Source organism: Labrus bergylta, chromosome 11, assembly GCF_963930695.1.
Source record: "Labrus bergylta chromosome 11, fLabBer1.1, whole genome shotgun sequence".
Lineage (NCBI taxonomy): Eukaryota > Metazoa > Chordata > Actinopteri > Labriformes > Labridae > Labrus > Labrus bergylta.
In genome coordinates this window covers 26,324,276-26,396,364 of record NC_089205.1, presented here as the reverse complement: position 1 = coordinate 26,396,364, position 72,089 = coordinate 26,324,276, and the positions used below count along the sequence as shown (strand labels likewise).

The 72,089-nt window shown below is 41.4% G+C and overlaps 2 protein-coding genes across 4 annotated transcripts in view; both read right to left on the bottom strand.

The window, feature by feature from the left end:
* Positions 1 to 13,003: 13,003 nt before the first annotated feature.
* gpr4 (G protein-coupled receptor 4) lies at positions 13,004 to 51,490 on the bottom strand. The gene is made up of 4 exons (XM_065960599.1): positions 51,277 to 51,490; positions 18,828 to 19,611; positions 16,927 to 17,191; positions 13,004 to 16,213 (listed from the first exon to the last, which is right to left on the bottom strand). Exons 2-4 carry the CDS (start codon positions 18,954 to 18,956, stop codon positions 15,492 to 15,494), a joined length of 1,116 nt encoding a protein of 371 aa, XP_065816671.1. The 5' UTR covers positions 18,957 to 19,611; positions 51,277 to 51,490; the 3' UTR covers positions 13,004 to 15,491.
* A 12,893-nt stretch (positions 51,491 to 64,383) lies between these two features.
* Positions 64,384 to 72,089, bottom strand: part of eml2 (EMAP like 2) — a 34,349-nt gene continuing 26,643 nt past the window's right edge. For all 3 annotated transcript variants that reach the window (XM_020653492.3, XM_020653493.3, XM_020653494.3), the window contains 14 exons: positions 71,945 to 72,055; positions 71,731 to 71,826; positions 71,505 to 71,639; positions 71,235 to 71,334; positions 70,975 to 71,129; positions 69,800 to 69,925; positions 69,564 to 69,695; positions 69,360 to 69,427; positions 68,288 to 68,376; positions 68,092 to 68,189; positions 67,699 to 67,786; positions 67,481 to 67,576; positions 66,960 to 67,090; positions 64,384 to 66,131 (listed from right to left, as the gene is read on the bottom strand). In XM_020653492.3, the coding sequence (XP_020509148.2) occupies positions 66,006 to 66,131; positions 66,960 to 67,090; positions 67,481 to 67,576; positions 67,699 to 67,786; positions 68,092 to 68,189; positions 68,288 to 68,376; positions 69,360 to 69,427; positions 69,564 to 69,695; positions 69,800 to 69,925; positions 70,975 to 71,129; positions 71,235 to 71,334; positions 71,505 to 71,639; positions 71,731 to 71,826; positions 71,945 to 72,055 (1,551 nt within the window). In that variant the 3' untranslated portion in view covers positions 64,384 to 66,005. The remainder of the gene's footprint in view (positions 66,132 to 66,959; positions 67,091 to 67,480; positions 67,577 to 67,698; positions 67,787 to 68,091; positions 68,190 to 68,287; positions 68,377 to 69,359; positions 69,428 to 69,563; positions 69,696 to 69,799; positions 69,926 to 70,974; positions 71,130 to 71,234; positions 71,335 to 71,504; positions 71,640 to 71,730; positions 71,827 to 71,944; positions 72,056 to 72,089) is intronic.

Here is a 72,089-nt window from a genome sequence, read left to right as displayed (position 1 = left end):
AGGACTTCTTCAGATCTCTACGTTTTTATATTTTATTCACTAATTTCACTGTTTTCTTTATTTACATCCAAACTTCTCATGAAGACTTTTCTGAACTGTTTACTAAGTGAGAAAAGACATCAAATCTTCTATTTGAATATCACACTTAAGACTGCAAAACAATGATTGTGTAATCTGTATCTGTACCCCAGCAGAATGTGAATGAATGTGAAAGTGTGATGTGTTTTAAGAATCTCATGTTTTTATATTATCTATGAAGGTTTCTTTGCACTGACCAAATTTCATTGCAAATGTCCAATGACCAATAAAGATATTCTATTAATCTGATAACTGGCTGAGTAATGTGCTGCCTTGATGGAGGCAATAACACATTCTTGACCTCTGCATCATCAGAGCAGACTCAGCCTGGACGAATGAGAACCATGAAACAGTATGACAACGTGATGTGAGGATGTGTGAGTGTAGAGAAAAGACGCAGACTGAAGATTTCAATAACTCATACTTAGATGATGAAATCCATCACTTCACTTTTAATGATTGATGCATCATCCTGTCAGAAACTGATTGTCTTTAAAAGACTCTAAAGATCTCACTTACATGTTTTTTTGTTGTTTTTCATTCTCTCTGGATTTCCTTCTGTACGCTCTGCTGCAATGTTGTTGTGTATGTGGGGAATGGTTTAGTTTCCATCATAGGTTACTCAGTGTTTCAAGTGTTCATCATATTCTTGTTTTTGTTATTATCTTGTTTTTACTGACACCGTGTGGTTTGAAATGAATGTTTTATTATTGTGTTTGTACGGACGCCAGCAGGACCACAAAGTGAGAGCTAATGGGTGATTAAAGAAAAAAATAATCAAGTTATTGTTACAGGTACTTTGACTGGCCTTGTTGCTGAAATGTGCTTTATAAATAAACTTGCCTTATTGAGCAAAAAATGTTATAAGTGAAATGTTTCATGTTTGTGTTTTTAAATGTTTGTTTTGATGCTTTATTTAGAGATAGGACAGTAGATAGAGTCATAAACTGAGAAGAGAGAGAGAGAGGGGATAGAGAGAGAGAGAGAGAGAGAGTGGGGAATGACATGCAGGAAAAGGAGTCACAGGTCAGATTTGAACCCAGCCGTCCGCTTGGAGGACTACAGCCTCCCTATGGGGGGGGGGGGGTGTGCACAAACCATTAGTCTACCAGTGCCCGTCTCATGTTCTTTTAATGGTCATAATGGATCTGCTTTAACTTGTAGAACATCAGTAGATGTTTACAGACTGCAGCGCAGAGATCACCTTCTATGGTCTCTGTCATCCAAACTTCTGAAAACACCACCAGAGCTGAATGACAAACGATTATTCACTAATGACATCATACAACTGTAATACATGTACTCATATTAATGCTAGAACCACCTCAAGTTCTTCTACTTTGACCGTCTCTCTCTCTCTCTCTCGGTGAATTCAAACAGACTGTTAAGTTGAGTTCAACCTGAAGTGGTCATAGCGGTCAGCAGACACTGGATGGTGCTATTGTCAAAGTTTCAAACTTCATGAATCCAAAGTGCACGACTTCAACTCATCACAACACCAGAGTTTTAAACTTCAATAAAAGTAAAAATCAAACATTTAAGGTATGAATTAAATCATTCATCCAGTGATATTTGCTCTGATACAGAACGTTTTACAGAAGGTGAGAGATAAATGAGCAGGAGGAAAGAGTGATTCTCTCTGTAAATCATCAGACACTCCTCCTCTCCTCACACAGTTGATAATATTCTTCCCTCCAACACATCCTCTGACAGAGTGATCAGAGTCATTAGACTCCTATAACGACCTTACATGAATGCTGCTCATGTAATAGTGACGTTAAACAGCAGCATGTCGGCCATCTTGTGCAGAGAATGTAAACATGACGGTCACGTACATGATATTCTTTTACTGCATCCGTTTGTTTGTTCAGCATCCGTTCAGTCTGCGTACCGTGAGAACATTCCCTCTTATTGGTTCTTCACAGAAGCAAATATAAAAAAAAATGAGCCGAGAGTCTTCGGCCTCAAAATAACCATTTTTTAAAAGTCATGATTTTTTTCATGGGATGCATGAGAAAGATGTTTCAAATGAATGATCAGCCGGTGGTCGACACGTCTGAAGATCAAGTATTTGAGGAGTGGAATGTGTTCATACGTTTCCTGTTTAACTCGTTTACAGGTTTATCAATTATTTAATCTTTGAATAAAGCCTCTTAGCTTCACATCTTTGTTTACATTCATTAATAACCTGTTAAGATCCCTTATTTTAAATCTTTAAGATTATAATCTTCAAGAGAAAATTATTATGAAAGGAAAAAAAAACATACAAATAAATGTGAGATTCTGATGCTGTCAAAAAACTTGGGATGCAGAGGAATGATTATCTTATGTTAACCATATAATAATATTCTATGATTTATTCTGTTGTTTTGATTTTGACCTGAAATGAAGTAGACATTTTCTTGACATTGTGTTAAATATTTTTTTCTTTCTCTTTTCTTTCTCCTTTTCGTCTTCTTCTCTTTCTTTTAATTTTCTTTTATTCTTCCATTTTATATAACTCATTTGTTTGTTTGCCCTAAGATGTTCAATATCGGAGAGAAAAGGACGAAAACCTTGATGGAGGGATAAATTTATGGATTTATGTAACACAGATCCAAACTACCTCAGTTTGATTTCAAGTTACTTTAGACAACTGTAATACAAGTTTCTGTTTTGTAAGTGTTATTTTTAGTATTTCCACATCACTGGGGGACACAACATTTTTGACACCACACCTCTTGTAAAAATGTAAAATATTGTCATCCTTATGTTGAATATAAAACATGTGTACTGTATGTTAAGACAGTAACACAAAATTAAACGTATGTATGTGTATGTGACTGTTTTAGTAATGTTTAAGTTCAATAAAATAAAATAAAAACTTTTATTTAACTTCCACAGAGGTCAAAGTTCATCAGCAGTACTATATGGGAAACAAAATGCCAGTTATTCACTACACCACCTCCTTTAAATTCTGAAGGTCAGAAATATAAAAACACTGACATGACGTGCCGGACTGAACTTCTCAGAATGAAAATAAGACCAAAACAAATGAACCGTGGTGGAGCTGAAGAGAAAATACTTCCATGTCTGTAAAAGAAACATGAGACTGTGAAGCATCGAGGGCTTAAAACAGATCATCATATCACTTGCTGAAAATAATCCTGGTTATTGGTTTAGGGATGAGATCATTCTGAAGAGAAAACAAACTGAAGCAGAAGCAGAGAGTCAGGGCGCTGGCCGAAGAGAAACAGGAACGGATTCCTTCTTGTTTGTAAACAGAAGGGGATGAGAGTTTTGCCCGTCTCGCTTGCAGATGACTCGAGTCTTGTTTGTTTTCAGAGTTGATGCTGTTGATTTTTCCCCTCTATGCCCTTCGGTTTACAGAGTCAGGGTCGGAGACATTCCTGCTCATCCCTCTGCTCGTAGACTAAAGTTGAAGCTCAGCAAACGTAAAGCATCCTGCAAGCTTTCCTCCTCTTAGGTCTGGATGTATTAAACGTTAAAAACGGTACAAAGAGCTGATTTTTTAAAGAAAATGATGCTACAGCTCAAGCAGGTTTTGAGGGAATCCCAACATAAAAGCTCATATCATATCACTGCTCCTTCTATTCTTACCATCACTCATGGGGGGAAAAATCAATAGAAACATTTATGGAAACCTGAGCACACTAAGACCAGCATCAGCCATCGATCCCCCACAGCCAGCAGCTAAATCTGGAACATCTCAGACAACATTATGCAGGCCTCTGGCGCTTCAGAAAGGGTATTAAATTGGGCTTTAAGGGCTAGTTAGCTTTAGCTTCAACTCTCTCGCAATGTCCATTAGCAAGATGTGGAACCTGAGCATCTCTTGGTTGTCATTTCATTAGACGGTTTATTAGAAGAGGAATGGAACCATCATCAATTTCAATCAAACTCCTGCAGACTGTCCAAATTACATCTGCAATGTTTGGATATGGAAACACTGCTAATGTTATTGTGCAATTTTTTTAATTGAAAACGAGAAAGTGTTTACTTTTGGATGCCTAGGACTTCTATTTTTTTGTTACAATGGTATCTAAATATGTATTGTAATAGTTCGATTTTTACTAGTAGACTAATATATGTTTACATTATTCTATATTTTGTATATTCAAATAAGTTTTATTTTACATTATATTCTATCTTACTGTATATATGTGCATTAGTCATTTGAGTGTTATTGCATGGTCTTGCGGAACAATCTTTACATTTCACTGCACATCTGTATGAGCATGTGACAAATAAAATCTTGAATCTTGAATATATGAAGGTTTAAAACTCTGGTATCATGACAACTCTTTGTTGCTCTGAGATGAAGACAATCTCAGAAACTGATATCACTAAACAAACAGTTTTTATTTGTCTAAATAAAATCAAGTCAAGATGAAACCTTGTTCCTCTCTCTGACCTGAAACCTGCTAAATTCTCAGTCAAATGTGTAACCCCGACCCTATCGGAGCCAGTCTCTCTAACAGGTTAAATCCAGTACTTTGTTCCCTGATCTAAATCCAAATATCATTTCAATCCCAGTTAGAAAACAATATCCCAGTTGTGATTCAATTCTGCAGGCTGAGCCCAAGTTATTCCCAAACTCTGGGTCCAATCACCAATCAAAAATCAAAGCTCATTCTTCAACCATATCATTCTCTAAACTCCTCTCTTGTTTCCTAGTTTCTTATTTTTGGCTTTTTTATCATTCTATGTCACAGTTCTAATTCTCCAATCCCATTTCCATTCTCAGTCCTTGAACCTCAGACGGGGTCCTCGGATCTTGTTCCCGTCCCAGCCTCGCCCCTTACAGAATTCACAGACTCTGCGCTGACACAGCTGGACTCTCCCTCCGTCGTCACCACCACAGGGACTATCTGTTAACAGGAAGTGGGCTGACTTTAGGCTTCAGAGCTTATTTTATTATTTCCTCTGCAGGGACCAACCAATCAGAACAGGAGACACACTCGGGAACGGACCACCAGCTCAGCGGACTGTCGGGAAACATCTGCTCGGGTTTAACGACGGTGTCGGACACTTTTTTAAGTAAATGCAAGATAAGTGGAGCTGCCGGGTAAAGACTGCTTATTGTCTGACCTGCTGACAGGGAGGGACTCTCATACAACACTTCAGACTAATCATAGGAGTCTTACACTCTCTGGAAAGTCTCTAAATTCTGATAGTTTACACAACACATCAACAAGACTAAGTGTGCTTTGGATTGCACTGACATTTGGCCAAGTTAATGGGTTCCCCCTGTGACAGATCACTGTGCTGAACAAACAAAAAGGATGATCTTTGTATACTAACTTAACAGAGTTTAAAGGCTTTATATGTGATTTTTTGATCCAGCAGATGTCGCCCTTGAGCACCAGCATGAAACCAAAACAACTCGCGCTGCATTGTTGTGTTAGCATGCTAATGCTAGCGATCTTTATTATGCTGGTATCTTCACACTGCATGTAAATTTACCTGAAATGAGCATGATCTAGAAACACAGTTAAGCAGTGAGTACAGTATGTTATTCTTCTTTTCTCTAGTCCCTCAATTAAACAACTTTTATACACGAGGGGAGGAGTCAGCCGGCCGTCCGGGCGATGTAAACAAAGTGAAGATAGGACTCTGAAAACTCTGAAAACATCACAGACAGTGGGACTCGGGTGTTACACCCATTGTAGACAGTCATGACTCACAGTTATTTTCAGAGGATATACTTGATTTCTATTATACTTAATTTACTTTATGAAAAAGTGTAAGCTGCCACCTGTTATTTAACTTCAAATATAAATGCTTATTCTGCTAAATAAAGTAAGAAATGACAAAGCAAACGGTGAAAAGAAAAACTAGCTTTCTGTCAGTCAGCGAGGGCTTCAGTGTCTGTTGGACTTCTTTAGCATGAGCTGTTTATCATTTCTGAGTAAAAGCAGGTTGATAACTCCCAAATATAAGTCTGACATGCAAACACATGGACTACAAAAGTCTTTAAATAAATCGCCTGGGCTACAAGTAGGCTGAGCCACAATTAACAATCAAATCAGCCCCACAATTAATTATTACATAAACAAGATCAATAACACCCTGTAATAAACATCAAAACCAGCAAAAAGCAACAACCTGACTGATGCCAGGAAACAGAAAAGACACAATTTGGTCCTTTGCACAGTTTCATAAACAACTGAACAAAGCTTTGCTTAAAGTTGGAAAATGTCATCTCAGTCTTTTACTTCTTAAAAGTTTCTGTCAGCACAAACTTCAAACAAGGAGCTCAACTCAGCATGAATGTACATTTCACACAAGATAACAGCAAACAAGCTCTCTTCTCAACAACAAACCAGCTTTGACTGACTCGCGCTGCAGCGGAAGTTACCTTTTTCACGTCCGTCGGAAGTTCTCAGGTGAGTTGAATTGTTTGCGGCTTCTTTGGGAAAAAAAAAAAAGTGTCCGGAAGTGAAATCCGCTCCAGGATTTGAAAAACAAGAATACGGCAACATACTTTCAAAAGGACAAGCGAGCAGGTTGGCAATTTGAATATTTAACGGTTAAGGTGATGTGAAGTGGGCGGAGCTTAACCGTGTAAAGTTGCGTGTGCTTAAAGTGGTAATTCATCTCAATTAATATCTATAGGTTACAGCTTCAGAGAAAAATGTAGGCTGCTATGAGGGATTCAGCAACATCGCAACAAACAAAAGGTCTGCCTACAATTTGTAGGATCAAGAATTTAAAAAATGAAGCCCTGTCTGCAACTTAAGTGATTTATGTTGGAGTTCAGCTTTTCAACATTTAATCCTCTTGGCTTAAGTTAAAACTGACCGCATTTTGTAATATAGCAATAAGTAAGGTCCTTTACCTGCTTTTTGTAAAGTGTCTCGAGATAACACTTGTTATGAGGTCATACAAATCAAAATTGATTGATTGATTTAATTTGGTTTAGTTGGATATTCGACAGACATTCAAGCTGGAGCCTGCGACAATTCGGTCTCTGAGAGATGGTTAGGCTCCATCCACTCCCATCAGTCGCCCTTAACCAACAAAGACTGACGCTGTGTGTGAGTGCATGTCTGACTGTGTGTGTATGTGGAGCGCCCGCTGTGCCGTGCTCTCTCATGTTTCCACACACTGGGACACCGAGGGGATGAATGTGTCCTGCGTGTTGTTGTCTGTTGAGGTGAGCTTCAGGTATAGCTCACTCAATGTTTTTTATGTGGCCTTGTGTAATTTGTAATTTGTGTTTATTGTATATTGTGTTACATGTTGTCTTGTTGTGTGCACGTTACAGTTACTTTAGTAGGTTATTGGATACGTGCTTTTACTAATACTTGTTTTTGTAGCTTTTAGCAATGTTTGAATTTGTTTTGTTTTTTTAGGGAGCCTTTTATAAAATCTGGCCAGGGACAACAGATTGGCTAACGCTGGCATATTTACAGAAATGTTTATTAATATGCAATGTCCCTGTAAAATAAAAACTAAATAAAATAAAATAAATAAATATTAGGCCATTACTGAATCAATATGAATGTCTTAAAGCATAATGGCGGTAGAGCATTAGAATAATGAAATCATTTTGAAATGCCTTTCATGTTTTGCAGCCTTTTGTCCTCAAATCAATCGTGAATATTAATACTCAGTCAAGAAATGAGACGCACTCTAAAATATGACACATTTTTGCGTTGTGCCTGAAAATAATTAGCTCTGTTGATGATAAGATTTATATAAACATTGGTTAAAGTAAAACAATTCTCTGACATAACCACAGAAAAGACTTGTAAATGTCCTGATCTGAACCTCTGCTGGTTATGTTTCTTGCCCTGTCCTAAAAGAAGAACTGTGGAGGCACAGTTCTTCTTTTACTCTTACTCTCACGTTGAACAGAAAGATAGTGGTGGCACACTGATAATCATGTGACGTTAAATATGTTTTCCAGGTCACACAGAGTTATGGGATAATGATATAACAATGTCACAAGAAACCCCATTCACAATGAATTCCTTCTCTTTCACATAAGGATATGTTTATTCGTTTTGTCGCCCTCTTCAGGAAATACCTGCAGACTAAACTTTAGTCCAAAGTGGTTCTGAACATGTTTGGCTGTTAAACTCGTTTTATCAGGTAACATTTTTAGTCAACAAGTTGATCTCCTTTATATAAAGAAGCACACAGTTTGACAACATAAAGTCAAACATAAAGTGAATGCAAGAGAAGGTAACAAGAAAACTCCAGTACAGAGAAGGATGGACTAATTCAACCTCAAGGTTATTGTGAAGTAGATCTTATAGAGAGACATAAACTCTGCTTCCCTTTGTGTTTTTCTTCCTCTTGTTTAACATTGTCATCATGATGTGTGTCGAGAACATTATTCCTGCAGACTGTTGTCTAATCAGTCAAACATTTCAAACAAAGTCCCCACTAACAGTGTTTTATCTCTAAGTCCTTTAACTGTAAATATGCAGAAAACATTTTGTTCTATATGTGTTTTTATTAAAGTTTATACTTAATTCTCCTAGACCAGACTGTACAGTTGTTCTTATCTGACTGTCTCTCTCTCTCTCTCTCTCTCTCTCTCTCTCTCTCTCTCGCGCTCTCTCTCTCTCTCTCTCTCTCTCTCTCTCTCTCTCTCTCTCTCTCTCTCTCTCTCTCTCTCTCTCTCTCATCTCAGGTTCATTGTGCGGAGGCGATGGAGACGTTGATGACTGAGGTTTCGACTCCAGACGTGAGTCAGACTTCAGAACATTATGACTTCATGAACCTAAAGCAGAAACAGCCATTGTTTCATTTCCCTTCACCTCTTATCGTATCAAATAACAACCTGTCACACACAATAACCTGCGCACACACTCGACCGCAAGCTGGGCTGCATGACGCTATATGTTCCTACATAAAGAAATACACATGATGTCACGTTGTGTATGCATAGTGTGTGAACTCACTCACACATGAAACACACATGGAGACATGATGTTCATTTTTTGCACATGTTTATCAGTTGGTTGTCTTAAAATAATTATTGCCACAAAGTCCTGCGTTGCATCAAACCACGGCCATCAACAATCATCGCCTTAACTGACCTTTACATAACATCAAACTTAAATCCTCACACCAAGATGTTCTCCTCAAAAACCTTTTAAAGAAATAAGTTCGTTCTCACTTGGTCCTCACAAAGATGGAACAAACACACTGACACACACACACTCTCAGGACATGTGGACATAACACCACCGCCTGTGAATCCTGAAGATTGCAGCTTCTCGGTGACTCGCCGCTCAATACTGTGAGAGAAAACTGTAATTCACTGAGGCAATTTCACCCCGACATGGACACGGGTCTGTTTATAGCTTTAATCAGCAGGAATACATAGAGGCCTTTTCTGTTGAAGCGTCCACTCTTTGAAGAGATCTCTGCCTCTTTTCTGCAGACACGGGACGATTGTTTCTTTTGTCTGAAGGAGTCAGCAGTACTCTTGATGATCGTCCTTTCTTGCTTTGAGAGATTTATTTTGCACTGCATCAAATAGAAAAATCGCATAAAATATCCTTTAAATCTCAAAATAACTGCTGCTAACCTGCTGGGCTACTGATCTCCAAATAAAAACATTACATTAATATATATTTTTTTCACAACACATGGAGATTATACTGTGGTTAATGTCTGACAACTGAACTGCTTCATCATATTGATGATCAAGGCAGCAAGCAGCTAGAAAAGCATCTTCTGGTGTTGTGTTAAAGGAGGTAGTTTTTTGTTTCTTGCTCTCTCTGTTTGATTCATAAAACAATTTGATAATTAATGAATAATTAATAATAATTAATTAATGAATGTTGAAAAATTACCTGTAAACTCCCCCCAAAAAATTGTGCAATTCAGCAAAGTTTCTAGAATGAAAAAAACAAACAAACAAGAACATGTTCAGGGCTGCCACTTAACATGATTGTGTTCATTGTAAGCGGAAACCTGCAGTGTTGAAAAATGAAGCGGATACAGATGGACTTTTAAAACACAATCCAATTCTCTCACTAAGTTAGTGCCTCATATTTATTTATATGTTAATGTCAGGTCCATGCACATTTGTTGTTGTTGTTTTTCTGAAAGCACATCTTTGCACATTATTTTGCACTTATCTGTTTTTTTCTGTATATTTTGTATTTTGCATATATTTTAAAAGCAGTTTTATACTTTATACTTTAGCTTGCACTGTGGTTTGGAGAGAAACATTTTTTTGCGATTTTTCTGAATGTGCAATATGGAAAAATTGACAACAAAAATGACTTTGACTTTGATACAGAGATGCAAAATACAGAGGTGCAGTTTGTCAAGTGTCCACATGAGGCTGGCTGCAGAAATGTCTGAAGTCACAGACACAGCCGGTCAGAAAAGCAGTTTTTACAGGAGGAATGAACATATTTGAACAAATTGCTCCCGCTGCTTCGGTGGTGGTGTATGAATGGGATTAGTTACTTCTGATGGATGATACTACATAGCGATCATCACTACCATCAGTGTGTGAAAGGGTGTGAATGGGTGAGTGTGACATGTGGTGGAAGACTAGAAAAGCGCTATATAAGCTCAAGTCCATTTACCATTTACCATTTACATCCTGGTTCAGAGAACCCAATAGGTCTGAGTAGCCCGTGTCTCCATCGCTACACACTGTTTTTTAAATAGGGTCTAATAACTGCTGGGTGACCGATGACCATGCATCACCACCATCAACTTTGAAAATCTCTAAAATAGTCAAATCATGTTGTTATAAGAAACACTATTAGAGTGACCGAAACTCTGTTGATGAAACTCTGTCCACTTACAGCGTTTAGAAATACAAGTATCTCCAATAATCTTAAATTAAAATGTTTAAATGTAATGAGCTGCCAGTAAAGATTTAGAGAGAAGTAGAGTAACTCTGTAACTCTTACTGTAGAGCTGGACTGAACGCTCCAGTTTGTCCTGTCTGCTGCTGAACTCCACTTGTGCTAGAAATAAATCTGAATCTGAATATCCCATGAAAGTAAAACTGCAGCCATCCTTTGTGTCCCCGAGGCCTTCCTGTAGCCGTACCTGATCATACATCACTGTAATAATCAGGTGAGCTGTTTGGTAATAGCAGCTATGTCCCCTGGTGAGCTGCTATATATAAACCTCAGAGGTGACCAGTCAAGCGTAGAGGGCGAGAGACAATGTTCCCTCAGAGAGAGAGAGAGAGAGAGAGTGAGTTATGTCCTTGCTCCTCTCAAGAACATAAAAGCATGTTGGATCCCCCTTTCTCACACACAAGCGGTGAAACAGTGTACCTTTACATGAGCTCCCCCCGCTTTGATATAAATAGATCTGATTTTGTTCTAGCCTTGCTCTTTATTCTTTTTCCATCACACACTGAACACACACACACACACACACACACACACACACACACACACACACACACACACACACACACACACACACACACACACACACACACACTGCTCTATCTTGTGTAGGAGGCCGTGAATATAAGGTTGCCTGTAATGCACAGTGTAACAATGGAGAGGATGCACACACATCGTCAGAGTTAAACACACACACACACACACACACACACACTGTACAATCATTAAATTACATGCGCACATCCTACATCATGTCCTTCATGTCACTCATTAGCTGTACAGCTCTGGGAGTGTAAAACAGGACAGAGTGAAGACGGTGACTTTGTGTTGTTCAGAGCGGCTCTCTCCTCAGGTCGGTTGTAAGAGAAGTCGATGAGCGATGCAGAGATACGCGCGGTTCATGGTCAAAGGCAGGCGGTTCTCTTCAGGAGTGGAAGAAAAAATAATTCAAAATCTTATATTTCTCTGTACACATTACCAACTGGAGGAAAGCCTGACCTATACTAAAAGATTACATGTTGAAAATGTGAGACCCCCCCTAATAATATAGATTTTTGCATCTATAGTATTTGGATAGAAAAGACATTGTTCACCAACAACCGCAGAGTCCACACTCTAAACGCTGGAAGTCTCATAAAATCTCTTGTGGTCAAATTCAACTTCAGAGTAAAAAAAACAAACTCTTCTCTGCTTCACTCAAACATACATGCAGAGTCTATCTTTGACAAAGCCTCTTTCTGCATGCGTTAAGCTGAACAGAGCATATACCTGGGCAGGAAGTCAGACACAAGGCGCACAAAGCAACCTGTCCATTTCAAAATGGAGAAATGATTGTATATCCCATCGGTTTATCAACATAACCTTCATCAACGTTGTGTTTTAGAGCAACTGTAATGAACAAATTTCCCTTTGAGACTAATAATTCTAACTAATTCTGATTCTGATAATGTCTTAAAATGTACATCTTATCCTACAGTAAGGTTAAGCTGACAAAGTAACCTGTTGTTTTTGTATGTAGTTCTCTTATTTCTGCATGACTTTGTAAATGTGCAAATCCAGTTTCTTTGACATGCGCCGTGCTCCGCCTCAGAAACAGATCCAGTCTGGTAGGATGCGCGCTGTCGGACAGAGCAAAACCAAGGTGCAGAGCGAACATGGCACAGATTCTGTTGGGTCTCGGGGTAAGAGTTTGTTTGCCGTGATTTATCATGTTTATTCTCCTCTTTATTTGGAGCCAGAAGTAAATCGCTTTCACACCTGCAACAGTCAGGTATAAATACTCTGTGCGTAGGTTCAGTCTATAACTGTCATGTACAGTCACAGTTTGTTCTGTCTTTGTGTGATCGCATGGCCGCCTGTTCTGACTTCTCACCACAATCACTGCAATCCCAGATCTCCACAATTTCAGCGTCAGTACAGTGTTATCATACCTGAAGGGAATAATGGAGAAAGGAAGTTCAATAGATATGAATAAGACATAAAGGTGATAAACCGCCCTCCCTCTGAAGTTAATTTGGACGTGCCTCCATCCCATTTCAGATCGTTGGTGCCAAACAAACAAATACAAGTGGATGCAAAGTGTAGTATGCATAATTTATTATTTCTCACTGACATTGTTGCTGAACAAACACACATCATGAAGCCTGGTACCTCCTCTCTCACACATGCTGACATACAGATGCACAACAGAAGCAAAGAGAGCAGCGTGAAGGTCAACAGTGACGAGCTGAAAACACCTGGCTGAACATCCTGAACAGAGAACAGATGACATATCTGACATCTCTTAATCATATTTGAACACTGACTCTCACTTCCTGTCTGTCACCATGAGCGCACTGTGTCAAACAGGAGTTCTCTGAGCCTCCTCTGAAGGAATGTTAGCTTGTAATCTTTTGAGCAGTAGATCTGGATAAAGAACAGGAATGTCTGCGTGTAAAAACAGACAGTCTGTTGAAATGTTATCACCTCTTTTGATTGCACATGAAGACTTGGAGGAAGCATTTAGACCACGCTAAAGCTACAAACATGGTTTTAGAAATGTGAGATGCCTTTGTTGTGACAGCTGTGTTCAGTCTTTACGGTGAAACAGGTTTATATTTCATGTGCGGTACTCAAACCTCTGCTTTAGGATACGTCATTGAGTTTTAAGATCCAATCTTTGTTCAATTGCAAGAATGGAGTTGGGTCACTTTGGGGGGAGGGACTCGTTTATAAAGTTGTCGTTTAACAAAATGAGCATTTTTAAGAATTCTGTCTTTTGCACATCAAGCCTCAACATCTCTCGTGTTGTCATGGCGGCAGAAAGTTGTCAACATAATGCAAAATAAGACAGCAATCCAGCAATTTAAACGAGTTAAGTTAAAGATCCATCGTTCAAACGGTCAGCGTGTGTTCTGACCTCTGGATTTCGATTTCTGTGGAAATCCTGGAAAGTCTTCAGGATGACATTTTGACTTTACAGGAAATACATTTTTATACTTAAATGTTAATTTGTGTCCCTGATATAAGGAAACATGTTAGCAGCAAACAAAGAATGTATAAACTAAGGCAAAAGGAAGGTTACATAAGAGAGTTTGTGTTGTACGCTGTGTGTTACTAGAAACAATTCAAACACAATGCACTGTATGTAGCTGAGTCCTGACTGTAGTTAAAAGGCATCCGTCTGAAGAAGAATGTAAACAGTATCAGGTGAACTGTGCAGCATGTGTCAAAGCCCCAGCATGTAGTTTGGATTGAGAAAGAGATGGTCGGAACTATAAAGCACTTAAACTGCATTTGAATCCTTCTTCTTGACTTCTGAATTTCTGAATGTTTTCCTGTTGAACGAGGCGCTCAACACGATGTCGTTGAAATAACGGATAAACTGGACTTTGAAATCATGCAGGGATGCAGTCGGAGGCTCTTGGTTTCTTTGTCAGCTCAGTCGTATGATAATTTGGCTGTCTGCTGTGACACTGAATGAAGAAGAAGAAGAACCATTGCTCACATGACATAAGAGACACGTTCTTGCTATCACGTCGACACGCTTAGACGAGGTACTTAACGAGGCTTCATTATTTCCACCAAAAACATCAAATACAGTAAACACATTTCCAAGCATTAAAAAAATGTTCTGACCTGTATTCTACAATCATTTTTGTTACCCCTCCCCCCCTCTTCTTCTTTCCTATTTCAAAGTGATGCATATTAGTTAGACAAACTCTGCTGTCCTGCATCCTCACTTCGTCCTGTTGGGGGTCCGTGCAGTCTGAATGCAAAGGTGTCTCCTCTCAGACCACTCAGCCATGCACAGAGGGTCTTATTATTCATCCAAAATAACTTCTGACACCTTTGGAAACCATCCAGATATCCAGGCTGATTTATCACATCCTTGTTAACGACATCAGTGGGGGATGCCAGCTGGTATAATGGTCCAGGACTTTGTTCAGGACTTTGACATCTTAACCCCTTCAGGATGGATTCAATCTGGTACATATATCAAGGCTCCACTGGAGTTTAATCCAGAGGATTTTGTAGATCCACTGAGCCTTCATATGTTACCAGCAGCAGGTCAAATTAGCCTTCTTCACTTTAGCAAGTGACAAAATGTATGCATTCGGTCATTAGCACTGCTTGCTAACATTAGCATTGCAGTGCAGCTTTTCATTGGCTGACAAACTACAGCTTGAAGTAATGAAAGTTAAACAAACTCAAATCTGTTGGGAGTCTGAGATGTTCTTAATGATACCCTTCTGGTTATAACCATGAGCTCCACCGCCATGAACTCTTGTTTGCCTGACTAGTGGTGAGGATCTAACAGCAGCAAAGTAGTCCCTTAAGGTCTCCTTGGTGTGTTAGCATTTCAACCTCACAGCAAGCTGCTACCTTGGCTACAGACAACACTGTATGTCTTCTGTATTTCATCTATCTCATTCTCATCCTGGCTTGTTAATTAGCCATTTAGCGTAACACCCATCCTCTGATTTCAGCCTGCCAGGCTTAAAGATGCCAGGCCCTGTCGGTGTCAGGAGTCTCCCCCATCACCGCGCTGAGCTGTTTTCACCTCTTACACATAAATGAAGGTCACTTCTTAACACTGAGGATGGTCATCTGTAGACATTCCTCCTTCAGAGCCACCAGTTCAGTCTTATAGCTGCTTGTCTTGCCTCCAGCGGCGTACACACAAGGCTGCTTTTTTGCAGCGAGAGGAGTTTCCATAGTGACCGAACCGGCGTTAAGTATGTCGGCATGCGACGGCGAGGACGAGGAGCGCCGGTGGCAGGCTGCAGACAACAAAGCAGAGAGAGCTCGGCCGACATCGTGCCGAGCCCCCTCGTTGACAAAACAGTACAAAATGGGGTCAGCGACACAGTTGAGGCTGGTCAGCGCTAAAGACACATGGTACGCCGCAAACAAGGTCTCCTCTGAGCCGCAGTCACACGGCTTCCTCAGAAACATGACGCTCCGCACCAGGAGGAGGATGTGGTACGGTCCAAAGCAGAGCAAAACGATCAGGATCAGACTCAGTGCCAGCCGCTGGATTTTGGCCTTTTCCTGACGCTCCGTGGAGACGTTGCAGCGTATCGCTGCCAGGATCCCGCGGTACGCAACGAGCATGGCTGTCCACGGAGCGAGGAAGCCCAGAAAAGTCCTGTAGAGGTTCATCCCGGCCACCCAGTCCTGCATGGGGTACTTCTCGAAGCAGAAGGTGTGGTTGAAGCGATCCTGGAAGAGCTCGTCGTGGAAGAGTGGAGCAGAGTTGGCAACAATCTCGATCGTCCACACCATGGCACTGACCAGGACAGCTGCAGGAACATGAGCAGAGGGAAACATTTGGCTTTCCATTAGTGCTTTATGAATTAGAAACATAAACACAGCTCATAGGGACTGTGCCATTTACAGACATAATTATGCATTTCTTTAAATATTGAGTGAATATGAATATTGTGTATTTTGTGCAAAATTCTTAGCCATGAGGAAACAGTGCAAACAGTTTTCATCCAAAGTTATTTTCCAGTCGGGGTAAACTGTCAGTTCTGAAAAAGTCAGTGTGGTTGAACTTGTTTTATGACTATAGTTAAATATGTATCAGACTATCTCAAGAAAATCTGAAGACATTGAAGAGTTCTTATCTCTGCAGAAACTATGTTTCCTGATGTGTCTGGTAAAGACAGATGTGAACCTCTCCAATATCAGAACTTATCGTCAAATGTGGAATCTTTATAAATAGATCTGTCACATGTTAAGCATGAACTTGAGAAATTGGGACTTTGCTCTTCCTCAAGTTGTGTTAGTAAATTATTCATAAGAAAAGCTAAAGACAGTAATGTTCCTTTAAACTGGCTTATCTGATGTATGTTTACATCTTTTATTTAGCATCCTAAGAAAGCGTCGGGGATTTGATTTTGAGATACTTTCAAGTCTTAGACGCCTGAATTTGAGGTCATCGAGCATTAGGTGCAACTGTCTTAAGGAGCTTATTATTTCAGAAGACTCACTCTTCCTTAACGCTTCATACCTGTCTTGATTCGTCGAACCTTGGCAAAGCGCAGAGGATAAGCCACGGCCAGGTACCTGTCCAGCGATATACAGCAGAGGAAGGCGATGCTGACGTAGATGTTGGTGTAGAAGATGAAGCCGAACAGTTTGCAGCTCTCCTGACCGTGGATCCAGTCATCGTGGTGGAGGAAGTAGTCGATCCACAGAGGAAGAGTGCTGATGTAGAGGAGGTCGGCCACCGAGAGGTTGATCAGGTAGATGCCGAGCTCATTGCGTTGGCGGACCTGAGGGAAGTAATGTGAAGAAGAAGAAGGGACGAGGAGACAGCAGAGGAGGGATGAGGCAGGAGTGAGAGACGGAAGAGGAATGTCTAAAAGTTAAAGGAGAAAGTTTTCTATCTGTTTAAAGATTGAAAATCTAGGCTTGGAAGGATTGATCAGGTCTGACAGTGTTATTGTTTCAGATGTCTCATACAGATGGATATATTCCATGTTGTGAGGATTTAACTGCCTTAGTACAATGATGAAATACATGGACATACAGCAGCAATATCATGGGAATGAACAATAGTTCAACCTGTCCTCTCTGCAGCCTTCGTTGTGCTTTTCTGATTTTCTCAGTCAGTCGCTATGGGAGCCACTTCTGTTTCCAAAGCAGTATTGATATTATAATGCTAATATTTAGGCAGAACTGTCCATAAACAGCTCATCGGATAGGTTCATGTTTTCATTAATGATGATGATGGCAGCCCTCAAAGTACCTCAGAATCGTCTTAGGACTACAATCACCAGAGTGCACTTGTGACCCTCCCTCCCTCCCTCCCTCAGACATGGTGGGTCTAAGACGGGGCTGAAAATGGATGTGAGAGCATTTGAGAGGTGACCCTGATGTAAGACAAACAACAATCTCATGTCGGACTGTCGCTCACTTTTAATGATGTTTTGTGGTTCATGAAGAAATTTGTGATCTCACTTGAATGAAAAGTCAATAACAATTCCTCCTGCTGCTGCCAAAGCAAACTGACGGTCTGTGGGAAACCCTGAAGATGTTTGACGCGGTCTGGGAAAATATCCTCTGACACTGCTTACTACAGTTCAGTCAGCAGAGCACAAACTTTTAACAAAGGAAATCCCTTCTTACACATCAGTCACTTTACATCTATGTGCAGAGAGGAGGGGTTAAACAGAGACACTCAGTGTAGTCTGTGTCTTAAATGATCTCACTGAATGGCCAAATGTTGAAAATACTTTGATATACAAAGCTTTTAGACTGAATGACTTTGAAGAATCGTTGTTTAACATGACAAATAAAAGCAGGATCTTTGTATTACTTATCTTACTGTATGGATTTAGCTGCTGGTCAAATCTAAGTTCTGGTTTCCTGCACACAGCTGGTCTCTTATTTCTGTTTTCCGTGTGAGGAACACGTCCAGAACAAATCACCTTACATGATGAAGAGTCTCTATTGGGCCAGTAAGTCAGGGGTTTTTCTTTGTGTGTCATCATGGTGTTGTGTTTGTCTTCATGCAGATCCTCATGCACATCAAACATTGCTGTGTTGATGCCTTTTTATGTAGCTAGGTAGCTTTTTTAAAACCTTTCAGAAAGTGTTAAAGCTTGGCTGAGAGCGTTTTGCTTCTAAAGCTTAAAGTGTCATTAATGTTGCTATTTATCTAATGTCCAATTTTTTTTTTTTTTGACAATCCTACATTTGTTTCTGGATTTATTCAAAGTTTTAATAATCTGTGTTTTTTTTTTACCAACTTGGAAAATAATTTAAATTTAAACCCGGTTATCAGAACGGTATCAATCTGTAAATTTGAAACTTCAGTTATAGAGTTACACATTATAGGCAAACACTGGATAGAGTGTGTTTGTGTGTGTGTGTGTGTGTGTGTGTGTGTGTGTGTGTGTCCCTTACCTGCATGTAGGCAGCCCACAGGGCCATGCAGTTAGTGGGCAGCCCCAGAACGATGACGATGATGTAGAGCGTGGGCTGGAAGAACTGATCCACCTTACTGTCCACATCACAGAACGAGATGTTGCACATTGTCCTGTGTGAAGCACTCTGAGTGTGTGTGTGTGTGTGTGTGTGTGTGTGTGAGTGATGTGTGTTCAGCTACCCTCAGCTCTGAGTGTCCCTCAGTAGCTTCACTATGTTCCAGCTCCAGCAGCTTGACAGTAACATGCCGACTCCAGCGTCCTGCTCGACCACCACACGGCCGTCCAACGAGGAGCAGCAGAAGAACACGGGACTGTCCTCTCTAGAGCATTTCATGATTCCTGTTCATTGCACTGTCCTTCTCACTGCTTGGTGTGTCATAATCCTCCCCCATGCTTTAAAAGCAGCCCTGCGTCCCTCAGCATGGAGGAAGGGAGGAGAAGAAAGGAGGGATGAAATGTGGTGAAATGAAAGCCGCCTTATCGACACAGTGCCAGGCCTCCTGTGCCCGGACAGAGCCTCATCAATCTTTTAGAGATCAGAAGTCTGCCAGGTCTACCGCGAGAAGGAGGCGTTGAACATCTGTGTGTGCGTGTGCGTGTGTGTGTGTGCGTGTGTGGGGCGGGGGGGGGTGTGTCTCAAGGTCCTGATGACACACAAAACTCCTCTGGGGATGTTTGCACTAAAACAGCCGAATGACTTTACACAGCCTCAGCGCTCATGGAGCCTGCAGGCTGTCCATCTCATCCAGACGCCGGAGCATCTGCAAGAGAAGAGAGACGGAGAGAGAGAGGCTTTATCTTACCTGCATCATTTTATACACAAAAAGGACAATCTTAGTTTGATAATTGTCACAAAGAAAGTCAAGTTTTTCATCAATGCAGTTGAAAAATGATTTACAAGGAAGGTCTTTTGCATTCATTTATATTGTGAAACACGAGTACGAGTCAGGAATGCAGAAAAAGACGGCAGATTTCTGAGTGTGCAGGTTTATCTCACTTCATTCTGCCTGATTAGCTCGTCAGAGGCTGATCTCTCCAAACACACAACAAACTGTGTCACAGGTTTATTGGCTGAGTTTATTTCCTGTAGTCTACATTTTCTTTTTATGCACTCAGTTCCTTTAAATCTGCAGTTTTTAAGCCTTAAGGTATTTAAAGTGAACTCAGACTGTCCTGAATGGACACACCCTGATCACATACAGTTAAACCCCCTCCTTCAGATATATTGAATTCTGCTGCCCTAGTGGACTGAGATTCAGAGGAAATAGACGCAGATGGAAAGAGTTTGTGCGGCAAGTGCAGTGAAGCAGCAGAGGTTTTCTCAGGGTGACATTCAGACAACAGACTTTCTAACATCTGGTATGATAACATGGAGCATGCTGACATGTGCAGGCAGGACAAGTCCTTCGATGCAGACAGAGAGTCCAGGTCAGCACGTATGATAAGCATTATGTAAGCCTTCACATAAACACGACCTGAAACATATACAGAAGAGAGAGAGAGAGAGGATGGAGCTGAGTTTCCGTTTCCCTCCCAGACTTCTCCCTTTCTCCATCCCGCTCTGCTTCTGTTTATACATCTTGGACTGATTTCATATTTTTGCATATGGATGATATGAATCCACATGTGCTTTCAATCTTTTCACTCGAGTATGTTCTTGGGAAAAATGAACTGCCTTCGTCCGGAGTTTATGTACACTTCAGCTTCTTTTCATTCCTCTAAGATCGATAGATTTCAGAGGAAAACTGGGAGTTTTTTTTTCTTCTGCCTGAGGGGAGAACTGGATGTTGCAGCTTTTAAAAATTTCAGTGAAATATTTCCCACAGAAAAACCCTGGATTGAATCTAGAAATATAATCAAATCACTTCAGTCCTGCTACCAAAGGCTACTTCTCATCGTGTCAAGCTTCGTACTGGGCATGGAGTGCTCCATGACCGTGGTCTTATTCCAAAAGTAAACGTTCACTTCCTGGTTAAAAAAAAAAGTCCCCAACAAAAGGGCCTCAGAGATGTCTGTCAACACGTAAGGAAACAGTTTACAGGTCTGTGAAGGAAACAGCTTCAGCAGCCTGAGATAATGGGACAGTCATCGGTGTGGAACAGTGGCTCAGGACAGAGACACTGCAGCAGCCAGTTTCAGCAAAAACACACACGTGAGGGGAAAGTGAGGACATTTGTATGGTGACCTTGTCAAATAAATCTTTGTTGGGGGAAACACACACATGTTGTTAAGATGACCCGGGTCACACCTCTGCTATAATCTGTTCTCATACACACCCAGTATACTGAAGGAGTGTAAGTTAAGGTTACAACCATCAACCTACACATTTCTGCAAAACTTTACCCAGGACAGGATAGAAAAGGGGGGACTATAAAGCAAAAGGAAGGGAAAAAATGCTAAATAGATGGTGGGATATGAAAAGAAGCAAAACTAAAGATGGAAGCCAAATATGGAACAATGAAGGGAACAGAAAGATGAAATTGAAACTATACAGCTTAAGAGTCTAATCAACGAGTTCTGAATACAAATGCAGAATCTCTGGCCAGGTCACAGGATTTTTTGGATCAGAAATGATTTTTAGTTTTATTTGTAGTTGGAGTAGTATCGCCTGGTAAATTTTCAGCAGCTGGCGTTGGCTGTACGCAGGGAAACAGTGTGGAGAGCAAAAGGAGCCGGATGCAATACTGTAACCCAGGCAACCGTTGGCCGTCATGTGATGACTCTACAGCTTCAGTGAAGTGCATCTGACAATCCACTCTGGTTTTAAACTCACTCAGTCTGATTGTAAACAAATCAATGCAAGGAAAAAGGAAGTCTTGGATCAGGAGTCGTTCTGCTGTTTCTACTGGAAGCCCCAAAAAAGTCGATCGCCGGCACCCAGAGGCTAAATCATCCTTTAGAAGATGGGAAATGGCTTGTGAGATTGGAAAGACTCAAATCAAAAGAAAATGCTTCTTTTACCTTCAAATGTGCAACAAATAGAAATCTCTTGTCACAAGCTTCACCTGCAGTCACATCGAGGGAGATCTCTAATCTTCACAGCAGAGCGACAACCTCCACTCAGATCCAAACAGCAGCTGCCGATCACATGAATCATTGCTTAGATCTGTGTGTGTTTGGACAGCAGGGTGTGATGTTGGATTTAAGCTCTCATCAAACTATGAGTAAATACAAACAGAGTTCATGTGATGAGATGATAACCTTCTATCCTTCAGCGTAAGAGGAGGAGTTTGGCTTTTGATTACAGTCGACATATTATGCTGGTCCCCCTTTTTAAAACTCACATTTAGTGCTACAATGCTGGATGCACATACTCAACACTGACAACGATACAGATCATGAGGTAGTCGTACGTTGGAGTAATCCCAGGATGAGTCTGCAGTGGACACTAAACAGAACAAGCCGATATGAAACCAAGAATCTCAACATAAGCCTTTGAATCCTCTTACATAGGATCTCCTCTCCCAGCACCGGAGAGCGGACCTCCCATGGCAGCCCTCCCGCGTTCTGCAAGGCTTCAGAGAGCTGGCCAATCAGAAGAAAGTGGGCACGTGGGTAGGAGGGTTCTTAAAGAGACAGCAGCTGAGACAGAGGCCTAAATGAGGGTTTTTACTGATGTCAGTATAAAGCCGTTTTCACATATGCACTCCGGTAAATATCTAGATATTTACAGGAGGACTTCTCCAGAGATTCTCCCGACCTAGCCGTTCACATACGCTCTTCACAGCAGGGGACTTCCTCTGTCAGAGGGGAGGGGGCTCGGGGGATTTCCCGACGTAAGACGTGACGTAAATAAACAATGCGGAAGTAGCAGCCGAAGCAACAGAGTTCGCTAAACGGCGTTTTAATGGGAATATTCGCCTTTATATCAATGCTATGTGTAATCCAATGGAATGACAACATCCACAAAAGAGAGGAGAACAACATACTGACCAACAGAAAACATCATGCAGCCGTTTAATTACTTGCACGGAGATTGTGGTGGTCGCGTGCAGTAACTTTAGCCGTTCACTGTATAAACGTCATTCTCTTTTCATTGGCTGAAATTGAAATCTGCGGCGCATATTCGGCCGCGTTTAGACATCAGCTCACTCGTATATTCTGCTGATAAAATAGTAGAGGTCTGGCCGGAGAAACTCCGGGTAAAGTCTGTGCGAAAAATGCGGCTGTTTGCATTCACACATAGCCTAAAGAACCTCCGGGTAGTCAAATCTCCGGAGTTTTTCAGGAGATTTCCGTATGTGTGAAAAGGGTTAAAGTTAAATTAGAAGTTTTTTGAGCTGTATATCATGCAAAACGTCTCTATAGGTTTCACATACTGACTGGAAAAATGAGCATATTATATGACCTTTTAATGGAATGTTGTGACCCCTTATTATAACTACAGATAGGCATAGTTATGTTTTCAGCATGCAGCAAACATCCCCACTGTTATCTTTGTCCACCCTGCCTCCAGAAATGTAGTTTGTTCTGTCAATTACAGATGTTTATCATGCAGCTTGCATGCAATGACTCTGCATGCAGTTCTCTGTTGGTTTGGTGGTTTATGTGCATGTGTTGGACTACTTCTGAGGAAGAATATGTGTTTGTCCTCTTGGGATGTTTCTTTATACCGTCAATGCATCGCACAGAAACTCTCAGGCTCCTCAGAAGTCAAACTTTCAGCATGTTTCTGACTATAAACATGACGCTCAATCACAAAGACGTCCTACAGAGGGGGGTGCCTGTCGAGACCTGCACTGCTTTGTGCTCTTAAATAAAATGTCCTGACGTGACAATCATGAGTAAAAGGTTAAGTTGTTCATACCAATCAATTAAAGTATTTTAATCTATTTTTGAGTCCTGCATGGAAAGTTAGTCCAGTGTATCAGGAATCAATATGAATGTACAAAGATGAGCTTGCTCCATGTTTCATACAGTCTATGGTTTTCACCAGATTTGTTAGATTTATGTGCAGAAGGATATTCCATTGATGAACAGTTACAGTAAAAAATGTACCAACAAAAAAAGTAGAGAAGAAAATCACTATTTAAAACAGTTTTACAAAAGCCTGTATATCTACAGAGAAAATGCATGTGCTGTAAGATGAGAAATACAGTTATTTTGTTTGTTTTTATAGAAATTAACACGGCACCATTAAAAAGCCATTTTATTAAACTAATCAGAAGTTGTAAAATATGGATATTACAAACAAATCCCTGAAGTTTTGACACATTTTCAGACGCTAGTATGTAACATTTAAACTGTTTCAAGTTTCCAGCTGCTCTGCCAACAGTTTCATTTCTGCTTCATCATCACTTTAAAATAATCACACGTCTCATCCCCTCAGTGCTCAGTTATAACCACGATGAATACACGGATCATCTGCGCCTGTCACACTACCTGCAGACACATCCTCACTGCAGGACCCTTATCTCTGAGGCTCTTCATGCTCCACTCAGCTGAACGTGTCACTGCTTTTATACTACGGGCTGTTTCACAGTCATCATCATTAATCCACATCTCTGTGTTTTGATCATTTCATTAAATGCTCTAGCTCTTTCTCATAAGGATTGCCTCTTTTAAAAAAGGAGCAAAACCGTCATTTTCAGTGAACAAATGTGAATCATCTTGTGTTACATGAAGTGCATGGATGTACTGTAACCGAAGCCTTGAGGCCACAATTCACAGCTGGAAGGCGGGTCAAAAGGTTTATTAGTAATAAGGAATTAGGAATGTGTGTGTCTGTGTGTGTGTGTCTACAATGGGGGCCTATATCAACCTGTTCTGTGCTGTCCAGTGCACCGCGTCTGATCTGCTGCCAGAGGAGATTAAGTCGAGGCAGCCGAGCCGACTCACGCTGGCTGTCAACACACACAATGCACACACACACTTTCTCTCTGTAACATACCACACACATACATTCAAACATGTAAAAATATACAAGCTACGTTTTCTCTTTGCTGCTTGTTTAGACTTTTTGCTCTCGTGATCTCGATCCAGATCATTTTACTTAACGCACAACTCGATGTGTGCAGACTAATACTTCCAGAGCAACAAGTTAATATAAATTAAGTTTAGCAAAAAAATCAAAATCATTTAACTTCAGTACTAACTTGCATGAGCTCTTACTTCACTTTTTTTTTTTTTTTTCTAAAGGCACCATGTACCATATTAAACATAAATTTTGCCATTTGATGCATTGCACCAGAGTTAGCTTAGAGCTAGTTTACATCTGCAGTCCCTCGGCAAGACCTACAGCTCCAGAAGCCGACTGCATTTAATGCAACAGTGAACTTCCAAACACTGATTCATTCCTCAGTCGAAGGAGGGCTTTTTAAACGCAGCACACCAAACTTTTTATCATCAGAGCAACAAACAACAAGCCACAGTTTATCTTGTAACTTCCATGTAAGAGAGGTAAGAAGTACAGAATTTACCAGTGGTATATTATTCTTAAACTAACAGATTTGATTTCCCTAAAATGTTTTATTTTTTGTTAATTGTTCTTTGGGGTTACAAAAACACTCGGATTGTGAAGACAGGAGAGGAAGAGGGCTCAAACAAGAGCATGACGTCTGTCTTAGAAAAAGGAAGCATCAGGTTCAGTGATGAAGTCTTTCACCCTGTTAGGAAGTGTGTGTGTGTGTGTGTGTGTGTGTGTGTGTGTGTGTGTGTGTGTGTGTGTGTGCCCGTGGGTTTCCGACATTAAGAGGAAAGACATTTTTAGAAAGCAGCATCCTGTCATCACTTCTCGTAAGGCCAGTTTCGGTGTTTGAACTTAATTTCGTTTTATATTACTGCCACTATTTTCACAAGATAAGTTTGCACTCAGCAAACTTTTTATAGAGATCTGAAATCACATGGACATTGGAATGACAAAGTCTGCAGACTCTTTTGAAGAAGAGAACAGGTCAGCAGGTTGTTTTTACCAGGTATTTGTGTCGGTTTACATCTCAAAGCATCACCAGTTTGATTGGGGTTTACAGTACATGTATCTGAGAAATGACCACGTGTCTGAACATCATATGACATGTCGGTGACACGATGACTTAAGAGACACCTTTTGAGTTGTTATCCTTAAAGGCTTTCTACCAGAGAGCTCTTTCTCTTTCACCCAGGAGACCGCTGATGGTGTTTTGTGTGAAACCAAAAGTTACTGATGACAAATTAGCTCTGCCCAAACCATCTGTCCCTCAACATGGCCGAGGGAGTTTGGGTTTTTTCAACCAAACCAAATGGTGAGCAGGCGATCTTGGTTTGGGTTGGAAAAATGAGTCAGTGTTGACCTTTGGTTTCACACAGGACACACATCCTGGTCTCTAGTTTGAACCATCCATCCACCAATCCGCACCCTGCTAGTAATCAGTAGCTCTTGAAACAACATCACCTGACTTCTTAGAGCGTTTGTTAAGTTGTCTTCAAATTGAAATCTATGAGTTTTAAAGTTGTGCTGACTGACTAAAATATCCACGTCCATGAACATGAATCCAAATGTTTTATTTGGTGCTTTCCATAAACAGCTGTGAGATCCAGAGGCAGCGGGTCAATGGAGGTTGCCAGGGCCTCTGGTGCAAGCATGCTGCGCCCTCGACCTCTATTGACTCTCTTTCTAAGTTGCACATGCACATTTGCTCTTCTCAGGAAAACTGCACCCATGAACACATGACACACAATCACACAAAAGTTGGCAGCAGAGGGATGCGTCCCATGACGTGAAGAGGGATCAGAGAATAGACTGTTTATAATATGTCCAAGTAGTTGCAATTCAGTCAGAGTGCAGGAATTTGCCTGAAATTCTGTGTAATTGAAAACACATAATTACCCAGTGTTGGGTGCCTCAGACTTCCACTTTTGTTTCTCACTCATAGGAGATAGCCTGCACACTCAAAATCCACAAATGTTTTTTATACAATCCCAACGTTTGGACCAGAGGTCTTCTTCAGGTGACCCTTTCTAAGTTTAAAATGATGGTATTGTAACAGCTCTACTTTCTTATTTGCCCAAACTTAGTAAGCTCATTATCTAATGAACTTATTCAGTAAGAATAGGCTCAGCTTGGGGTTAGAAGCTCATGAATTAAGAAAGTTCATCGAGGGTTCTCCAGAGTGCCAACCTGTGTGTGTTTGTTTCCGAGTGTGTTTTTTGAGTTTTGGCAGTAACTTTGTGGCTGTTTGCCAAACATTCCTGTTGACAGGCAAACAGTGGAAGCAGGAAGACAGTAATGCTACGCTATCAAACATGTCACCACACCTCTTAACTCTTCACAATTGGGTCACATCCAGGACACACACACACACACACACACACACACACACACACACACACACACACACACACACACACAAACACACACAGCCCAGTAACCTCAGTGCCCTCATTGGAATGACAAATGTGGTGAAACGGATCAAAACCAAAACAATGATTATCTTCAGCAGGCAGATATGTGTTTAACCACAGACAGCAGACAGTGAAGTCACTGAGGACTTTAAAGGAGCATTACGCACATTTAAAGGTCACATATTATGCAAATTACACTTCACCATGTTTCTCTACAAACCAGCCAATGATGACAAAAGTCCATCCTCTCCGTCTTTTCCCTGCTCCACTTTTCAGAAAATGTGTGCTTAGGCAGGCCGTTTAGATATTTTACCTTCATGACATCACAAAGGGCAGTAAACCCCTCCCCCAGGTGGGTGACACTCCCACAGCTAGGTGTTTGTTCTGCCCTCTGAATCTGCCTTCTCATTGTAAACAATAGAGCATGGAGCAGGGAAGCACAAAATACATCCCATTCCAGAGAGGGGGTGTGGTCAGACAGCTCATTTGCATTTAAAGGTACAGACACAGAAACAGCCTGTTCTGAGCAGGGCTGAAATAGAGGGGTTTATAGATGATCAAATACAGGATCAGAGTGGATTTAGAAAAATAAACTTCACAGACATGTTTTGTGGACCTCTGAGACTTAAAACTTGTTGAGAAGGAGTAAAATATGTGACATTTAAAGGCAGCACATATTTCAAATACTGCAATCAGAAGACCCTAAGGTCAGATGATCTTTGATACTTCAAAGCCATTTTTTTTATTTTGGCCTTTTGATCGTGATTCAATTCCAGCATCATTGACATCTGAGGGTGGAGCCCCATGGGTGCCATCACGCCTCCTCGTCCTTTTCTTTGGCACAAATCACAATGGGAAGAGTTTCTCCGCTGTATATTTGTACTGGGCTTGTTTTGAACTAAATACTTTAAATAAACAAAACGTCAGTATCATGAAGTCACAACTGATAAATTGTAAGAAGAAGTATTGGCAGAAAAGCAATGATGTCTTTGACATTTGTGCTCACATATTTTCATTAATTGAGTTTGATTTGAACCAGTGAGATCTGACTTTTCCTGGTCGGATCCCTGTTGTCCCTTTTTACTGTCTATGAGGAACAATATGGACCAGAACTTGACAGTTTGACTTCACCACAGGAGAGCTGCTTACAGAGAGGGAAACTGTGGAGATAGAAAGTAAGGAATGACGTGTGAAAGGAGCCACAGGTTGGACTCAAACCCGGGCCGTCTGCTTCATAACAGCCTCTGTACAAGGGGCGAGCATACTCATTGACAGATGGTCCTATTACTGACACTGTTTGAAAACACACTGTATCCCTGCTGAGTCAAACACTCACCAGAGTTTGTTCCAATCTTAACAACTAAACCAATCGATAAAGTAGTCTTAGGGCTGGAAAAAACAAAACTTCAAACTGTGACTGAATCTTGTATCCGCTTTGAGATCTTTCAGTATCGCCCATTTATTTTGGTTACTTTGGAAAAAAGGAAAGCTTCACCCTTACAGCTCTCCACTATTAATCCACTGGGTGACACTTGGTGATGTAATTGCCCACAAATGACAAGATAACGATTTTAAATTATCTGTCAATGTGCAAAGATGAATGCACTTTAATTCAGAACCGAATGAAATTGAAGTAAACTGTTGTGGGGATAAATGTAATACTCATTTATAAGAAGGAGCTTTTATTAGATTCCCAGTTAATCAGATTTTGAGAACTTCCACTTCCTGAATTAAATGAATTTAAGGACGCTGACCCCGACCCCGACACCAGCTAGTAAAACATATAGTGTACACCAGAGACCCAGACGCTGCTACATTCCCACCATTGATGGATGCAGTTTTCTGCCTGTTGCGTCAACAACCGAGCTCCCTTTTCCAGCAGTACACAGAAATACATGCATGCTGTCCTGTTTCTTTGGTAAAAAAGGAAAAAACTGCACGTCCACTCTTCAGGATGTTCCTTTTTAAAGTCGAGTCCCAGAGTCAGAAGTGTGCAAAATCTAGGAGGCTCCATAAGGTCACCAAGTGGACCAGTTACCATGTTCTCTCATTGTTTATCTAATATCAGTGTCAATGTTGAATCTTAACTCGGCCACTAAGTTTTAAAATAAAGAATAACGAAACATCTCATCCTTATATTGCAGTATCACATCAACCTGCTAAATGAGTCGTGAAGGCTTCAATCTGATTCAGCAGGAAAACGTCTGCAGTGTGGTTTCCATCAATCCATCAATCTTAGGGCCAATTCATAACAAACGTTATCTCAAAACACTTTACAAAAGACCTTACTCATTGCTACATTATCTACAAAGAACAAACATTAATCCATCATGGGGACTAAGCAACATTTGTTTTCCTCATGGGAATAATGCAAATATGATTCAAACAGGAAACAGCTTTAATTTTATTCAAAATGCCAAAGTGACACTCTTGGGCTGAACAAAATGAAACCTCAAACACACCTTATCTCTCTCTGGCTTTCAACATTTAGATTAATTTGAATCCATGTTTGTGCAAAAGAATGGAAACAACATACCGGTATATGTGATCGGATCCTGAATATGATTACACACCTTTACATTTGTGTCAAATGTTGTTTTTATCCAACATGCAGTAAGCAGAGTCCAAACGTGCAGGGTTTGATTCTCGTGAGTATTTTTGACCATAAAAGCGTCTGTGTGAAGAAAACCAGAAACACTGAAGATGACACAGCCGTGATATTAAATCAGCTTCTGAGCAGATTATGTGTTGTTCTATTTCTCTTTTAGAGAACAGATAAATGGCAGTGAACAACAGGGACGGGAAGCGGCACTATAATCATTTCCATAACAGCCACATGTACTGTATACGTATATATATACAATATAAAGAAATGGATGAGTTGTTTTTTTCTTACCAAGTTAAATCAGATTAAGTGGACCAACATGTCACCTGTGTTATAAAGTGCAGCCTTTGTTTAGTGTCTGTTTAGGCTCAGAGTTTAGTGAAGTCACAAAAAACAATCAGAGATAAAGATTTAGCAGCTTTGTTGCTTAAAGATCCCAAACTATTCTAATGTTCACCTTTCATGATGTCAGTCTGTGAAACCTATAGAGAAGCTTTGCATGCTTTATAGCTATTTTTTTTGCCATGGAAAATTATATTTCTATATTATATTTCTTTTTTTTATACTCTTCTTTGTTCAACATTCTGGTCATGTTTGCTGAATACAGGCTAATATGGTGATTTTAAACGATTATTATCCATTTTTTGCTTTAGATGAATGCTCAAAATGAAGCCTGAGATGCAGGACATCTTTATTTCTATAAACTGGTTGGGGATAAAATGATGTAATTATAAAGTTATAATTGTGAGCAGCATCAAGGACAGCACATGTAGCGTCTCTCAGGACAGGAAACGTCCCTGAAGGCCCTGACTGTCATAATGAGGTGTATACAGGAAAGGAGGACAGTGTCAGCTCTCATAAGTGTGGTGGAAAAAGCCCTGGCATCATTCTGCTGAAACCCCACATCAATAAACGAGGAGAGGAGGAGGAGGAGGAGGTTTGTTGGGAGAAGATGACCGATCAGCTTCATGACAGGCTGCAGACAGAGTGACTGGGTCAGGCTGAACTGAGCGTGCATTTGCCCTGCATGTTTGTGTGTGTATTTAATTGTGTTCTTGTTTTTCCATCTTTGTGAGGACTAGGCTGCAGACTTTGAAGACAGGACATTTTTGGAAAGTTATGACATTTTGTCCAGTTTTTCATTTTGACATTTTGGTGACTACAATTGAAGGACCGACATGTAACTCTTACACCTAGTGTTTAAAATGGGTACTGCAGTCCGTATTTCAAACATTCAAACAGCCCCTCCTCCCCAGAGCCGATGTGCACGCAGGTTGTCATGTCACAGACACTAAAGCTTCACTTTATCTTCTTCAGAGAAAAGGATGCATGCATAAGAAAATGAAAGGTGCTGTAGCAGGAGAGGATAAAGAGAAAAAGGTGATAGACTGTAGAATGGGAAAACCTTATGAAGAAGAAAGTGAAGTTTCTTCTGTTGGCTTCTGTTACAGCCAGATACTCACGCGGTCATCTGAGTTTTGTTTACACTGGACAAGACACACAAAGAACCATGACATAAGGAATGTGCACACACATTCAAACAAGGGAAAAAATGGATATATGACACATTTTCAGGAGATGTTGTTAAATAAAAATGCATGGAATTTAATGTTCAGTGAGCGAGAACAATATCTGTCCCACACACCGGGGGGTCTGGCACAGTCTAGGAACTACACTGTGCCAGACCCCCCCGGCCTGTTCGATGGCCACGTCTGGCCCATGTATTTGAAACACAAGAAAATCAAATAATCAAGAAGATTTGAACAGAAATCAAATCTTAGGTTTGACCTGACCAATCAGAGCAGAGTATTACAAAATGCAAACTTTTAAACTTATATTCCGGTGATGACAAAATTATTGTTTCTGTAATATAGTCATATTTCTCCCGGACGCTCATGAAACCGACCTTTGTCATATCACAGCTTGTAATGAAAACAACATTCCTGTATTGGTTGAGTTGTTCTTAAGTCGGCGGAGCCAAAAAGCAGCATCCGTACATGCACGGCGGCCTCCATATGGCTGATGCTTGTTGTTTGTTTTTACTTTCCTCCTGAGGGACTCGTTTAAGTCTGCACTGCTTTAACGCTTCTTACTGTAATTCTCCTGAGCACGGCAACGAGCTAAACGCACCAATGAACACCCAGAGCTGAGCTCCTCTCGAACAACGTATGACATCCAACGGGAAACTCTACCTTCGTGTTGTTGTCACATTCAACATGTAAAACAAACATCATGCAGTGAAAGAGACGCTCTCTGACTGTATTTCAGCGCTGCTACTGCAGACTGGAGGCTCCGGCTTCAAGAGATGTTATTTTTGAGAGGAATCCTGCCAAACCAGTTACATAACAGTGAGATGACTTTGACACTTTAAAAAGAGAAAGTAATCTATTAAAACGGTGTATTTACTTGCTCTAATTAAATCATTTTGATGGTGAGCCTAAGCCTAAAAAGTCACTTTAAAATGTTTAGTAAAATAAACACAATGACTTTGTCTCATAAACACTTCAGTGATGATGACGCTTAAAACATGGAGAGGGATATTTCTCACTCAGTCCCTGATCAGCACCAAACTGCAGCCTGTCTCTGTCCAAACAAGATTTCCTGCAGCACACTTCCACAAACAGCTCCACAGAGAGTATTTGTTTATAGTGTTTGTAGCCGGCAGCTTGCCTGTGCTGATATATTCCCGTGACAGTTCCAGCGTTAGCTCATTTGGCTGATGTGAACATCTGTGGCGAGCTCAGGCATATCAGCCATTTAGCGTGGAAGCTGGCCAGCGCCTGTAACACCAGCTCTCATGTAACACGCAGACAGACGACAAGCTGAGACTACAAATACAGAGAGGGTCACCAAGGAGGCCGCGAGCTGATGATCTAAAAGAGCAGCTGTAAGAAAACAGTTCATAAATCTGAGTTCATGAGATGTCTTACTTCACTTTGTACAGTTAAATATAACGTGATGGTTCTGCTGCCAGCACCAACCCTGATCCAAACACAACTCTAAATACTGGTTAGCATTAGAGCCGGGCGATTTGGTCTAATAACAGAATATTTGATTTTTAACTCAAAACTCAATTACGATTAAAAAGAAAGAACTAAATGACAAACAAATGACTGAAACCAAGTTTTGTCTTTTAAAAAAAATCAAAATTTCCCTCCAAGGATTAATAAAGGAACCTGATTTTTTCTTTTGGGGGTTAAAGTGCGAGCTGTAAACTTGTCTTTCAAAGTGCACTAAGCAGTTTCAGCGTACATCAAAAGTACAGATGAGGCAGAGACACATACATGGGGCCGCTCAGCCACCCTATAGGATGTAAACTACAGGAGCCCAAGAGGAGTAACTTAATCTCCACTTTCATTTTTGAAAGTGTTGTTCACAAACCTGATTTATTGATAAAACTGATTTATCACACAGCCATACTTTGCATACTGCTCCAGCCTTTTCACCTTCCTCATGTAAAATACAGCACATGCTCTTTCCTGTAAGAGACAGCAAATGCACTCTCTGCAGCTGGAGGTCACTTTGACCTCTTGTTGGTGCTTGATTAGAAGTCAAGGGGTCGCGACAGTCACACACATTCATCATTGTGGGACAATAGGGGCTCCAATTATTTTATATCTCCACGGTCTTTGTGTGACTTTGAACTGGATCCGGTTCATTTATCTTGATGCAGCACAGCTTTGCAGACGGACTGGTTTTTAAGTTTCAGCTGCACACTCTGCTGACTAGACTTTTCCTAAAGGACTTCAGAGTTTGTTGTGGTTTTGATCATGTATTAATGAGGTAATGTGTCACAGGAAAAGTTTGACAGTCCCTGCTGAGAGTCACATTATTTCGCTGTGTGTGACTCAGTGCGCTGATGATTTCATTTGCTCCAGTATCCACGATGTGTCCGGCACCTGCTTTCAGGTCTCTGCTGCAGGAGGTGCTGACAGACAGTTGTCACCGGCAGTGCAGCTGCTGCTCAGGGTCACAGTTATTGCCACCATCCATCAAAGGCCTAATCCTTTTACAGGTGAGTCACAACAGACAGTGACTTCAGATGAGATTACAGAGAAGATGATTGGGTATATCTGGACCAAACAGACCAGACAGGATCATTAGAAAGGCTCAGTCTCCAGCAGCGTAATCACTTTTTTGTAATATCTTTGGAGGCAAATGCACTACTACGGCATCTGACTTCAATGTCCCTGCAGAGTGTGAGTCAGCACGGTGCAGCAGTCAGGGTAAGTCATCACCTGAACATGTCTGTCACACTCTCTCACCTGTGTCCGATTTGTAAGCATCAGCAGGAAAAAAGGTTGCACACTCTGTGTCATACTGACCTGCACTGGAACCAGCAAGGTGAACATGTCACATGCTCTAAGCCTTATGTGTAGTGTTGATGATCCAAGTGTGGACGTGTCTGTTTTCATATCTTCCCTGTTTGTCTTTAAACTTGAACTCTAAATATTAAGTGAACTGAATCAGAATCAGGGAATTGGACTCTGGTTTCCAGAGGTGTGCACTAAACTTAGGAGCCAGAGGTTTTTTGTGTGTTTTTTTTTAATCCTGAACCTCTTTTGTTTGACCTCTCTGGCTTGTTTGTTTTAATTCTGGATGCAGAAAACTACATACATTCATAACTGCATACACGCTTTGCAATATATGGCTCTCTGTTTGGTGCACTGACGGAAACATTTATTGTGTGTGAGCATAAATTCAGATTTTTTGCTTCATATAAGCGGAATTAAGTGTATAAGATGCTACACATGATGCCCAGCACTCTCCAAAAAGGCTCACTTTTTGTCAAAATTGCAGCTCTCAGCTGATTTATTTTTTTAAATCTTTATTTTGCTATCTATTTTTTTTTTTTAACATTTTAATTTTTTTTTTTTTTTCTTTAAATTGTGTACTGTGTTCACTTTTTGCTCTTTGCTGCTGTAACACTGTAAATTTCCTCGTTGTGGGATAAATAAAGGATTATCTTATCTCACTTAGCTACAGAACCGCTAAACTCCCAGACCTAATATCTCACCTGGAGCCGTGGTGTGCTTCACTTTGCAAAGACATCGCTGACATACCAACATATTGATGTGTGTTGTATCCCACTAAACTAGAACCTAACCCCAGAGGTGAGTCAAACTACAGACTGTGTCCAGTGGCAGTACTAAAAAAAAACCCTGGTGTGACTGGGATTTTAAAGCAGCGCTGAGGTTTAGCCAAATGAATCAACAACATGGTTGACAAGCAGACTGGTCATATTAAGGACGCCCACACAGCCAGAGCCTCCACTTGATAACTGTGACCATGATGCCGGTAACGCTGACTGCTTCCCATCTGTCATCCAGTCCTTCAGTCCAGTAAAACAGTAATTAGGACTGAAGATGTTCGCTGTGCTGACCGTACAGACGAGCTGTGAGGAAGCTTTCTCTAAACAGGCAGAGACATTTTTCTTCTTGGATGCAGAGATCGTGGTAACAGAATCAATTTCTGCTTTTGTATGTCCTCCTTTGAATTCTTATTCACACCACAGAAAGATGAAGCAATAGTTAAAACAAAGGAGCTTTAGTGGATCCAACTCTAAACCTTTGACATCTATTTGTTCAAGCATGAATAGGCAAGAAATCCAGAAAAAACAAGGATTAACTGAATGTTTTTTTGGTATGAAACAGTGTCAGTTTGGGACTGCTGGAGTACAGACTCGGGTTAGGAAGGCACTCAGATCACATCAGCTCTCCACACATCATGTGTTTGCTTGAACACATGGTCTGTGATTTGTGTCTAGTGGCTTCTTATCTAGGAACTAAATGATGCATTCTTTTTGGCGCTATCACACATGCACAAAACTCAGGAACACTTCCTGACATTGTCAGGGTGAGCTGCTTGTGTGAAAGCACATTTTTTCCTGCCAGCCCCCGAGCATATATGCTGCGTGAAGCCGGGGTGAGTGGGATGTGAGAATGTACAGTAGCAGGTAATATTCAGGACAATTTACCATGAGAGAGTGGGAGGGGATTATGACCTTTATCTTTACATCCTGATGGGCTGAACATGGACTGTATGGAATACGATCGGTGCGATCATCATGCCATGATGAAGCTGCTTCAATATGATCTCTGTTCACCTTTTTGTTCTTCTCTGTTCTTTTGTTGATATTATGAATATAGAAAACAACACATAGCATCGATATAAAATTAAAAAAAACTCAGGTGATGTGAAATGAAACACGAGGATGCTTCAGGTCAAAGTTTGAGAAAGTACTGATACTGAAGAGCAGCAAGAAGAAACTTTTTCCAACGTCTCACAGGTCACCACTGAAATAGTTAACGTCACCTCCAACGTCGGAGACAGTGACAATCAGGACAGGATGTGTTGCTAGAACACGGCGACCGTCACAGGAAAAAAAGAAACATCTTAGACAAGACGACGGTGCCGCTGAGAGCTGCAGGAAAGAAAAAGAGAGAGAAACCTCATGATAACAGCTTCCAGCCGCTCATCAGCTGCCGAGCTGAATCATGAGACTGCAGCCCGAGGACCCACGCTGTCATCATGTGCCTGTCTCACCTGAGTGTGTGTGCAGTGTGTGAGAGTGTGTGTGAGTGTGAGAGAAGAGGAGGAGAGCAAGTTTCGGAATCTGATTAATTGGGCCACCCACTTTAGACAACAGATCAAATCTGATGAAACCTAAACCACCAACACAGAGTCTAATCTTCACACCAGTGAGATAAAAGGAAGTAAACAAAAGGACGGACAGAAACCAAACTATAAGATGTGCAGATAAAAAAAAAAAAAAGCACCAAAAAAAGGCCAACAGAACGAAACATCTGAAAATATCAACAGAAACCAAAGAAACAGTTTTTGAAGTTTGCTTGTGTTTGACTGAACATTAACAAACTGCAGAGACATGAAACATCCCAGAAGGCGCCTCAGGTGGTTATTTAATGAGTCTGAACAGATGAGGAGATTGAAGGAGGGATAGATGACAGAGGAGAGATAGTGAAATGCCTCAGGGAAGCTGTTTCTACGGGACATAATAAAAAGAGACGCTCCAAACTTTACAAACTGCAGAAAAGATCAGAAACAACCAAATCCACTTTAAGATGTTGTCGCTTGAAATGGATCACAATCTTGTTTTCGTATGTGTGTTAGCACTCGTCTCCTCACAGACGCTATAGCCGGTTAAAACATTTCTGGAGGGGTGGGGGGAATGTGAAGACAGGAGGCGAGCGGGGGAGCCGAGGGAGGGTCTTCATCGTGTCCAAGCACGCGTCACCACTAAAGTCCAGATTTTGGAGGAAGCAAGAAAGAAGAAGGATGAAAATCAGTAAGCAGATGCAGGTCAACTCAATCAAACACAGAAAAAACTTAAAGACATTTAGGCAAGGAGTTCTTTTAAAAGTCATTATTCCAAACTGCTTGACTCCATTATTCAAATGGAAGACAAAAGAAATCTTAAATTCCTGCTAAATTTTGGAGTCAGCCGGCAGCAGAGTTTTTGACAAAGTTCTCCACGACGATGCTTCCGATTGTTGTGAATGCAAAGCAGCAGCTGACTTTGATGTCTAAGACGTTTCCTGCAGCACAACAGCACAAGACTGAGAAGAAAGACAGGAATGAAAACAGGACTTCACTTCCTTCCTAAAACTTTCTTTGTACTGAAATGTATTTCCAAAAGAACTTTGCAGAATCATACCTGCCTCTGTTCAGGGCTAAAAATATCCCCCCTTCTTTCTTCTTTGTCACACGTGAATCAATTCAAGAAATATTTCAGGAATTTTAGTGTGAGACTGGTACTTCAGACTTTACATCAGTCGACCCCCCCCCCCCCCACACACACACACACACACACACACACACACACACACACACACACACACACACACACACGTAGCCCTTATTCATGTGACTCTGTTCCTGCTTCTATATCAGGATGCAGGAAGCCTAAACTTAATCAAGTTGCTCCATTTACTGTACACACAGCCCGTGTGCTGACCGGCAGCCTGTTTACAGCCACACAGAGCCATGCAATGAAACAAGGAGAGCCTGATAAGTGAAAGCATTTGATCCTTTGTGTAGATGTTAAACGATGAACCACCACAACAGGACATTTCTCCTTTTCTATGTCAAAGTGTCTCTTGTGAGGATTTAATGTTTAAATAGAAAATCTGTAACTGAACACACGAGTCCAAATCTGTGCTTGTAGGAGTAAAGTAACCTACAAGCCTCAGTTTCATCTTTGGACCTGGTCAATGGACTTGAGCTTGTATAGAGCTTTTCTAGTCTCCTGGCCTGTGCGTTAACACCGCAGGTCACACCTACACGTTCACACACTGATGGTAGAGGCTGCTGTGTAAAGTGACCATCAGAAGTAACTAATCCCGTTCATGCATATTTATTCACCGCCAAGGAAGCAGCAGGAGCAACTTGGGGTTAAGTGTCTTTGCCCAAGGACAGATGTGGCTGGAGGAGCTGGGGATTGAACCCTCTGGTTTAGAGACCACCAACTCTACCACAGCCGCCCCGTTGTGTTGGTTAATTACGCCGCATAGAAAAGTGAAGAAGAAAAATAAGCAGCTTCAACTGAAATGCAAAAAAAAATCAAGCCACACTCTCTGAGTCAGACTTTTACAATGCAAATGTAGAAATGAAATACTCTTGGTCAGCGTCAAATTCACAGAGCGCACAAAACAGAGCCAAATGCACTGCAGCGTGCTTACAGCGTCTCGGTGCTCTGCTGCTGTTTGCTCGCATAGGAGCAAACCCCACAGTGCAGAACAACTCTGTGGGCGCGGGTGAGCATTAGACGGAGGAGATATAGAGTACACAATTAATGAGCTTTTTATGGCGCTATTACTGTAGCAGAGTAAATGGATTCTTAGTGAATTCCCCTAAACGTGAGGACACAGTTTGGTTCTCATTATTATGTAAATGTGATGTAAACGTTGATGACTCATGAATGCAAAACTTTGAGTGTGTGAGGCTGATTTGTTGTCCCAAGCAGGGTATCGAGTATCTCTCTTTTACAACCCACACAGGCTCTCTATGCAGAGTGGGTCCATAGTTTTCATAAACACACACATACTACCAGTTGTAATAATAACCACTGAAACAAGAGAGCTGTAGTTACCTTTGCATCCACCTGATTCTTCATGTTACCCTCATTCTTCTCCTCAAAGTCACAATCAACCGACCCAGTGCAGTTACTATGATCAGTACTAAGTGATGCTCACATTGCATTAAAACCACACATGCTGCTCAGCTATCAAAGCCCTCAAGTCATCGCTTAAACAAAATGTAAAAAGAAATAAATGATTAAATATTAAATAACAAAAATCAAATAACTTTAACCAACTTGTTTGTAATTGGTACTGTGTTAAACTGAGTGTTAACACTGCTCAGCTTAGACAGATATTCATCAGCATGAGGGATGAGAAGAAATGATGACAAGCCTGAAGTGGAAGAAAAGTACTGCGTCAAAGAAAGAAGGAAAGACAAATGCAGCCCCGAGGCCCGAGCCAGGAGGACAGAGTTCTGCAGGTACTTAATCCTGGCTGTTCATTTCATGCTCGGGTGGCGGTGCAGCCGTCCATGTTTCAAAGCCCCCCATAGGCTCAGCCTGACACCCTACAGGGAAAATTAATGACTTCAATAAAAGTGCCACATTTTCCTGTACACGTTTCCCGCATGGAGCTTTATTGAACAATTCTTAATTTGGGCCCTGATCTGATCACCAGAGCCGGTTTACTGTACGTCTGGAAAGAGAGGAATGAGGCACACAGGTGTGTGTGTGTGTGTGTGTGTGTGTGTGTGTGTGTGTGTGTGTGTGTGTGTGTGTGTGTGTGTGTGTGTGTGTGTGTGTGTGTGTGTGTGTGTGTGTGTGTGTGTGTGTGTGTGTGTGTGTGTGTGTGTGTGTGTGTGTGTGTGTGTGTGTTTATGTGAGTGTGTGTTTGGGTGTGTTTATGTGAGTGTGTGTGTGCGTGTGTGTTTGTTTGTGAGTGTTTGCGCGCGCGTGTGTGTGCGCATGTGTGTGTGTGTGCATGTGTGTGTGTGTGTGTGTGCGTGTGTGTTTGTTTGTGAGTGTGTGTGCGTGTGTGTGCGCATGTGTGAGTGTGTGTGTTTGTTTGTGTGTGTGTGTGTGTGTGTGTGTGTGTGTGCATACTGCTTTTGGCTTCTTTTCTTCCTACAGAAGCTCACACACAGAACACGATGTACTCTATGATATTTTGGTCTTTTTAAACTGAACACCTGTGTTGTTAGTGTGTGTGACCGTCAGGTGCCTGTTTGATCTTATTTGAAGTGTCAGCATTGCATCCTGTGTTTGTGTTGTAACTCTTACTGAGTGGAATTATTTCAGCCTAAAACAACTCGTTTAATGAAACATTACTGGAGTCATTATGTCAACCCTATTAGATAGATTTGACCGTATTTACATGAACGCAGTGTATGACTGATGAGGGGATGATACTTGCATGCGTAAATATGTGTCCTTTAAATTAAGATAAATGATGTTGTGTACATGCACAGTGGATGTTTGTGTCTCGGGGTTATTGCACAGCGATTGTTCTGACGCTCTGTGACTGTGAAGCGTTCATTAGAGTGACCATAATCAGACAAAACCTGAGAAACTGATTAAAGATCAAAGGGTCAAAAGTCAAAAGTATCTTTACTGTCCCCACAGGGAAATTTGTTTGCAGCCGGAACACAGACAACACTAAGAAATAATCCAACTAACATTAGGTGCATTAATACATGAAACATGGAAGCTGAGCAGAGATGATCCAGCGTCCAGATAAAAGTGATAAAAGCAAGAATCTATCTCAGACCTCTCAAAGCACCACATATGAACCTTTGTGAATACTCGTGTTCTGTGCTGCTCACTTTGCCTTTTCTTGTAGAAAGAAATGAAAACCATCGTACTTTTTGCAGCTGCTGTATCCCGCTGACATGTCGTGCAGCACGTCAGTGGGATACAGCAGCTTGTTCGCCGAGTCCTCGCTCAGCTCGCTGCACCTCAGACAAACGAGGAGGGTTTGGACGTGAAGGTGTCAGCACTTTTAATGACTGACTGCAGAAAACCTCCACTCATTTCTGAGGCGCTGCCCGCTAGACTTAATCCCACCAGAGCTTTGTGTGTGTGTGTGTGTGTGTGTGTGTGTGTGTGTGTGTGTGTGTGTGTGTGTGTGTGTGTGTGTGTGTTAGAGGCAGTATGTATATGACTGTATTTCTGTCGAGTGGAGGGTGTGTGTTTGTGTGGGTGAAGGTGTGGGTGAGGGTGTGTGAGTCTGTGTGTGTTTGTGTGTGTGTGGGTGAGGGTGTGTGTGTTTGTGTGTGTGTTAGAGGCAGTATGTATATGACTGTATTTCTGTCGAGTGGAGGGTGTGTGTGTTTGTGTGTGTGTGGGTGTGGGTGAGGGTGTGTGAGTCTGTGTGTGCTGACAGATGGGAGGAGGTTTCAAGAATATCCGCCCCACATAATGAACCCATAGCCTACTTACACATACACACAAATACACAAATATACATGAAAATGAGCAGCTGAGGCCAAACCCTATTTACTTAAACAACAATCTATGACAAGGTTTAAAAAATACAAAAGATGTTGTAGTGATGTGTGTGGCTTTAATTTGATATAAAGTTATACACAATAGTAAATGTCCAGCTGTGATGTAAATTGAAAGCATGAACAGAGATGATCTGGAAGGTGTGTGAGCAGGATTATTTACTCGTCTGTTTGTTCTTTAGTCTTTGTGAAGAGTTTACAGCCTGAGGAGACTTTACACTCCACTCCTTCACCTCTCTGTGTCAGGGTCACCATATTGTTCAGGGGTCAAGGTCAGCTTGGGGCTAGGAAATGTTTTCAGGCAATGATTGTCCTCATTAGTTACAAATGTGTGTGTGTGTGTGTGTGTGTGTGTGTGTGTGTGTGTCAGCACCGGGCTGCTGCCAGGATGCGGCTGCTTCCTGTGCCACTTCCTGTTTTGTCTCTTCTCGTTTGATTGGTCCGTTTCTATTCTTGTAAGTAATGCTCAGTGACACAAAGGTCCAGGAGGTCGATATCTCATGAAATCTTTTTTTTTTTTTTTTTTTTTTTCAACTTTGATCTCCAGCTGAAGAGGGTTACAAATATCTGACGTTAATCAAACAACCTACCGGCTGACAAAAAAAAAGTATTCTGGGAAAGAAAAAACGATCAACTTCAGAAGAACGAGGGCCGAGTGTTACACGTTTAGCATTAAGTACAATTAGCAATATGGAAATAATCCAATTGATAAAACCAATGGATATGGAGGAAAAACTCTTCTGAAGAACAAATAAAGTTAACATTCAATTAGATTTATGATAACTTTGTTTCTTTGCAGTTAGCATCATAACATTTGTAGTATAAATAAATAAATAATGCATCAGAAATAAGATTGGTAGATTGTTTATCCCAAAGAAATGAGATACTATCATCAGAATAAAAAAAAGGATAGATACAAATAAAGTGAAGATGTTTGAAAAGATATGCATCCAGAAGCAGAGAGGGAAAATCTCTGTTCTTTTCAGAGTTTCAAAAGTCTCCGCAAAGCAAAATACTTCTCAGAATGATTCAGTATATTTTGAATGCCACTGAAAACAAACAGAATCCCAAATGTCTACTTGGGTGATGCAACAGTTGGCGGTCAGTCAAGTTCAGAGCAGTTTAACTGACGAGCACTCGCAAAGCTGTCAGCTGCCATCTTCGAAATAAAAGTCAGAAGTGATGTGATGAGGCTGTCACACACAACATGCGTTATGTTACAGACGACACATGTGGGAGGGCACACGCTGCCATGAAGGACGAATTACAACTAAAGGGAGTGAAAAAACATTTTGAAAAGTCTTCTCAGAAGTAGACGGAGTATTAAAACTGTGGTTGTGAATGCAGTCACTGACAAATACATCAGGTTTCCTGTTGGCGCTGCATGATAAAAAGACGCCCCTGGTTTCCTCAATGCATGCTTGCCCTATTACAAAGAGGGAGTTTGTATTTTATCTGGGAAGTTGTGTTTGAAAAAGAACGCTTTATTTTAAACACAACAGCTTAATCTGACAACAAACTAGTTCAATACAAGACGTACTCGTCTATGGAAGTGGAGAAATGTAGAGGCTAGCTGTGATCAGCGGAGCATTAATCAATCAATACAACTTTATTTGTGTAGCACTTTTCATACAACAAATGTATCCCAAAGTGCTTTACAGCAACATTTTCAAACAGCAACAACATGACTCCCTCACCCACCCCTATCCCACAATCCAAAAACTAAGGTAACAATAACTAGATAAGAACAGGAACTGAGGAAACACTTTCATTTATTTTGAATAAGGAAACACAGGAGGTTCAAAATGTAATAAAAATAGATGAAATGAGATTCATTAAGAGTCAGATGTTCATCTCAGATGTTTCTCAGGAATAAAAATATATCTAACATTTATGAGATCTTCAGATGTATTCTTTGTAAACAATCCAAAATAACTTTGAAGATAACAATTACACTTCTGTTCTTTGCACATGATGAGTCTAGACATCTTTCCCGCCATCCGTCCATCGGATCAATACATCTGACATACCAACATTTATACTGAGCTTGATTTGTATTTGATGTTTCCTATTTCTTCTTTCCACATCAGCAATACCATTCTTCATCGTGCATCATTAAAGTTTCATCTGATCATCTCCGATGCTCCATTACTAAAGCGTCGATATCCGACAGAGCAGAGAGGAGACTGATGGAGAGAGAGAGAGAGAGAGAGAAATCCTTCCTCTCCGTCCATCTTCAAATCCTCACACAGTCCGTCTCTAACGTCACTGAGATGAGAATCTTCAAACTCATCTCAATCAAAGAAGTTATAACTAATCTATAATTAACATGTAGCCTGATTCATTAAAACTCTTTGTTTACATGTCACTGGGTTCACTTACAGACTATTATCAATTCATTCTCATTTTGTACTTAACCCCGTCTGATCCTAAACTCTGAACACATGCAAAGAAGAGAAGTTTCACTTTTCACCAGCAGATTAACTTAACTGCTGTTAGAGGCTTCACGGCTTCTTGGCATCAAGTTATAGCTCAACTTCTGCTTCACGTCTTTTGCTTTTGAAATTCAAATCAGCAGCCGGAGAGAAAATCTGAAAGACCAAAGTCGTGATTTGACAGAGAAAAGTCCTTTGACACTAAGCCCGCTCCGTCAGTGCACACAGGCTCAGCACAGCCTACATACAGTCTGGACCGAGCAGTGTATGTCCAAAGAAAAAGAAAAACATGCATCAACTTCTCATTGACCTCATCTGCAAAGACTAGAGGTTCACTTTTTTAAAGCCTCTATGCTCTGAAAAACAACGAAAACTGGCAGATGATTACTCAACCTGTGAGCAAACAAAGGATGAACGATGGGAATTAAAACAGGAAGCAAAAAGAGAGAACATATTTATTCAAGGAGCGTAAAGGACAGAGGGGGGAAGGAGATAAAAATGAAAGCGATAGGAGGAGTGGAAAGAGAGATAATGTGAGAAGGTGGAAGAGGAGAATCAGACAGTAATTTTAGATCCTACAGAGAGGAGGAAAGATTGAAACTGAAAAAAAAAGAAGAGGTCGACTGTGAGGGTAACAAAGGTTACAGACAAAAGAAACTAGAGGTGATGATGTCTTGAGAAAAACAGAGATGAAGGGATGAAGAGGATGGAAAATGAGAGCGAGAAGAAGAGTTAAGTGGATGGAGTGATGGAGGTTAATGGGAAAGAAAGAAAGAAGACAAACAAAGGCAGAGTGAGATGTTATCGACCACCTGAAACTGCTCTAATGCTGGCCACAGGTGCTGCTGTCGCCACACTGGAGACATCTGTTCGTGTGTGTGTGTGTGTGTGTGTGTGTGTGTGTGTGTGTGTGTGTGTGTGTGTGTGTGTGTGTGTGTGTGTGTGTGTGTGTGTGTGTGTGTGTGTGTGTGTGTGTGTGTGTGTGTGTGTGTGTGTGTGGGGATGCATTTAGACGCAGTGTCAGATTTTCAGCAGTAACACAAACACAGTTTTTCTTCACTTGTGTTAAAATTCCTCTTTCATCGACAAACAGAGATGCACTGGAAAGTAAAATAAACTTTCAAATATATATATTTTTTGGTTTTTCTTCATTGAGAATGTGAGTCTGTGAAGTTTTCTGACACCCTGAGACACACACAGCTTGATACTCACCTCCATCCATTCTGGTTTTGAACCTGAACACGATAATAATGATGATAATTAAATACTATTATGAATTCTTCAACCTTTCACTGAGATGAATTAAAAGCAGCCAATTCATTTCTTATCAAGATTCAGATCATGAAACGAGGGGGCAACAAAATGTCACCGCGCTGATGTCAGACAGGTTCGATCTTACGACCTTTTAAAGAAAAGGAGAAGAAAAATAGAATAGAGAGGAAAGTCATTATATAAAAATTAGGTCTATCAAACGATACTTAAAAAACAATTCCCTCATTTCAATATGTAACACGGTTAATCACTTTTGTATCACATGCTAGAAATTCCATTATTTTGCATTTCAAATAAGTTTGTGATGCTTTTATTTTGTTTTTGTTCTGTCTCACACTACGGGTACTTCCTACTTCCTGTTTGGATACAGACATGCTTTTATTTTGAAAGCAATTAAGGAACTTTTAGTAGATTGGAGGTTACAACATTAAGTAAACCACAGATAAAAGGAACTTATTACGGATATAAAAGTAAGCCTACATAAAGACAGCTGAAGAGGACGGTCAAAGGGAGAAATGTTTGATGTGATGGTGTATTACTTTTGATTGTCAACCGAGGCGTCTGGCTTTAGAGAAATGAGCGACTCAAAGGAGCAGAGGTGTTGTTCTTTTCCATCACTGAGCCTACAGGGAGACGCTGCTGCACAGGATCTCTCTTCTGTGCTGTGGCTAAGCTACAGTGCACCTAAAGGGACGAAACAGCATGTGATCAATGTGATAAAAAAAGAATGAATGCTTTCATTTTGGATCTTAATCAAGATGGCAATGGAACGAGGCCATGAAACCCAAAAAATCACCATGCTTCAAATGAAATGTATATTTCTGCTGCACTGTAAATAAACTGGAACACACTTTGTGTTGTTCTGATGCAAATGAGAGCTTGACTCTGTCAAAACAAAAGCAGAGTCGCTCAGGAAGGAAACACACAACAACACCGCTCTGCCTCCAATCAAACGTGAAGCTACACTTACCATTGCACTGTTTTCTGGAGGTGTGTGTGTGTGTGCGTGTGTGAGTGTGTGTGTGTGTGTGTGTGTGTGTGTGTGTGTGTGTGTGTGTGTGTGGTTGGATGAGCGAGTGTGACTGAACCACCACTGTCACCCTCTCCGGCTCATGACTCATCCTTCTCATTAAGGGACCAGAATCGTGACACCGCTTAGTGTCTCTGGGACAATTATCCAATTAGGCGAGCCGTGAGCCTGCAGCCTGACGTTTCACACTGGACAAAAAACAATCTATTCTCTGTGTGTGTGTGTGTGTGTGTGTGTGTGTGTGTGTGTGTGTGTGTGTGTGTGTGTGTGCGTGCGTGCGTGCGTGCGTGCGTTCTTCCCCTCATGTTGTCGATGTCTTGGCTAAGAAGGTGCACATTATCACACTGCAAAGACAACAGCAAAATAACTAGAACAATTGGCTTCAGCGTGTGTTCATCTCCTCACCAGTAGGTGGCAGTGGTCCGATATTATCATTACCGTAAATACTAGGAAGTGGATGGTCGAGGACTGCAGACATACAAACTCATTTGCAAACCTTTTTCACACCACTTCTACTTTCTACTCAGACTATTTTCAAAAATGGATAACATCGAACTCTTTTTCATTAACATTTCATCAGCAGCAGGTATGGCGGGAGGATATGCTCAACATCAGTGTTTCCTAAAGTGTGGGCCGTGGCCCCCTGGTGGGCCGTGTTGGTACTGCAGGTGGGCCGCGGAAAGCCCTCAACCAAGTATAAAAATAAAATAAATATCAAAATAATGATGATTTAACATGAGTCAACCCTTTAAGTGATTAGTAAGGTCTATCATGACTATTCATGGACATATTGTTTACTAAACTTTCCTGTCTCTCTTCCCATAATGTCATGTTGTCATGTCCAATAATTGACCCTAACTGAAAGTGCTAGCTGTAGTCATAACTTTTATTCTATAACAGGATTCTATATAGGAGTGATTTTGTATTTCAAAGTGGGCCGCGGCAGTCTTAAGTTTGGGAAAGGCTGCTCTATATGATTGTAAATGTTTATGCCTACCCGCCCGCCATACCAGGAATCTTCTCACAACAGCGCTCTGTCATGTCGTGGTCGTGTCATGGTTGTGTTATGTTGTGTTGCGTCGTGTTGTGGTTGTGTTTGTAATGCTACGTCGTGTTGTATGTTGTAATGTGTCTTATGTTGAGTTGTGTCATGTGTGTTGTTTTATGTTGTTGTGTTGTGTTGTGTTGTCCTATACAGTATAATTAGATAATGCAGTGCAGTGGGTGTCGGTGGTCCAGCAGGCTAGCTGTTAGCATCCTTCTTTAACACTGTAGCTGTTCTGGGCTTTAATCACAGTCATTACTTAACCACACAGGCTCTTAAGTGCTGCTTATCAGAACTGCTCTGGAGAGCAATTACACCATCACTTCTCTCTCTTTCACCTTCACCCGCCTCTGAAGCTCCTTTTTTTTTATCCTCTTGTCCGCTACCATCCATCCATTATCCTGCTTTCATCTCAAGCCCTGTCTGCTACCGGCTTCCTCCTCCTCTTCTCCTTTCTCCTGTCCTTTAAAAACCTACACTCTCTTCTCTGCTCATTTATTGGTTCTGCTCACTGATCTTCCATTCTCATCTCCCCCCCATCCTTCAATTTCCTCCCCTATAATCCAATTTTTTCTAAACCATCTATTAGATTTTGAGATATTTCCCAGGATAACAGAAAACTTTGGCCTGCTGGTGGTGCAAGAGGAAAAGTGGTGCAATATGATTGAACCTGAAAGCATCATGGATATTTGTGCTTCAGTTGGATGCAATCCATCAAATGGTAGGAGGGGTATCAAGTTGTAGACCAGCTGGTGTTCCCAAACAAAAGACCACTTAAAAACATGTAATTATTAACATGCTATGAGTTGTTTAAATGCTTTGCTTGGCTACTCACACACATTTCCTTCATCAAGTAGAGAGACTGGTTATAAAGTGTGTGAAAAGTAAGAAATGTTTCCGTCTCCAAAACTTCATCCAAGGGGGGAACACATTCTTTTTCAGGTCTCAGCACGGTCTGACCTCTGAGACGCTTAACAGAGGAGAGATCTATATGGGTCAGAGGTTGAGGAGGCTGTGTGTGTGTGTGTGTGTGTGTGTGTGTGTTGAGTTGGGGAGTGGTTAAAAAAAAAGGGAGCAGTAGATAAGTACAGCAGGGGCTCTTAGCTAACCACAGTCATCCTTCTGCCTTCAAGGTCGGAGCTCAAACAGCTCAGATTATCTTTCCTCCGAGGGCAGAAATAGTTCAATACCCAGAGTGGAGGGGTGAGGGGGGTGAGGAAGAGGAGAGGATGGGGAGACTATTACTACACAATATGCAAACAGTGTGTACTGAATGTACATTTTGCTTGTATTGTGTTTTTTTGCAGTTAGAAATTAAAGATGCGTTCACACAACAGACAGAAATAGATGTTTCAAAAAAGAAGGAACTATCTGCCGAGAGGGTTAAAAGAGAAGTGAAGAGAAAAAAGGGGATTCTTGTGATTTTTAATATTACAACAGTTGTTGAAAGCAGGAGTTCTGAAGGGAGGGACAGAGGATTCATTGTGCTGAGTGTTTACTAAAAAAACGAAACATTTCCCTGCAGCTCAATGAAGCACGATGCTTCCCGCTTATCAAAACCTCTCAAGACTGTCTTCCCCTTCCCCGAGGACGCTCCTCTGCTCGACCTTTCAGTGACGGTCTTACATACGGACTCAGTTGTGTAACATTTACCCTGTAAGTGTCCGATCATCCTCACAACTTAACGTATAACTCTGACGATTGCGCGATATCTCATGAAGCTTTAAAGCATCAACATCAACATCCACAGGGTAGATAATCAATGACAAACATGAGTCATGCTTAAACTTGAGTGGATTCATGTCTGCGCTTCTTTTATTCAACATTTAGAAACAGGAAATAATCCTTCAAAGACACACTCTTTATAAATATTATTCTCACATCTGAGTCTTTCAAATCCGGAGTGACTGTGTCGACTCACACAGCAGGGAAAGGGACTAAACATTTTTTTAAAAGTGAAAGTACAGAGAATTGTTTTCAGATAAACACGTAACCTGTTTGTTTTCTGCCACATGAGGTTGTTTTTTCTTACACGTTGTTAGGTGGGGGTTGTTTCTGTTTGTATAAATCCAATGAAGAAATCGTGAAACAGACTGTGGATTATGACACCATTTGATCGGCTGAGGTCAAGACAACTTCACCAAACACGCACGCTTACAAATCGCTGACCAAGTAACAGTGTTCACAGTGCTGCTTATATTCTGTTAAAAGGTGCAACCCATAAATTCCTTATGGGTACATCTTACAATAGGGTACTCTATTTGGGTACATCAGATGACATGGCACTGATTTGTATAACAGATGTCGACTCTTTGTCTAGCAAACAGTTGTTGACAACATATGGTTGACACAAATAAAGATCCGCTACAATTTAGGTGTTTCACCCGTATAAGGTTACAGCTTCAGACACCCAAAATAGGAGTGCTAGCAGGTGGAAGACAGACTTGAATAATACATTTCACAAAGTTACCAAGATGAATGAATTTCATGAAAATTCGTACTAATACACGTCCAACATGACCGATAGAATCTAAAATGATCCCCTTAATGATGCAACTGTCCGTCATTATACGTCCTTACAAATACATGAAACTAAACAAATGGTTAAGGTGCAACTATTTGGTTACCTTAAGAGAATTGTGATGTTCATGACTAATCAAATAACTAAGCCAGAGGTTGGTAATCGTCAGTTAAAACATAAATATATGGATTGTGTTGTGCTGTTTTAAGTTGTTTGCTCATCGACATAAACAGTCAAATGTTTGATGGAGACGGTCCTCGCTTCACCCTTGATCAACTTGCAAACCTGGAGCCTCTCTTCTGTTGAAAGCTCGTTCTAAAAATATCTATTTCTGAGATAAAAACACACAAACACAGAACTGTCAAGCAGCAGATGCACATTTAGCAGCAAGTGAACCAAACAACTGTTTGCAAAGGAGGAAATCATATGTAAAAGAGAAAGTGTCTCCTTTTCTGCGCTGAGCTGGAGCGAGCTTTGAAAACTAAAACTGTCCTCAAACTTCAAAGGAAGAGGTGCAGATCTGAGAATCATGTCGTTCTTTAATAAATTATGAAAACTCTCTTTTGAAATGTGGACGGCATGTGGGCGGTCAACACGCTGCAGCTTTAAAGATTCAACAAAGAGATTCACCCTTACTGTACACCTCTACGTCTGTTCATTATATAATATATCATCAGGTTCTGAAGGGTTCTACACGGCTGGTCCTGCTCATCATCTCATCTAACAGAACAATGTTGTGGTCCGTGCACACCGCACAGAGATATTTCAGTGTCACAAGCAGACGATTTATTTGTCCAGCCTCATGATTTATTAATTATCTGCACTCAAACCCCCACAGATGCTGCAGAGGCACAAGTGCCCTCTGTACTGAAACGTTGTCCGTTCACTAATGCAATTTCACTTTATTTGACAACAAGTGAACGGGAGCAGAACGCAGTCTGCTGTGTGCAGAGTGATGTAAAGACAGAGTTCAGAGTCAGAGAGAGTAAGCATGCTGTTTCCTTTGATTTCTTAAAATCCCTCTTCTTATGCTCACAGTGACAGCATGAAGTTCATGTAATGTGAGGTGTTTAATCCAAACCATAAACACTGCAGAGATGTGTTTAATGTTAGAGGATGTGAATACACTGACATGCTGACCTAATGATTCATGCAGGAACGAGCACAATGAAGAACTACAGAAAAGATATGTTGACTGAGAGATTTATACAGATAGATGTGGTTTTGTGGATAACTCATGCATTCCTTTTTCTGATTTGTCGCCTTCTATTACTGTATTAGGCATTAATACAAAAAAAACGTCTTAATAAGATCATTAGGTTGATCGTTTGTAAGGTCAGAATACACCTGTGATGTCTGCAGTGTTGTGCATTAAAGGTTTGGATATTTCTCCAGAATCCTTCAGCAGTGTCGTTCTTCAGCTGTGTTCCTCCACATTTCTTCAGTCTGTGGTGTTTTTTGCAAACGGTATAGACACATAAGTGCATGTTCTGTAATTAGAATATAAATACATGTTGTGTATGTGCCGCCAGAGCTCACTCATCCCGCTGACAAACGGAGCTGAATCATAGCTTTCTATAGCAGGTGACAGTTTCACTTACTGGAGAAAAAAAAAAAAAAAACACAGCTGAGTGAAAGAAGAACAGCGATGTACTCACATTCAGGAGTCCATGGATGTCTGCTGCTATACGTCCACAAAACAAACCAGCAAGTATCAATCCAGAGGAAAAAAGTTCAATTCATCCAACCTGCGCGAGAAATACTGCATGTGTGTGTGTGTGTGTGTGTGTGTGTGTGTGTGTGCATGTGCATGAACAGTCTGCAGAGAGCGAGACACAGTGTGGACAGAGCGACAACAACCGGCAGACTGAGAGAGAGAGAGAGAGAGAGAGAGAGAGAGAGAGAGAGAGAGAGAGAGAGAGAGAGGCGTCATGTTATCACGCGTAATGCTGACTGACTCTCTCTCTCTCTCTCTCTCTCTCTCTCTCTCTCTCTCTCTCTCTCTCTCTCGTTACACAAAAAGTTCAAATCTTATCTGCTGCAGCACCGACGCCCACTGCACAGTAACCTACAGTAGTAATTAAATGTGATTATTGATTCATTAATTAGAGCAAACAACATGTTAAACGCTTCTTTCTGTAGGCAGCAGCCTCTTACCATTTAGCTCTAAAAGGTCAGTCATTTCATTAGCAGCTAAAAGTGCAAACAAGATGGATCAACATCCCCATTAAAAAGAATGAACTGGCCCTTTAACGCCTTTAAGACTCTGCTTCACTTTCCCCTCCTTTGTTGTAGTTTCTCTGTTTTATTCCTGCAGGTGACAGCAGGAAGTGATTAGTGTACCCGTGCTGAAAGGTCAGCGGTCTCAGTGCACATCAGTCCTCTGCAGCATTAAGAAGAGGGACTGCAGAGCTGCTGCTGTTCAGGGTCACGCACAGTGTGGCCATTAAAAATACAACTGTCAGAAAGTATTTTTCAAACTATTATAGTTTGAAAATATATATAAAATATAAATATAAAAACATGATATGATGTTTGGTTACTTGGGCTGTCAAAAGATTATGTTTTTTTAAATTGCAATTAATTGCTAAATTTCAATAGTTAATCATGATTAATCACATTTTTAATTGGATGTTTGAAATTACATTAATTAGCATTTAGAAATAAAAATTTGCTAGGCTTTTATTTTGAAATAACATGAGGACCCCCCCCAAACCTTCAGGGATGTGATCTGGCACTATGACCACCCGATGTCCCTGACACCCAGCCTCCACCGTCGGACTGTGTCGTCCTCTAAACCACCGCCGTCCTCATCCATGCACGACCTGCTCCGACCTCCGACCTCCGACCTCCACCTCAGCGGACAGGAAGTGTGGACAACAGGAACACGAGGAATACAAAGAAGAAATCCTTCCTGCATGTTATCCCATCTCCCCCTATACCATTATTCTTAACAATGAGTAAGGTCTTTAACCTGCTCTTTTCTTGGAAACAGTATTTGATGGAGTTTGCATTTTGTTTTCTCACTTCAAGAAGGTGACGAGTGGGCTAAAACTGTAGGATTCTAAATGTTTATGTCTCTGCTCAGTAATATATAAATGTATGAAATGGTTGATATGTCTGCATATCTCCTCCTCCTCCTCTTCACTTGATAGGAGAAAGCAGAATATCTGCACTTGCTGTTCCAGGAAAGTTTGATCTGGTCGGCACATGAAGGCCTCTGGCGACAGACGGCTTCCTGCTCGTCTGGAGGTGGGAGACGGTGGTGTCGTTTCCATGGTGAATCAGAAACTGATGTCTGTGTGTTTCTGTGTTTCTCACACGGTCACATCTACTTCACCTATGATGATGATGATGTGATGGGAAAAAAATGTATTTCGCAGATGTGTTAAAATAATTCTGTTAAGAACTGTGTGACATTTAAAAAGAGGATTTTGGATTACCTTTGATTTCTACAAGGATGACTCTTCCTCCTTTCTCTGTTTAGGTTGATTGTGTTAAACTGATTATCTCCTACAACAGGAGCTTGTCAATATTGTTGTTTCCTCCTTGACATGTATAAAAGGGACTCTTCATTCTGTCTGTCATTTGAGCTTCTCTGCAGACTGCTCACCATGATACACTCTGTACAGTTTCTCCTTCCTGCAACTTTCTTGAAGGAATAAAACCTCACAAAGATGATTGGGGGTTTTTGTTCTTTGTTCATATTCTTCACTGGAAATATTTCCATTACAGCGATCACCCTGTGTGAAACCTGGAGGATGCCGCCTGTGTGCAGCTTCTCTCTCTCTGCTGTCTGTAAAATTAGAGTGTTATTGTTCTAATGATGTGTTGGGATGAATTCACCTGTAGGAAGCAGGAGAGGTGATCTCATCTCCCGTTTCACCCCGATGAACTTTAAATGTGAGCTGTGTGATGATGTCAGAGTACAGAAGTCTTTCTCTCAGGAGCAGTTTAGTTGATTTGAAATGTTTGTGAGCTGCACAGTGTTAAACTCGTGTTCTTCATGGTGGGAGAAAAAGACTGCAGCTCTGCAGGAGGTTTCATGTTGGTAAATACTGTTTACAGGGTGAGCAGCTGATTTGAGGTTCTCAGTAGAAAGCAGGCGTGCTGGTGTTAAACACCTCCCAGCAGGGAACTCATTATGTCCCATTAAAACACATTAAGACACCTTCCAGCTCATTTACTCTGTTGCTTTTATGGAAATGGAGCAGTGCAGAGACTGCTGAGTGATTCTGAGTTACTGCAGAGACTCAGACTGTCAACCCCCTTTATTTTCTGTTTATATAGCTAAGCCTACTGTTTTTCCTACGCACAATCTCTCTCTTTACACTGTAAATGTTTCAAGATGCTCAGAAAACCTCGGCCCTATGGCGGCCCGACTGAGTGGGCATTTCCCACCGAGGCATAATTACACAGTGAACACTCCACAGAAATGTGAGGATGTCACAAACACAAAGACGGGGAAGACGGTTTGTTCCTAACTCACATTTAACTTTTATATTTAAATAAAATGCAAAATGAAGACGACAAATACACACAATAACATCTGCTTCACTTGAAAAATAATCTGCACAACTGAAGCAAAACAATAAATCAGACATTAGACTTTACTAGCAAACAATTTAAATTTCCTTTAGTTCAATGTAAAAAAACAAACAAACACAAGAACATTTACATGAGCTCTTAAAGGCTGTGATCCTGGTCCTGACAGAACATGTAGCATTATGAACAAACTGCATGAAGGCATTTTATTTTAGTTATTGAGTAAAGAGGGGACAGTTGCTCAGTCTGTCAGGACCTGGTTCAGGAACTGGAATGGTGGCTGGCTCAAGTCCCAAAGCAGACCACGTCTGGAGAATGGGCTGCTATAGCTCAGCCCAGTTCATCTCCTGGGCCAAGGTGACCCCTGAGCAAGGCATCGAACCCCCCAACTGTTTGGATGGTCTTGAATGTGCCACTTCTCTCCAGTAGTGCATGACCATAGGATCCTTTTTTTGCATATGCTTGTATTTCAGCCAATGTGTGCGATGCATGTCTCAACAACACAGTTAAAAACGGAATCTCCCCTGGGGATTAATAAATACATTTTTCTTCTGCTTCTTCTTCTGCTTCCTGAAATGTTGCAACTTGTGAACAAGCACACAAAAAACCCTTTCCAACCTCTTTTCAGTTCAATATTTTGTGGTGTTATATTTTCTCCTAGCAGTGAATAAAGCAGATCGTGCACGTTATGTATCTCTCCAGCCCCGCCCCCTGCAGCTCTGTTGAGACAGGTGGAGTCTGCAGAACACAGAGAGAGCTCTCACAGAGAGAGTCAGCACCATGCAGAGATGAAAGACTAAAGCTTCTCTGCTGGGATACTCGCAGCACTCTTTGAACCGCAGTTCATATACCAACATCGTTTCAAAGTAACTCAATCCTCTCAAACTCCACCGGCTGATTCAGAAAAGTTCACCGCTGGCTCAGAAAACACAAAGATACTGAAGGCCAAACATGTGAACGTTAACTTCAAAATCAAGTTCAGCTTGATGATGCTGCTACAAGGACTCCACACTCTTAGTCTTGTTTCAATCATTTTTATGGAGAAGTTTATTTTGTTGTTTTTTTTTTGCTTGTGTGGGTGAAGTGTCTCTAGTGGGAGTCACTAGAGACATCACTGCTGACGTGATTCATACTTTTTTTGTGTTTCTCACAGCTGAATTTGTTATTTGAGGTACCTGTGCTTTTGTTTTATGTTATCTCTTTGTGAAACAGGGAGTTCAGAACTTTGCATGTGTTGCTTTAAGTTGATTGATTTCTGTTGACGATCACAAAACGCGAGTGTAAAAATTGCACGTGTGATTATCACCTGCATCAGTTTCTGCAGCTGCACACATGCTTACATAGCGGTTACACAATGCTCTGTTACTGCGCTCTGCCTTTGAGCCAACAGCTAATGGAAAAATACATCCACAAATGAATCTCATGTAGGCCTCTTTTTTTTTTTTTGGCTCTGCAGGACGACCAGCAGACAAACCGCCATTGTCCAGTAACGCCCCATACATCAACACGCTGCTCAACAGGCCGTCTGCAGGAGCTCAGACACCCTGCAGGTACGGAGAATAGACTGTTAGACACCATCTGCATTCCTGACCTTCTCCTTTGAGCTCCTCCTCTCCCTCTCTCTGACTTTCTATTCAGTTGTGTTTTCTTCTCATGCTCTCTTTCTCAGCTCTGATCAGTTGTTGTATTACTGCACCATATGTACATTTACACTCACAGCACAGTCACATGTACATGAAGGTGGGTCGTAAACCAAAAGATAAGACATGAGGACAAAACTTTCAATCTCTGTATTGACAAATCCGCTTCTTAACCCATAAACCTATTACATTTTGTAATTGGTTCATTTCTCATGTCAAGAATAATCAGGAGAAACTGATGTAAAGGCAATATTAAAGATAGTGAGGATTTTCAGGAGTTTTTTCCTGAGGTATCTTATGTCGCTCAATGTGCAGATAGTCGAATGGTGACACACACCCCCTCCGACATGGGGTTCACTATCAGCCACAGCAGGAGGCATCTAATATGCACGACTCACTGCACCTTTTTAAGTCATAATTTAATCCTTGGTGAACTCTCTCTATCATAGCGTGCCCGATATTGTTATTAAACCGTGTCGAGAATATTAATTGATGTTTGAATTATTCCAAACACAGCCTCCTGCAGACGCTGTGGTGTGTTAACTGAATGGCACACACACAAACATGCGAATACACAGATTTTATGCCAACAATTTCAGGTTGTGTCCAATGTACATATATACATTTGTGTAGTGAACAAAAAAAAACCTAGAATACCATTTTTGTAAATGTTTAATCTCGGGCTGTCAGTATTAAATAGTTAATCGCGATTAACTCAAATTAAAGAATTCATTTTTTTAATCTCATGCTATTTAGTCCCTTAAAGAGGTCATATTCTGCCCTTTTTGGGGTTCATATATTTAATCTATGTACTAAAGTATGTTCACAATAGCTAAAGTTCGAAAAAGTGTCTGTTTTCATGAACTGCCGCTCCATGCACCGGCTCTCTTCTGACTCTCTCTCTAAGGCTCTGAAGTGCCCACGTTCAGAGTCCCCACGTGGGCCAAGTCTGATCTGATTGGTCGGCCTGTCGGCTCTGCCGTAATTGGTCAGTTGCTCAGCACGGTTCTCGGAAATGTCACGCCTCTTTTACCATATTGGGAATGCAGCCACTTTGGCTCCGAGGGGAGCAAAAGCATTAGCACGTTAGCACTACTGTGCTACTGCAGGCTACAGCATATCATGGGCGTGCTACAGAAGTTAATGGGCGTGCAACATGAGCTGCTGGGCTTACCACAACGAGCCAATGGGCTTAGATCAGTGATCTCACACTGACAAGACGTCACACTCCTGAGGGGGGCTAGAACCGAGCGTTACATGCAGCTAATGCTACGGCTAACAGGAGGACGTAGGAGAAGCTGCGTTTACGCAGACTTTGAATTTTTGCACATAGATGAGCCTAAACATGCACAGGACACTTGGAAAACACACTGAAGGGCATATAAAACCAGAAAAAGCAGAATATGAGCCCTTTAAGTTGCACTGTCTATAAGTGTCTCCCTGTAGTCACAGTGATGATTCAGATTCAGATTTTTTATTGTCCCACAAGGGGAAATTTGCGTGACAACATCACCATAAAAACATGGACCAAAACGAATTAAAAAAAATCAGACAGCACGGCAAAATATAAAACCAAATGAAAACAGCACAATAAAAATAAGAGGAGAGAGGAGGAGGAGAGAGGAGGAGGAGAGAGGAGGGGGAGAGAGAGGAGGGGAGAGAGAGGAGGAGAGAGAGAGGAGGAGGAGAGAGGAGGGGGAGAGAGAGGAGGGGAGAGAGAGGAGGAGAGCGAGGAGGAGAGAGAGGAGGAGGAGGAGGAAGAGGAGGAGGAGAGGAGGAAGAGGAGAGAGAGAGAGAGAAGGAGAGCGAGGAGGAGAGGGAGAGGCGGAAGAGGAGAGAGAGAGAGGAGCAGACAGAGGAGGAGAGGGAGAGAAGGAAGAGGAGGAGGAGGAGGAGGAGAAGGAGGAGGAGGAGGAGGAACAGAGAGGAGGAGGAAGAGAGAGGAGGAGGAAGAGAGAGAGGAGGAAAGAGGAGGAGTAGAGAGAGGAAGAGAGAGGAGGAGGAACAGAGAGGAGGAAGAGAGAAGAGGAGGAAGAGGAGGAGGAGAGAGGAGGAGGAGGAGGAGGAGAGAGGAGGAGGAGGAGGAGGAGGAAGCTGCAGGAATATCTTCAGAGGAGTTAACAAGAAGACGACTTTGTTCCACAAATGTACCTGATGTACAAATGTGAATGTGTTTATTTATCCATTTCTGCCTCCTCACAAAGTCCAGGGCAAAGTCAGAGTTTAACTTTACTGATCTCATCATCATCATCATCATCATCATCATCATCATCATCATCATCATCATCATCATCATCATCATCATCATCATCATCATCTAAAACAACAATGAACACTTACAACAGACTTCATCTTCTTGCTCTTTTTATTTTATTTTACCCGACTGATCAGCGTGGATAAAAACAAGGACAGCAGTCACTTACTGCAAATGTTGTTTCTTTTTGTGCTTTGAATAATTATCATGTTTCCTCTGTTCTTCTCCTTTCCCCCTTCTTTAGGTATTTGTCTTTATTGGATGACGGTGACTAGTGACAGGGCTGAGGGTCAGAGTTTACTAACTGATTTAAACTGCTGGTCAAAAACTTTGTGATCCGATACTTGTTGTTCACGTTTTACCACAAGGAATAATCTCTCAAAAAGCCGTACTTGATCTGTATTTCGAAGATGAACACCTTTAACTGTGAGGGAGCATCATGTTGTACCTGTGTGTTTACATTGTAGGGAGAGTATAGTCCAGTACCAATCCTTCTCATTCAACTCAACCATGCAATCCTTTTGTTGTGTAATTCCCAGAATAATAAAGCATGTGAGAGTGTGCGTGTGCAAGTGCGTGCATAGCAGCCTGAGGGTTGTACATTTTGTGGTTGAGACCTCAGACAGTCAGAATATTCCATCCTGTGTTATTTGATTAAGTGTCTCTGAGAACAAGTCACGCTGTTTCTGTTCTCACGACTCGTCTCCTGGCCTAAAAAGTACTCATTTAATCGGCTTTTACGTCCCTCCTATCTGACGACTTTAAGACGAATTGGTAATGAAAATCGTTCAGGCTTCAAAAAACAATCAAAGTTCTCAAAAAAGTGTATTTGTCATAATCGTTCTTCATTTGTCAAGAAGTAGGACTGGCACTTATTCTCCTCTGGATCAATACTTTTGAATGATGAAACGATGTTGTGTTTTTGCTTCCCACTCCTCCTGACGGCGCTGATTTATGCTCAAATACACGGTTACTGTGTTGTTCTGAGCAGAGGGAAACTTAGCGTCTGCATCAATCTCTTGTAATGTGCAGCCTGCTCCATCTTCCTGTCGTCTCAGTGCGGAAAACGTCAGCCAGCGCAGACTCTTTCTTTCAATGAAAATCAATAAATTACAGCCCACGTCTGACTCATTTGCATCGAATCCACTTAACTGCTGTGCCAAGCTTTAGTCCCCTTCATCAGTGTTTGGCATTAAATACAGCTTGTTCTTTCATCTACTGCTAAATCGCACCCACTCCACGACATTATCACCCTCCACAGTACAGTACGATACTGTCGAAACACAGAAGGGAGCAGCTGTCATGTCTGCTCTGAATGGCTGCTGAGTTGTTGTGTGAGAGCATTATGAGGCGATGAAAGCTTAAAAAAACAGTCTTAATGATGTGTTTCTTCCATTTGAGGGGACAATAGATGAACATTTGTTTGCAATAAATCTCCTTCAGATGAGAGAGTGGAGGAATGTGCACCTCGCCTAACTGGTAGTTAACTCTCCAGAAAACAAAAGCTATAGGAAATGACATTTCAGGACAAAAACCAAAACAAAGAGAGATTAAGGGAGACATGGAGGCTCGACCTGCTTCTGTTCTCGTAAACTAACCCGACTGTGTGACCAAATGCTGCTTTCATTCAAGCACAGAGAGACCAGAGGTCAGTGGTTGATTCATAAACTGTCGCATTCAGGTACGACTAGCTTAAAGCTGTTGTTAAGTTTGTAGTTTTTTGTTGCCGGCGGTGCTTTACCTAGAGTCAGCCCTCATATTCAATCTGTCTCTGTCAGGAGCCTCATGTCATGGAGAAAGCTGGTGAACCTTCTACTCCACTACTTGTATAAAGCTCTTTACACACATGGACTTCTGAAAATGTCTCGAATATTTCAGGACAGCTTGCCCCTGAAACCTCCCTGAGTTGGTCTCAGGAGGCAGGACATGACGTGAAAACAGAGGCTGCACAAATCCAAGATGGCAGACTAAGCGCCAGAGTCCGACGCTAAGATGACAGTATTTTGCGTTTCCACATTTAATTAGACATGTTCACTTAAGTATCAATTTACTAGTGGTAAAGAAAATTCGGGCGAGCAGAAAATAATTAATTGTGAATGAAGATCGCATCAGTCCTGCACTTGTCAGGTGATGTTAATGTCATCACTTAATGGTGAATTTTCCTGAACGTGGAGGCTGGCAGGAACAAGTCTGGGTAAAGTCAAGCCGAAAAGTTGTACTGTTTGCGCTCACACATTTCTCTTTCTTTCTCTGCATCATAAATAAAACGTCAGTGTATCTGAAAAGAAAACTCTGTCTTCTAACTGAAGAGAAAAGATGTGCAGGCCAGATTCATCAAAATACAACCACAACATGCAGCAGAAGCTTCAAAGGTAGGATAATCATATTGTGGAAGTGGTATCAAGTGTGTAGCTCCTGAACATATAACTCTCTGTTACTGAGCCTGTGCATTGAGAGACACACAAGACAAACTTCAAGTATCCTCCGAATGCTGAAGCACTTTAGAGAAGTGTTCCAGTCTCTTCGAGATCCTCAGAGTGCCCCCCTCTCTCTCCTTGTCCTCCGTGTCACCCTGGTCCTAAAGGTCGATGTTTATTGTGTTAAAGTTTGGAGTATCGTATGACTCGTGCTCTTCCTCTCACCCTATGGGAAGTCCTTTATCCTTGTAATGTTTATGTTCGTCATGTAAAGCTCAAAGAAGCTACCGAGACAAATCCTTGTTTATTTCTTGCTATTCAGTTTCATTTGAAGCCAAACATGCAGAAGAAAAATAGAAAATGCTCAACTATGGAAGCCTGTGTCGGACAATATTAATCAAATTAGACATAATATAATTGTTGCCCTTTTTTGAAAATACACAAAACATAAAAAAAGAGGCAGAAAATTATGATGTGAAGTGAAATATTTCATCCTGGCCTTGTACCCATTGACACTAAAGTTTGACTGTTGTCCTATAAATCTGACATTTTTCTTTTTTTGACACAAGTTAGAAGACTTTCAACAGAGCCTGCCAAAAGCAAATTTTGTCCAACCTTCATCCAACTTGTGTAAATTCCTCTCAAGTTTTTCTACATGGTTTGTATCTACAGTCACTCAATCTCTATTTGTATAGCACCAAATCATAACAAATGTTACCTCAAGAAGAGCGGGTATAGATCGTAATCTTTGTTGTATCATTTACTAAGTCTCAACGTTAATCCATCATGAGCACTAAGTGACATTGAGCAGAGTTACAGTGGAAAGGAAAAACTTCCTTTACACATCAGAAACCTCGAGCAGGACCAGACTCATCAGGACCGTCTGCTGAGACTGTGTTTGGCTTAAGAGGGAATGAAAGGAGATGCAGAAATGACAGAGACAAACAGAGCAACAACAGCACCAATGAATCAGATTTATCAGCACACCACTTCTGTTGCATAGTCGTCTTGTTGGGCATTTTTTTTGTTTGGCTCATCATTTTGTCAAATTCAAATGTAGGTCGAGCAGAATCATGATGATGCAACATGATTTATGTACTGTACTCAAAATTTCACACAAAACTGAGTTGACTTTTTTAAAAACCTGATAAGACCTGTCTTTAACCTCCTGGTCCCCTCTGATTGTCATGTTTTTGTTCTTGTGAGGAACTTTGGGGTCTGCAGCCTCCTGACCAGAGAGGTGCTCACAGTCAACATGACCTGACCAAGACACCAACGTCAACTGACCTCAGTCAGTGTTCGATAAACACCAGATTCTTCCTCCTTGACCTCAGTGTCAACATCTCCTCTGCTCTCCAAAGTCAAAAACACACCTTGTGGTAGCTGAAAGTATATCACTGCTCTTTGTACAGCATCATCATCATCATCATGGTTGATGATAAAGAGTTATCTTTTTTGACCTTTTCACACCTTCCATAACCTCACATTCCTCGTTCCCAGTCCATGATTATCGGTCTATCCCAGAGTGCATTTTCAACCACATCAGAAGACGTGCCTGCTGATGTGTTTCTGCAGAGACTGACGAGAGACTGTAGTTTAACTGCTCTTCTTCTGCAAAAAGGTCAGAGTCGACAGTTTGTGCTTTCCTTCCATCACCCTCCATGGTTCAATACACTTTGACAGGATCGAAATCTGAAGAGAAGAAAATCGTTAAAACAAGTTTAATCATGTTATTCCTATCAAAGGGACGGCTGTTCACACATTCCACCTGTCACACTTGTGTTTGCTTTATGATTTATGGGCCTTTTTTATTCTAGACTTATGGCAGTGGAAGAGAAAAAAGCGCTCTTAAAGAAGAGTTTATTTAGATCATCTGACTTTTTCAACTCTTATAATAAAATGAGAGAACTTCTATTTCAAAGTTTTTCTCCTTAATCATTAGTCCTGCATTAAATGCAGGTGTGATGGATGTCTTCTCTGGCTTTAAATGATTTAATACTGACTTCTGGATGTAATTGGAGTTAGATCTGATGGAGGAGGAGTCACACATGGTCTCCTGATGCGGGTCACTGAGCGACCCTGAGTGAATGTTTACTATGAATAAATCCAGATTTCAAGTATTTCAACTAGCAACCTCTCTCTCCTCTCAGCATCATAAACATGTTGACTGTCAATACATCGTACAACTGTGACTACATCATCCTCATTGTTGTTAACTGTCCTGTTTTTACTTTGACTACTGCGTCAACATATTTCTTACTAATAATCAGTATTTAAGCTGAACGAGCGGAAAAGAGCACAAAACTAACTTCAGTTTAGTATCAGTTTATCAAATTTAAAGGGGACATATTATGAAAAATCTACTTTGACAGTGTTTTTGAACATGTATTTGGGTAACCTGAGTGTCTACTGACCCAGAAAATGTGAAATAAACCCATCCAGTCCTTTGTTTGTGGTCTGCATAAGTCTTACAACTAGGGGTGTGCACGTGTAACCGGTTAGTAAATCATAACCGTTTAGGAAAAATCATTTTTTCAAATTATTTTAAAATGTTTTAGAGACACGCATTCAATCATCTCTGATCAAAAATAACACATATTTATTTAGGGATGAATAAAGCTACAAATGTTCCACTTTGACAACGTTACTGCGCTTACAAATGCGCGTGATAAATGTTGGATTGCGCAGTCCCGAGGGTCAGGCCCAATCGACTACGACCTCAGATCAGACGAGACAACCCGTTGAATTTAGGCATATTACAAAGCGGAGTGTTAACCTTCCTGCTTCGCGTTCCAACGTTCGTGGTCAGGGCGCATTTATTTATCTGCTCCAGGGCTGAAGTTGTAGTCCTCAACTTGGGGGCTGACCCCCGTCACTTCACTGAGGTGCAGCAAGGCGTAAACAGACACGGAGAGTCCGGCTTGTTATTTTGAGGTACCGGGCCGTTTATTACCCTCGCAGAATTTGAACTGTACACTTAACATCATGACTCTGATTTCTCCTGCTTATTCTGCTCCGGTCCCCGGCATCACAACGTTGCCTCTCGCACACACCTGCCAAACACACACACTCGCCTAGTTCTCTCTCTCTCCTCACTCGCTCCCCCCCACACACACACATGCGCACTGAGCCATTCACAGACAGACAAACCCTGCTCGTACACCTTCTATGGCAAGTTTGCTTACTTTGTAAAGCACAGTTGTATCTGTCTGACAACTTTGAGTGGCGGCAGTGATGCGGAGGAATCTTTCTGAAAAGCGGCCGCACCCTCCATTGGTTGTATAGCGCGATTGTGGTCCACTTTTCTTGTTTCTTTTTTTTTATTAATAAAAAAAAAAAAAAACGGTTAACCGTGTAGGCGAAAAAAATGACGCCGTGTAACCGTTGACAATTTTTTGTAACCGTTTACAATTTTTTGTAACCGTTTACACCCCTACTTACAACACAGAGAAAAATGCTCTGTTTCAAATTTGCTCTCCTTGTGATGTCACAGTGGGATTCTGGTAAAAAAAAAAAATCCCCTCCCCTCCCCTGGTATCTCCACCCATGGACTCCTTCCCCAGCTTAGAGGAAAACTTTTGCACAGGTCCGCCATTTTTATTCTCGCTACAGAGGAGGGATGTATACCGGGAAAACTCAGGGGGGGGGCTCGTTGCATTTAAAGAGACACACACACCAAAATAGAGCGTTCTGAGAGAGCTGGTTTATACAGGGTCACAAACCTCCTCTGCTGCTTGATTCATGTTTTATTTTGACCAAAGCACAGCACAGATGTTTCATTTAGAGCACAGGGGGACTGTTTGAAAAGGGGGAAACGGGGGATAATATGTCCTCTTTAAATTAACTTCAGTCGGATCATCGGTTCCCTTTTCCCCCAATTAAAAAAAAAAGACAGAAAAAATTCTGATGTGAGTAGTTGGGTAAAAACTTTATTAACAAAAGAGAAGAAGGCGAAGCTCAAGCTCACTTCAACAGCACAGCAGCCGACATTACTCTTCCGTCAATCACTAAAAGTGCCACAAGAATATAATCACATCCATCGTTGTTATAGTTCAATATTAAAATAACACAGCCACTTGGATATACTGCATCGTACATATATTAACTCTATAGACCTTTGCAACATGAACAGCATCTACAGGAGGAGGGCAGCCTCAGTCATGCTCGTTCTCTTGCTATGTAGCGCCATCTAGTGCCTTCTAAAGCACGGTTACAGTAACACAGTAGTACCATCAGAAACACAGCAGGCCGGGGGAGGGAGGGGGGGGATGGGGGAGGCGGGGCTAAATGAGAGGCTACGGGGAAAACAGCCAAATCTCAGACAGCCATCTGTATCGTAATCATTTTGGAAATCATGTTAAGGGAAGAGAATCGCTTAGATAACAAGGCAGTTAGGTTATAATCATAGTTTTTAAAGAGGAATAATAACACCCATTTGATGAGGTTTAATACAATCGTCCTGTGACCCAGGTGAGGTCAGTAAGTTGTCATAAACATCACACATCCCTAACACATGTGGATAAAAGCTAACGCACATGGAGCTCTGACTCAAACCTTAAAGAGGTTACTTCCTGTTTGTCTAAACTCCAGGAGACGTTTGTCACAGGTTTGAAGGTGTGCCGTTTGGATTTCTTACTTCAGAAAAGAGGGAAGATGTTTATAAGAATCTACGACACTCATCTGGGTGCAGAGTTATTTGACTCTTTAAAGGTCGATGTGTTTTTGGATGTTTTAGCTCTTAAATCGTGTGAACTTTACTTCACAGCTCGACAAACATATCAGCTTTTTTTTTTTTTATTCAAATGAGACTGTAACTTCCACTCACTATCAAGAATCCAAAAGCTCTGATGCATTTTATTTGAAAACTAGAAGGAAGTATGGAGAATGCCTTTTACACATGAATCCTAAACTGGAGAGTCTGCTCTGTTTACTGTATGAGTGAGAGGAAACCAATGTCTGCTTGATGCTGCAGGATTAATATGCAAATATTAATCTCTAAAGCATAAACACAAGCCTGTTAATAACCTCTGTGACTTCTATCCAGAGACGGTCAGATCAATGGTAAAGAATACACGATTTGTAATTGAAGAGCTAAAGCTTGCAAAGACATGTTTCCATTCATATACGTGGACCTCCCTCCAGAGGGGGTTAATGTTAATACAGTTCAGGCACAGTTAGTACTAATGCTAAAGCCACAGGTTCACCAGCTGCTCTGGTGTTACAGTAGTTTGTTTTTTATGGGTACAGTTAGGACTCACTTCCTGCAATGCAACAAATCATTTTCTCTACATTCTATCACAAACAGCAGGACACTAAATAATTAGCTTTTATTACAACGGGGTGATTTCTGTGGGTCGGTGGAGGTGTGTGTGTCAGTGTGTGAGTGTGTTTCTTTAATATTTTCCGGTAGGCACGGAGGAGTGACTGCCCCCTGGTGGCAGGAGGACAAAACAGTGAAAGGTGATGGGGCGGTCGGGGAGGAAAGCTGGTCCCTGTCTGCAGGGATTCAAGATGTGGTTGGAGAGTGTTGCCTAGGCAACCACCCACTGCAGGATGCTGGTGTCTTTCCCGCCGGTGGAGATCAGGTGACTGTTGTCGTGCAGGAAGGCAACGTTGGTCACGTGACTGCTGTGGCCACCGTACTCGTGGCTCGGAGCCTAAAGATGAGAGGGAGGCAGAGAGAGGAAGTTAAAAACGGTAAGAAATGAGTCAGCTCCAAAACAAGGTCAGCTGTGGCACTTTGTTTTATGGGGTCTCATATGCCAAAGTTCATATTTAAGTTATTTTTTCTATAATTTTAAGTCAATAATGACAACTTCTAACAGAGTCTATAACTGTGTAAGCTTCTGACAACTTAAAAAAGGGAGCAGGATGTAGAGTGACATTTCATTCTTAGACTAATTTGACTATTTTGTATTCAAATTCTTTTTTCAAAAATTCAGTATACATTCCACTTGAAACCATTCGTTCCAATACAAAACATAACCTTCAGATTTATCTCAAGGCTGGGAAACACAAAAAAAAGAAAAGATCTTGCAGAACAATTTGTTTCTGCGTCTGGGACAGTTTTCCTGAAGCACAACTTGCAGAATGTTTGTTCAACGAGAGACTTTCAAACATTTACAACTTGTTGTAACGTTTTACAGCTGCTGGGTTGTTGTGCTAATCGCAGCCAGATTGTCTGAATGGATAATTAAGTTTACAGCTCCGGTTTATTTGTTTAAATGGTGAAACTACAACTAAAAAGAGGTAGAAGCCGAAGAGTCTGAACGTGTTTGTCAGCAGAAATAAACACTTGGTAGAAATTTAGGGTTTTCTAGGTCCCACCCTGAAAGCCTTGTGCCTGAGTGTTGTGTTATTCTCATTGTGTCTCACAGTGGTTATTAACAGTTACTCAGAACTCCTTAAGGTCATAAATATGTTGTCGTCTGCATAAAAACAGACACTGATGTGCTAACAGAGTGTAACCGGTTGGACTAACTGACCCTTGGTTGAGAGCAGGGGAAGTTGAACAAGTGCACTTTGCCAAAGTCATCAGCAGAGGTCAGCAGGGAGCCGTCATGTGACCTGCACACGGCATTGATGTCTGTGCCGTCTGCTCCATCCGGCCAAACTCCTGAGAGACAAAAACAGAAAGATAAAAGAGACAGAGAGAGAAAGACAGAAAGGAGGGTGAAAAGTGTTAAGATTCACATCATGTTCAGGCTGCATCAAAGTGTTGTGCAGTGATTTCATAAGGTGTCGATCTGGACACAGAGCTGACAAGAGAATATTGAAAAGAGAGAAAACAAACAGCTCTAGTTTGATGCACTGCAGGGAGAGCAGGACTCTTACAAAAATATGAGGCATTAAAAGTCAAAGAAACTAATACTAACACCCACAGTGTTGCTGGGTTTATAATATAAACCAGCTCAGAGACAGTCTGGTTTCTGATCTCAGATTGGCTCCTCGGCTTTTAAAACAACAGACAGATAAAAGATGTCAGGTGTGTTTTTAATGGTCCTACCGAAGGTGTTGAAGCTCAGGGTGCAGGTGGAAGTGGCCCACTCCTGGTTACGCACCGTGTCCATGTTTGTCACATGTTTACCACTGGATGCCTCCCCTGACAAAACAAACAGAAACAAGGTTTATTTAAGAAACACAAGTGGGGGGGGCTCATGTTGACATAATTTAGAAGAAATTACAATAAAGTGAAATGTTTGGAGACAAAGGAGGAGGACCTACAGAAGAGGATCTCGTAGTCTCCTGAGTTGGTGACGAGGAACTGGCTGTCTGAAGACCAGTCCAGGTGGGTGACGAAGCTCGAGTGACCCTAAACAAAAAGCAGTTTATGTTATCATGAAACTTCACACAGGATCTGAGGGTTTCTGCCTTCATTAGTGAGATACATTAGGACAGTATAGAGTCAGAAACCAGGGAGAGAGAGGGTGTGGAATGAGATGCAGCAAAGAAGCCACAGGTCGGATTTGAACCCAGGCTGCCCGCTTTAAGGACAGCAACCTCTGGACATGTGGCATGTTAACTAACCACTAGGACTCCAGCGCCCCATGTGACATGTTTGAAGCCTGATTGACTTTAATATGTTAAAAACATGTTAGTGTAGTCATGTGTACTTACAGTGCATTTCCCCACGCGGCTGTATTTCCGACCATTCTCCGTCACAGCGTAGATGTAAACAAAGTTGTCATGGGAAGCAACAGCCAGGAAGTTTCCGTCTGAAGAGACAACAAGTCCAGAGTTTAATTATCATTTTAAAACTGAAGACTTCTTCATGGATCTGCCTCAGCGATGTGAACACGTGACAGCGTTTTACCTGGAGAGTACTTGACGTTGGAAATGATCTCATTTCCATCTGTGTGCATAGAAACCAGATCCCTGGTGTCAGTGTCCAGCACCAACCACCTGACACACACACACACACACACACACACACACACACACACACACACACACACACACACACACACACACACACACACACACACACACACACACACACACACACACACACACACACACACACACACACACACACACACACACACACACACACACACACACACACACACACACACACACACACACACACACACACACACCAAGGAAAGTATCAACCACAAGTTAACAGAACCCAACAAAATATCAAATATTGAGTAATTATCAGGAATTTAACCCTTTAAATGCCAGTTTGATTACATGATTCTGGCATTTAAAGGGTTACATTACTGATAATTATAAAATATTTGGTAGTTTTGAGCAGGGCTGGAGTTGTTTAAGAGATTTATGCAAAAAAAGTAGAAAGAAATATGAATCTGTTCTGTTTTTATAGCAGTTTTTGTAAATTGGACATTTTCGCCCTCCAATGTCCAAACAGGGAACTACATTTTAAATCTGATGCTACACAAAAACTAACAATGCATCAAAGTCAATATTTTGGATAATCTTTGACATATCCAAGACTGATTTTAAAAAAATCCCCCAGCCACCAAATATTTGTTATATGGAAAATAACTAATTTTTGTGTTTTTTTCCTAAATAACAACAGTGACATCAAGTAATCAAACTGGCATTTAAAGGGTTAAATTCTTAAAAATGATTGAATATTTGGTAGTTTTGAGCATGGCTGAAGTTGTTAAGTAGATGTATGCAGAAAGAAGTAGAAAAAAATATCAATCTGTTCTATTTTTATAGCAGTTTTTTGGCATGGACATTTTGTCCTTAGAGACTTAAGAGGGTCGTAAATTAAACTGATGCCTCAGGGTTAAATGCATTCTTCACTAAAAGTCTATACATAAACTTTTATATAAATGACTCATCTTGATCAACAAGCGGTTCCGCATGCTGGTGTTGCTGTTAAGTTTTTGATTTCTAACTGTGACACTGACCTTCCAGTCATGGTCCCCACAGCTAGAACCGCCCCGCTGGGATGGAAACCTGCAGACCTCCCCGGGTCCTGGAGCACGGAGGGAGCAGAGTTAATTACTTTATTTCATGATAACTATTCATCATCAAACAGTGTCGTCTTTGTGGTTTATGTTATCGTCTAGCTCTGTAAACTAAACAGCCTCAGGTCAAAAGGCTTTAATCACCTCGATGGTCTTGCTCCACAGGGGCTGATGGGAGTTGGTGTCCCAGAGGTGAACCTGTTTGTCCTGGGCGCAGGTGACAAACTGCTCCATGGAGGGATGAACATCCAGACCCCACAGCTCATCGGTGTGACCCTGTGATACAGAAGAGGTCGTATCATATACACCTGAGAGCATGTCTAAACAAACGACCACCATGTGCTCGTCTTTAACAGAAACGAGAACGTGTCTGTGTTTACCTGAACAATGGGAGTTAAAGTATCAGGGAAGGCGGCTCTGATGATGGCGTTCTTAGTGGTTCCCACAAAGAGTTCTCCAGGTTTCCCTTCAGCCAGAGCCCGAACAGGTCCAAACGACTCGCCCACCTGGATCACAAAACACAGAACAGACTCAGAGTCAGAAGAGGCGCTTTGTTAAAGCATCTCGCATACGACAGAGAGTAAATCAGAGCTTTATGACCCCCAAACTGTTGAAAAGTCAAGATGCTGTCATCTAAACAGAGCAGAAAATATATATATATATATATATATATATATATAAATAAACACAACATGACAGCTCCCCAAAAGTGAAGCCAGAACATTTGTCGACTGGCTGCAGTACGGGTCATAAGCTCCGCCTCCTCCATGTTAACAGATGGGACATGGGTCAAACTTTAAAATCTAAATACACGTCTTAAACTGTTTTTCTAAAACATGTTTTTTGTCATAATAGTAAGTTGTCAGTATAGACCTGAGTATTTTACTTCACATGCATCTGTTAAATGATTTTAAATGTACATAATTAACTCCGAACAGCTGGTTAGGAAACTATTTACAGGCACCAGATGTAGACCCTCCATCTTAGACTTTAGTTAGATTTTTATTTTGCTCAGCCTCCACAGGACCCTCCAGAGATAAACAGAGAAGCTCCGAGTGGTAACCACAAACTGAACGATAATTTAAACCACCTCTATCAAAGCTATGAATATGTGATTTTTCACACTTAAATGTCGCAGAAATCAAGAATATCCTCTGAAAATAACTCTGTGAGTCATGACTGTCTACAATGAGTGTAACACCCGAGTCCCACTGTCTGTGATGTTTTCAGAGTCCTATCTTCAGTTTGTTTACATCGCCCGGACAGCCGGCTGACTCCTCCCCTCGTGTATAAAAGTTGTTTAATTGAGGGACTAGAGAAAAGAAGAATAACATACTGTACTCACTGCTTAACTGTGTTTCTAGATCACGCTCATTTCAGGTAAATTTACATGCAGTGTGAAGATACCAGCATAATAAAGATCTCTAGCATTAGCATGCTAACACAACAATGCACCGCGAGTTGTTTTGGTTTCATGCTGGTGCTCAAGGGCGACATCTGCTGGATCAAAAAAAATCGCACAGTCTTCCTTTAAAAGACACTTTTGCCCTCTCACCTCCATCTCAGCCTGCTTTCTGTAGTCGTGGTTCCACAGCACCACCTTGCGGTCCTTCCCTCCTCCGGACACCAGGGTGCCGTCCTTCAGCACACAAACAGAGAAAATGCCCCCCTCATGGGCCCCCGACACCTGGTGAGTGATACGGTTACCACCTGTCAATCCAAAACAAAGGGAATTAGAATAAGGAGGACCCCCCCTTGCCTCTGATGGATGCTTTTCAATGTTTGGTGGGTCAGAGTGAGTCATCGAGATTCTACCTTTGGCCCAGATGTAGATGTTTCCACTGGAGTCTCCTGTGATGGCATCTCCGTTCTCAGCAAACGCCACACACAACACATACTTTGGTTTCTCATGTTTCTACACAGAGAGAGAGAGAGAGAGAGAGAGAGAGAGAGAGAGAGAGAGAGGGAAAATAGAAGGATTGTATTTCTCTTTGATTCATTTAAGAAATGTCTACATATCAGATCAACAGAACAAAGTGTATTATCTGTGTGTGAACTCGAGGTAGGAGGGCAGAGCGGTCGTACCTCGAACAGGCCCTGTCTCTTGGTGAGGGTGGTTCCCTCCACGGTCCAGAAGTTGATGTGAGATTTTCCGCAGGTGACGATCAGGTTTGCATCCATGGGATGAAAGACAGCGCCCAGCACAGAGTCATTGGAGCACTGCAGAGACAACAGAATGAAGACGTCAACATGTTTCTCCACCAATAAAGATGCAGCTGTGTAAATCTGAGGTTACAGGTGGAGGGGGTACCTTGACATCAGCCACTTGTTTTTCCTTCTGCCAGTTCCAGACTGACAGGATGTGATCGTTGGCATCATCCACAGCGCAGAGGAAGGTGCCGCCATTCTGACACAAAAAGAAGACGTGAAAGAAGAAAAAGTTATGTATGCATTCAAACTAATGCTCATTCATAAATCACCTGCAATTAATGACCGAACCCTCTACAGGAAGTGAAGCTGCTTACCGACTTGGAGAAAGCCACGCAGGTGACGGCTCTGTCGAACACTCCCATCCCGAGCACGTGCAGCGTGTTGAGGCTCACAGAGTCCCAAACCCGGACATGAGGAGCCAGCAGCTGAGCAGACAGAGAAATGAAAAAGAGAAATGAT

Bases quoted from the DNA above. Each gene is read 5' to 3' on its own strand.
- gpr4 (XM_065960599.1), bottom strand. From the start codon at position 18,956: ATGTGCAACATCTCGTTCTGTGATGTGGACAGTAAGGTGGATCAGTTC. The intron at 17,192-18,827 runs GTAAGGGACACA...TACTTCCCTCAG, and splicing joins TGTGGGCTGCCTACATGCAG to GTCCGCCAACGCAATGAGCT. The intron at 16,214-16,926 runs GTATGAAGCGTT...ATGTTCCTGCAG, and splicing joins GGTTCGACGAATCAAGACAG to CTGTCCTGGTCAGTGCCATG.